Here is a 72089-nt window from a genome sequence, read left to right as displayed (position 1 = left end):
TCCACACACTGAAGGATTAGATACGTGCGTCTGCACACGGTTCCACATGCCGAAGGATTAGATACACGTGTCTGCACACAGTACCACACGCCAGGGATTGGATACACGCAACTGCACACAGTTTCACACACCAGAGCATAAGATATGCACGTCTGCACACAGTACTACATGCCGTAGGATTAGATACGTGTGTCTACACACAGTTCCACACTCCATAGGATTAGATATGCGCGTCTGCACACAGTTGTACATGCCATAGGATTAGATACACGCGTCTACACACAGTACCACATGCCGTAGGATTAGATACGTACCTCTTCACACAATACCACACAGGGGAGGATTAGATACCTGCCTCTACACACAGTACCACAAGCCAGAGAATTAGATACGCGTCTTAGCACACAGTACCACACGGGAGGATTAGATACGCGCGTCTGCACACAGTTCCACATGCCAGAGTATTAGATACGTGCCTCTTCACACAATACCACACAGGGGAGGATTAGATACGTGCGTCTGCACACAGTACCACACGACCGAGAGTTAGATATGCACGTCTGCACACAGTTTCACACGCTGAAGGATTAGATACGTGCGTCTGCACAAAGTACCACACAGAGGAGGATTAGATACGCACCTCTTCACACAATACCACACAGGGCCGGATTAGATATGCACATCTGCACACAGTTTAACACGCCGTAGGATTAGATACGCATGTCTTCACATACTACCACTGCCAGAGGATTAGATACACGCATCTACACACAGTACCACACGGGGGAGGATTAGATATGCGCATCTGCACACAGTTCCATACACCAGAGGATTAGAAACGCACGTCTGCACACAGTACCACATGCCGTAGAATTAGATCCACGCATCTTCACACAGTTGTACATGCCATAGGATTAGATACACGTGTCTGCACACAGTACCACATGCTGTAGGATTAGATACACGCGTGTACAGTTTCACACACCGTAGGATTAGATACGTCCCTCTTCACACAGTACCACATGCCAGAGAATTAGATATGCGCCTCAGCACACAGTTCTACACGCCAGAGGATTAGATACATGCATCTTCACACAATACCACACACCAGAGGATTAGATACACGCCACTGCACACAATACCACATGGAGGATTAGATATGTGCCTCTGCACACAGTACTAGATATGCGCTTCTCCACACAATACCACATGCTGGAGGATTAGATACACGCCACTGCAATACCACATAGGTGAGGATTAGATACCTGCGTCTGTACACACTACCACATGGGGCAGGATTAGATACATGCCTCTGCACACAATACCACATGCCAGAGAATTACATACGCATCTCAGCACACAGTACCACACGGGGAGGATTAGATACGCATGTCTGCATACAGTACCACACACCAGAGGATTAGATACGTGCGTCTGCACACAGTACCACATGCCAGAGGATTAGATACGCGCATCTGCACACAGTACCACATGCCGTAAGATTAGATATGCACGTCTGCACACAGTTTCACTTGCCGGAGGATTAGATACACGCATCTGCACACAGTACCACACACCGGAGGATTAGATATGTGCATCTGCACACAGTACCACACCAACAAGGATTAGATACTTGCGTCTAAACACAGTACTACACGGGGAAGGATACAGATTTGATCCAGGTATCCATAACAACTGATCACAGGTTTTTCACTGATATCCAAAATGAGATACACATAATCACATGACGCTTATGGACATACACACAAACCACATACAAAATACATCAGTGCAAAATTGGACAATTCTTATGGGGCCACTAAACATAAATGCGAAACCGGGTCCTCCTGCTAGGTGCTTATATATGCTGGAGAGCCTCGAATTTACCTGTTTAGAGGGCAGCTTGGGAGGCAATAAGTCGAATTCCTATGCCTTCTCTGCTGACACTCTGCCTCTTGGTCACATGAATATACACCAATTAGGTCTTACCTGGAATTTTGCTTTCGAGTTCAAGACAGCACAGATGGGTAAGTATCCCCAACTTCTTTTTCCTCCTGGTAGCAATGAAGCAGTTAATTGGCATAAGAACCCCCTTCTCTCACTAGTCCCTTGTGTTTTAATTGGACAAATTTTTCTTTTAGTTAAAGGGGTTGTCCAGCGTACAATTTTATGTAAGCCGGGAGAGGTGAAAAAAAAAAAAAGAGAAAACCATACTCGCCTTCCCATGTGGTCTGGTCCTGCAGTTCCATTTTCTGGTGGAAGTACCTGTCCCACGTGACAATTGAGGCCAATCAGCAGCCTCAAGAAGGGAACTGGAGATGACACTACCTGTGACGTCCCCAGTTCCTTTCCTGAGGCCATTGATTGGCCTCACCAGTCATGTGATTGCTAAGGCCAATCACCAGCCTTCATGAGCAAGAAGGCAGTTGACTGGACCGACCTGGGAGGACACCAGAGCATCGGGGACAGGGGAGTATGTTTTTGGTTTTTTCCACCTTCCCTGGCCTAATTTAGAAGATATTATTTAGCCCAGATATCCTCTTTAAATTGGAAGGGTATGCTGTGCTTCCTTGAAATCAAGGAAGGCAAAATTACAGGTAATTTCCAATTTTGTATTTTTCATTCTGCAGCAAAGACTTTTGTACTGTTTTGCCAAAGGCTGGACTCTGAGTGGGCGTCCAGACAATAATATTTGATGAAGGTAGAGGAAGTGCTCCAGTAAGCAGCATTTTCAGCCCAAGAGGTTTCTGTGGAGTGTGTAGAATGCCTTTGGTGTAGATGACATATCTGCTAATCTGTAGGCTTCAAAAATGGTGGACTTGATCCATCTGGCCAATGTATATTCAGAAGATTTCATCCCTTTTCTAGTGCCTGAAAAAAAAAGTACTATTACATTTTCTTCTTTCCTGAAATCCTTGTTTTTTTCCAGGTAGGCTAGAATAGCTCTCTTAACATCTAGAATGTGAAAACGTATTTGTTCTTCCTTCTCAGGACAAGGGTAGAAGACTGGTAGAAAGTATTCTTAATTTATATTCTGAAAAGTAGGAACTTTAGGTATAAAATTTGGCAAAGTTCTCAATAGAACTCCACTGGGTAGAATTCTTTGATACAGACTTTTTGAAGCTAAGGCTTAGAATTCTCCCAGCCTCTTAGCAAATGTAATTGCTCTTAAAGAGGACCTTTCACCATTTTGCCCATAGGCAGTTCTATATACTGCCGGAAAGCTGACAGTGTGCTGAATTCAGCGCACTGTCGGCTTTCCCGATCTGGGCCCAGTGTGAAGAGCTTACGGTCCCGGTACCGTAGCTCTTCTATGGTCAGAAGGACGTTTCTGACAGTTAGCCAGAGACGTCCTTCTTCACAGCACAGCCAATCGTGCTGTGCTGTGAGAGCCGGGAGGAACGCCCCCTCCATCTACTCACAGTACTCGTCCATAGACGAGCATTATCAGGGAGGGAGGGGGCTGCTGCTCGAGAACATGATACCCTGCTGCTCGAGAACATGATCCTGCGACGCCTCTATCTTCGGCTCGATCCTCCCCTTCTCTATTGTCTTCCTCCTGCATCACCCCCGACGCCTGCGCAGTTAGCTCTGCCAGTGAGACACTAGAAGAGCCGACTGCGCATGCCGGCCGGCAGCCATTTTTGGGAGATCGCTCTTGTTCTTGTAGTTCAATGCAGGAGCGGCCTCCCAAAAATGGCCGCCAGCCGGCATTCGCACTCTGCTCTGCTGGCATCGGAGGTGACGCAGGAGGAAGACGACATAGAAGGGGAGGATCCAGCCGAAGATAGAGGCATCGCAGGATCGTGTTCTTGAGCTACAGTGGGGACGCCCCCATCGCATTTTCAGCGCTGGGGCCCGCCCCCATCGCTGTGAGAGAACTAATTTGCATACTGGTAAAAAACAGTATTTCTAAGGAACGGCGCGGCAGAGATCACATCTTAAAGGTAAGAGACGAATAGCCTTTCTAAAGGCTATTCCGATTTCTTATCCGCAAAAAAAACAGACCTTAAAGGGATTCTACCATTAAAGGGGCTCTATCACTAGGAAAAGTCATTTTTAACTAATCACACCTTTGCATAGCCCTTAGAAAGTCTATTTCACACCTACCTTTTGTATGTAGATTGCCTCACTGGTTTCTGAATAAGTCCGTTTATATTCATATGCTAATTAGACTAGTGCACGATAGAAGGTGCACACCTCTCCTATTGTCTTCTATGGGAGACGGCTCCTGCTGCTGCTGATGACTCGCTTCCTGTTTGTTCACACACATAGAAGATAATGGGAGAGAGGAGGCTGCTGGGAACTTCCTGTACTGGCTGGAGGCTCATTAGCATATGAATAAAAACGGACTTATTCAGAGACCACTGACGCTGGGTTCACACCTGCGTTTGGGGTCTCCGTTCTATGGTTCTATGGAAACCATAGACCGGGTCCGGCCGTGCGCGGCGGTGAGCGTTTTAGGCTCTCTGCCGCAAAACCGGATTTTTTTTATCCGGACACAGAGTACTGCATGTCCGACTCTGTGTCCGGATTATAAAACCCGGTTTCGCGGCGGAGAGCCTAAAACGCTCACCGCCGCGCACGGCCGGACATCTCTCTCACCCATTCAAATGAATGGGTGAGAGAGACTCCTGCAGGTTTCCGTATCCTGCCTGTGTTTTAGGCAGGAAACGGAAACCTAAGTACGGAGTGCCGGGCCGCAGATGTGAACGAGCCCTGAAGCAATCTACATACAAAAGGTAAGTGTGGAATAGCCTTTCTAAAGCCTATGCAAGCATGTGTTTAGATAAAAATGACTTTTCCCAGTGATAGAGCCCCTTTAAAACCTAAGTCTTGAATAGAGTCAAATGGATGAGATGTCAAGGCATTGAGAACAATAGATAAATCCCAGACAGGTACAGGAGGTTTGATCTCTGGCCTCAAGTTCTTGATAGCTTTGAAGAATCTCACTACCAGGCGATGACCAGAAAATTTTCCTTCTGTCATGCTATTAATTGCTGTCATATGCACTTTAAGCATGTTAAACTTGAAGCCTTTTTGAAAACCATCTTGTAGGAATTGCAGAATGCTTAGTATTTCTACTGAATTGAATTATGGAATAGAATTCACACCATATTTTATGGTGCGTCTTATTTGTAGAGTCATTATGGGCTGCCAATAACGTATTAATTACTAATTTAGACAATCGTGTATCTTTCAATCTTGACCCTTCACAAGCCAAGCCAAGAGATGAAGTTTGGTCAGTTCTGGGTGGAACAAACCTCTCTGAATTAAGAGAACCAGGTACTGGGGAAGAGACCAATGCTAGTTGAAATTTGCAGTAACAGAGGAAACCAAGCCCTTTGGGGCCAAAACTGAGCTATCATTATTACTGATGGTTTATCTAATAATAATTTCTGCAGAAGCTTTTGTATGTTCTGGACTGGAGTAAAGACGTAAATAAATTTTTGTTTCTGACTCATGAAGAATACGTCCACTGCATATGGGTGATCTTGAGGATTTAGAGAATCAAATAATGGAAATTTTGTGATGTTTCTGGCTGCCATCAAATCAAGAGGTGTTTCCCACTTGTCTGTATAAAAGATGAAAATATTTGGGGTTTAGTTCCTACTCTGAAGGTCTGAGAAAGATTCACTCTGGTATTCAGAGATTCTTTAATATACATTGCTCTTAACCACTTCTGGACCGCCCATAGACTATAAACGTCCGGATAGTGGTTGCCTAGTTCTGACAGGACGTACCGGTACATCCAATCAGAACACAGCAGCTGGACAAGATCGTGCAGCTGCTTTCACTGGGAGCCGGCTGTAACTTCAGCCGGAGCTCCCAGAGACAAGACAGGGAAGATTTATTCCCATCCCTGCCTTCTCAATCACTGTGTATACAATGCTCAATGAGCGCTGTATACATGGCTATGGATGCCGCCATGATGTGGCCGCCCTCTGACCCGGCGGTCACGCGATCCGCCGGTAGCAGCGTCTTGCAAAAGCTGCTGGGTCCTACAAGACCCAAATCAGCTCTATATACCGTGTATAGCAGCGTGCAGGAGGCTGTATTCCTACTGCAAAAAAAAAAAAGTGATCAGAAGTCCCCAAAAGTCTCTTATGACCTTATGGGGACACAATCTGAAAATAAAATATAATTAAAAAAAAGTTAAATAAATGTAAATAAAATAATTTAAAAAAATTAAATACGCTAATAAAACGCTGTTATTAAAGGTTATAGCCCCACCCCCGACAACACCATACAAAATAGTAATTAGCATAACGGAGAGGAAAAACTATTTTATAAAGTTTTTCAGTAGCATGTTGTGTTATTAATAGAGATGAGCGAGTACTGTTTGGATCAGCCGATCCAAACAGCACGCTCCATAGAAATGAATGGATGCACCTGGCACTTCCGCTTTGACGGCGGCCGGCCGCTTAACCCCCCGCCTGCCGGCTACGTCCATTCATTTCTATGCGAGCGTGCTGTTCGGATCGGCTGATCCGAACAGTACTCACTCATCTCTAGTTATTAAATTTAAAAAAAAAAAAAAGTGAAAACCAGACACAATTTCCCTCGTATTATGTTTATATTTTCCCAGACATAATAAAAAAGATTAAAACACATTCGAAAGTAAAAACAACATAAAAATAAAGCCCTATGTGTCCCCGAAAAAAAGACGCAAAAATTAGTTGAATGAGACATACGAGAAAAAAGTTACAGCCCTCAAAACCGCACATACAAAAAACCCCCCGAAAATGTGTCTGATCGTGGACCACAAATTGGCCCGGTACTGAAGTAGTTAAAATATGTGGAAATTTGGAGAGAACCTGTGCTTGGTGCAACACATTGTGTCATGAAATAGATCTCTGTGCTTTTTTTTTTCATGGCAAAAATGTAGACAAAGCCATTTTTATCCTCTCCCTTATTTTGTCATCAAAGATCCCAAACTTTGTCAAGTCTTTCAGCTTTGAATCTCTTTGTTAGAAGACTCGATAACCGCACACCCTCTTTTTCTTTACAAAATCCGACAGCATATTCACTCTGGGAAAATCAAGCAATGTTTGCCCAATACTTTCTTGGACTGACATTTCTGCCCTTCTCCATTCATTGCACCCAAGGATGAGCTGTGTGTTGTGTTTGTCTTTATTGGACAACAGATACACTGCAAAAATTCAGAAGGATGAAAACCATTCAGAAACAGGAGTCGCTGCAAAGAGGAGTTTGGTAATGTAGCAAAGAAACCAGTAAGCCATAACACTATTTACGCCTTCAAGTGAGATACTATATCCGCACCACACAGGCGTTCTCAAAATAAATCAGATACACTGCAAAGTGTCAATGGTACAGTGCAGAGCTGGTTACGACACTGGATATGGGGGGGGGGGGACTGTGATTTTCTTATCCTCAATATCATCCTAAGAAGGATGAGATGGTCCGTGAGATACTTAGGAACCAGGGGCTCCATTGCATAGTAGAGGAAGAAAAAGCTGGAATAAATATGTGAATAAAGATGGTGTGCAGACTGGAGGGGAATGTTGCAGTGAAGCTTGGAATATATAGGTTTTTTTGTTGTTGTTGTTTAAAGAGGACCTTTCATAATCTCCAACCAGTCCAGCTCTTTCTATCATGTAATAGTTACTGCCCCACTGATTCTGACACAGTTGGAATTTTTTCTTTAGTCCCCACCATTTCCAAGCAATCCATTGGTGTTAATTTAGATGCTTCATATGCTATTTAGGCTCTGTACTGTCAGGAGGTCAGTGTCAGGCAAGGGATGGGATTCTCTACTCTAAGGGCGGTTTCACACCTGCACCCGTGCCAGCTTTAGGCAATCCCGCCGGTTACTGTCTTCTGTCCAGAGAAACAGGACAGGGGACGGAAACCCAGCAGTCAGTTTTCAAACCCATTCACTGGAAAGTTTTTTCTTTCGGCAGGACACAAAGTCAGACATGCAGGACTTTGACTCCGTACTGAAAAGGATTCCAGACGGCCAGCCATCAAGCTGTTTTTTTTCTTTTCTTTTAACTTTGATATCTATGGAAAACGGATTACAAACAGATAGTGATTAGACATGAGCAAGTACTGTTCGGATCAGTCGATCTGAACAGCACGCTCCACAGAAATGAATGGATGCATCTGGTACTTCCGCTTTGACGCCGGCCGGCCACTTAACCCCCCTCATGCCGGCTACGTCCATTCATTTCTATGCGAGCGTGAGGTTCAGATTGGCTGATCCGAACAGTACCCGCTCATCTCTAATAGCGATCAGTCTGTGTCCATTTTGCAATCAGTTTTCCCCCTGCGCATGCTCAGAATGAAGGAGGGGGGGGGGGGGGGGAGAGAAAAACCTGAACTGGTCAAAAATGGACACAAACGGTCATTTTTTATTATTTTTTTAATGGACACCTATTTACTAAGGGCGGGTTCATACCTGCGCCCACTTTAGGTAATCCTGTTGGTTTCCATCTTCTGCCTGAGAAACTGGATAGAGGACGGAAACCCAGAAGTCAGTTTTCAAACCCATTCATTTGCAAAGTGACCGCCCATGAGCGTCTTCTGGTCTCCACAGCGAAACAGGTTTTTTTTTTTTTAACTGGACACAATGTCGGACATGCAGGACTTTGTGTCCGGTTAAAAAAAAAACAAAAAACTTACCTTGTAGACCAAAAGACGGGCGGTGAAACTGACTGCTGGTTTTCCATCCCCTGTCCTTTCTCTGGGCAGAAGACAGAAACTGGCAGGATTGCCTAAAGCGGGCACGGGCGCAGGTGTGAACCCTGCCCTAACACTGCCCACCTCTAATTGGAGCTCTAAATCAATAATTTCAGTTAAGGTTGTTACAAAAAAAAGTCTTAACGTGTGGCAGTTCAAAGATGTGTACACAAGTCAGAGACTTCCATATGTACCTCTCCATTTTCATTAAGACACAGGGTTTTCTTTCAAAGTTTTTTTTTTTTCTTTACATGTTTATTTATATTTGGCAAAATTTGTACCTTTCTGCTCAGCTTGGAGAATAAAACGTGATGAATTGAACAATGAGAAAGCAGCACAGTTGAGGTTAAAGGTCACAAAACCAGGCATTTATCAATACAAAACATTAGCAGGAAACATATTGACCTTGAAATACATTTCACTTGTTATGTTTCAGGTTGTTGCCAGCGTCTTATTTCAGCAAGTGCTTACCAGATACACACTTCACATAATGGATCATTGTAATTACACGGTAATTGTAATGGATGTAGTAGAGGACTGAGTTCATTGAAAAACTACTTGTACTGTTACATGTGGACAGTGGAAGGAAAAGTCTCTTTGTAAAATCTTGTCAATTTTTTTTCTCTAAAATGAAAAAAATCTAAAGGTATTTTTTTTAGTTTATCTTGTGTTAGAAATTTTTAGATGTAATTATGGATAGTAATTTATGTAGGTGTGAACAGAGCCTTGCGGTTTCTAATATAAGTAGAAACAAGGACGCAGTGCATGTCGGTGTCAAGGCTTACAAGGATTTAGATCCAAGTCTAAGGTCCATGATTTAGGGTTTAACCAAAAAACAAACAAACCCATAAGCACTTATTCTTTTGTGCTCCATTGTTCAGCCCTGGAAGTAGAGAGGCTCATATGATTGCTGAGACCAATCAGTGGCCTCCATAGTCACAGGTAGGGAGCTGGTGATGTTCCTTCACCAGAGGGAAAGGGGATAGGCGTGTATGTTTTATTTTTACAATCACCCTGGTCATCGCAGTGTTTAACCTATATTCTGGACAACTCCTTTAATGTGCAGTCGCTTCAGGATCCAATACTGTCTGTCATTTTGGGAATATTGTAATGTTGGTTGCACTAGTTTTGTTATCAACTTCTACCCCAGATGTTTCCAAGTCATGACAGATAACATTGCTTTTGGGAAAATACATTGGGAATTACATGTTACTTGTGATAAGCTGCTATAAAGCCACATGTAGTAAAAATGGTAACCAGGAGGGAATGAAAGTATCCTCATAACTGTAGCCTAATGGATAAAAATGACAAGAAGGAAAGACTGAACCTGGTATAATGGAAAAGTGGACTTGTTTCCCCAGACATCCAATGTAGTGCTGCTTATGGTTCAGAATGATAAATTCATTAGGAACAATTTATGCTACATCGCACTTCAAGTACCTTGAATAAGCTGATGCTTACATTGTTCTCTCAGATCTCTTCTATTGCCATCTATAGAATCTCTAACACATACCTGCAGTATTGTTCTTTTACAAGTCTACCTTGTTATGGTGACTTCACATATGGTAGATTTATCAGGGGGGGGGGGGGGATTCTGCAACTCATCTTGATAGAGAAGGTAAGAGTCCATGTGCTTCCCATCAAAATAACCCCAGTTAGATCAATGGAACTTATTTTCAGTCACAGAAATTCATGCATGTATATGTACCTTTACTATTAGCAGGAGAGAACCTGTAACATCCTCCACTGGGCTGGATATTACAGCTGCTCCATCGTACACCTATAGGCGACGGCTGAAAATTACTGTCTTTAGCAAGTAGGGGAAATGTTTTATAGCCTGCTGAAGCAGTACTTAATATTTTAAACTACATTCACCCTTCTTTCAGAAATTACATTAAAAAATGCTAGACAAAACATTTTCTTTTCAATTGAGTTCATTAGACTGTCAGTGTTTTTTTTTTTTCCCCCATTCAATGTAACAGAACAGTATACAATTTTATTTATTTTTTTGTTTTGTAGGGCCAGTTTAACATATATGCTGATGTCCCAAGAGACATGCAAGCTTTGCGTATCTCGGCTATGTACCATTATTCAGTGGGGGAGTGGGAGATTCAGAGTCTGGCAGCAGCTTATTTCCCTGCCAGACAGAGCATTGAATAGATTTCCTTTAGGCCAGTTTCAATTTTCATTATTTAATTTGTGAAATACAGACTGCATCCTGGTTGGCTTACTATCCCGTTTTGTAATTATTCTTTCAGCATAGGTCTGTCATAGCTAACTAAACCACCACAAGACCATGTACAGTGTTCATATAGTGCCAACATACAGATCCATATTTCACAGGTTAAATACACCAGTCTGAATCTAGCCCTAGGGAAAAGTCCATGGTAGAGTGTTTTTTTTTTTTTTAACATATGGAGGCTTTGCATGCAGATACATTTAACCATATGCATTACAAAAAAATTAATCTGTATGCAAAATAAATAATGAGTGGCACATGAGGTTAGCTGCCCCAGGCTCACACTTTTGCTTTTAAATACCACACATATTGTAAATTCCACATCAACAGCAACTCATCTGGACAGGGCCTAAGACTCTGCTCACATTAGCATAATAATTTTAGTTTTTACAGAAGATTAGTTTGATTCATTCTAAGTTAATGGAGAAGGGGGGGGGGAATCAGGATTTAGGCAGGTGTACGTTTTATACTGCAGCATGCAACAGTAGTGATAGAGAGAGCTAGGGCAAGTGTCCAAAGTCTGAGATGTGTAAGTAAGAAGTGTCCCAGTCTACGACTTAGTACATATGAAGACCAGGGTTTGTACGTCTTCATATGTACTATGTGAAAATATATCAATGTAGGACCCTTTAAAGCATCATTTTCTAACAACTTAATTTTATAGCAGAATTACGGTCATTAATAAATTGTCTCTTTTTTTTTGTGAAGTCCTGCGCTTCTTAATTCTTTCCCCAGTTTGCCAGGGGTTGTCCAGGCAAAAAAAAAAAAATTATTAAGTCATCTGGGGGCTGTGGAAAAAAAAAAAAATATATTTGCCTTTCACCTCCCAGTCCATTGTTGTCTTCTAGCAGAAGTCCCCGCTGCATGTGACTACTAAGGACAATCAGCAGCCTAAGCAAAGGACACGTGACCTCACTACCTGTGACATCCCAGGAACTCTGATTGAGGCTGCTGATTGACCTCAGTGGTCACGTGACTGTAGAGACCAATCAGTGGCTTCAGCAGAAGAGCCCAGCCACCTGTACTGCAAGAGAAGAGCCCCCCCCACCCACCCCCCCCAAAAAAAAACAAAAAAAAAAAAAAAACACATTTCTGCTCCCAATAGAGGAGAGGGGGAGTGGTGGGGGAGAAAAGCAAACCGAGCAGGATTTCACAGAAAGGAGCCAATATTTGTTAAATTATATTACAAAATTTATTAATGATACAGATACTGTCAAAAAAAATAAAAAAAATTTCAAAGTTTCATTGAGCTTTAACCTTTTACTTCACTTCCAATCCTGCTTTCTTGATCCATCGTACTCTTAGGCATACTTATGTCAATTCATCTTTAAACTGGTTACATAGAAATCCCTCAAATCAGTTGAAAATGACTGAGGTGAAACAGCTGTCATATCCAAGAGTCTCATAGTTCTACTGCTCTGATCTTGGAGGACCATAGGAGTCTTAGGTTATCTTATTTTCAGATCCACAAGGAAGGAAGATGATAAGAGTTACATATACTGCTCATCTCTCTTACATACACTTCCATAATTGGCACAAAAACCGTCACAGAATGTATTTATCCATCATTAATCCCAATCTCATTTTAGCAACAGTTTATGGATGTGACCGACCACAAATACACTCTTATATATGAGACCTAGAAGACAGCTCACAGCTTCAAAATTAACAAGATGATTGACGGTAAAGTGAGGATTAACCCAAGTCATTTTACTCATTTTCCTCCAACACCATGAATAATGGCTCCATTCAGGTCTGGTGTTTAGCAGATCCATTGAATGGATGCAAAAAAAATAAAGACACAAACAGATGGCCAATTGCTAACAGACATCAATATAAAAATAAATAAAAAGAATAGATTTGTTTCTGTCCATTGTCAAGATGGACACAAATGTACGGTATACTATGTGTTAGTGTCCTAACATTTTTTTTTTTTTTAATATTGATGTTTGTGTAAAGAGATGTAAAAAAAAAAAAAAAACCAAAAAAACCAAAAAAAAACAAAAAAAAAACACATGATCTGAATGGAGCACAAGCTTTTCTTTTTTTATTGAATTAATTTAATTATTGGGGCATACTTTTGCAAATATGTCATGAATATTGAGGATTCTTATACTCGCTGTAAAAAAAAAGAAAAAAAAGAAACAGGTTTCTCCATTACTGAAAACAGTCAGCTTAGCTGTAAAACATACGCCGTGTCTGAGAAGATGCAAATGTTCTTCACATTAAACATTTCAAGATTTTCCTCTTTTAGATTTCACACAGGTTTTTTTTTCGGAATAAAAGAAATTGCTGTGGAAAAAAAAATAAATCGCAGCGTTTTACATTCAGGCAAAGTGGATGAGATTCTAGAAAATCCCATGCCCACTTTGCAGTAAAAGCGTCGGTGCGGACACACCGCAGTTTTGGAAGTCGCAGAAAGTCAATTATGCCTTAAGACAGGTCATCAATACCAGATGAGTGGGGAGGAGTGTAGTAGACTCCCAGCAACACCACCGATCAGTTGACTGAAGGGAACACTGAGCTCGAGCTGCAGCAGGATCACATAACTGACAGACGTGACATCAGTCACTAAGAAGAAGCTGCAGCATTTGCTTGAGGACCATGGGCCCTTTCATCAGCTGATCTGACACTTGAGACCCATCCTAAGGATAAGCCATCATTACAAAAGTCCCAGAACACCCCTCTAAAGATAAAGAAACTGAACAGACCAACAATAATCTGGTACATTAGCTGGAAGTTAAGAATGGAAAAAACAAAGGGCTGAGCTAAGGGTTAATAAAAGTGACACCAAGAACACATTAGTTAAATATTTTATAGATACCTCCAGGTTTTAAAAGTAAAGAAAACAAACTGAGCTTGGCATTTTGGAGCAAGGTCGCCTCATTTCATAAAATAATTCATTCCAAATCCATTGGTACAGAGAAAGTGACCCCAACTTAACTGGTTTGTGTTATTATTGGAACGGTCCACCTCTCCTGTAGATATGTATTGTATGTGTTAATGAGATACTGAGTATACGCGTTCACCTTCTTCTGTAAAAATCCAATGCAGGCATACTGACAGATGTACAAAGAAGTGTCTGATGAGACAAAAGACAGACCGAAATAGATCCATCCTCAAAAGAAAATGGAATAACGTTCATCTCCTTAAATACCAACATCGTAGACGTGTACTGACACCAACCACTACTACAGACTACAAACCTTGACTTCCTCTTTACCTAGAATAAGAAATAAGTGCAGTTTCCTTTCTTAAAAATGATCCAATATTGGACATGATGTTAATTTAACATGTATGGATGAAGGGCAAAACTGTCGTATGATCGTTGATTTCACAGTTCTCTCCACTTCCACCAAACACTTTGGTATTTACAAGCAGGAATTTACCTTTCCATTGCCAAGATCCAAAGCAGACGACGGACAGCACTTTTCTATGTCCCTTTATAGAACAGCACTTGATTTGATGAGGTGCTACCTGCATAGGCTCTGAAACTAGCAAACAAAAGTTGCACCAAGGCCATGATGAAGTTAGCAGATGAAGGCGCCATTGTGCTTTATGTGAATGTGAAAGCCACAGAATTCATCTAAAATTGTATGAGTTAGCAAACTAGGATATTCAACAGATATGTGATGAAATCCACAATATGAAAACATGAAGTGGAAACTGCGCTCCAGGTCTAGCAGAGAGGCCCAAACCACCAAAAAAAAAAAAAAAAATTAAAAAAAAAAAAAATAATGAATAGGATATGGTCTTAAGATGTCTCCAAATGTCTGTTTCAACCCTTAAACTGCTGAAAGGGATGATCTTCACTTTAGTCCAGCCAGAAGAAATTTGACTGTGCAATTTACTGTTGTGTTACTTTGTACAGACTATGTACATTCTACAAGGTTCCTTAGTGCTACACTGCTGTACTTTTTGTCCCTGCGATTTGAGGACGTGCAAACTCCACAAAGTCATCGATGAGAACTGGCCATGCTCCTGTAAGAGTAATAGAATGCAATTAGGCAATTCTAATATAGGAGAAAACCCAATTCTGTTTACAAGCATGAAAAAGGCATACGCAATAGAAAACAAAAGTGATTTTCTTGGAGTTAAACAACGATGAGGTATCCTTAATATAGCAAATAAAACAAATGGACAAGAGTGCTTTTTTCAAGCTGTGCATTTATAGATTAGGTTATACCCAAACTGCAGCAGAAGGGCCCTGTATATTTAAGGCTGAAGCCACATGTTGCAGAAACAGAAGGAAGAAGTGTAAGAACTTCCTTAGAAAGCCAAACAACTCAAAAAATATGGCAACACTGGGTAGATCAATATCCCCAGACAAACCACAAGCCAGCATTTTAGATTGTCTTTCTATCGCTAGGTTCACACCTGCGTTCTGGTCTCCGTTCTATGGTTTCCGTCTTCTGCATGCCAGAAGACGGAAACCATAGACCGGGTCCGGCCGTGCGCGGCGGTGAGCGTTTTCGGCTCTCCGCCGCAAAACCGGATTTTTTTTATCTGGACACAGAGTGCTGCATGTCCGACTCTGTGTCCGGATTATAAAACCCGGTTTCGCGGCGGAGAGCGCAAAACGTTCACTGCTGCGCACGGCCGGACAGCTTTCTCACCCATTCAAATGAATGGGTGAGAGAGTCTCCTGCAGGTTTCCGTCTCCTGCCTCTGTTTTAGGCAGGAAACGGAAACCTAAAGTACGGAGACCGGGCGCAGATGTGAACGAGCCCTATACCTTATTTTCACACTGGATGTAAAGTATACAATCCTCTTCAAGATGCAGAAAAGCTGTAAGCAAACTCATTTTGCTTCCAGCAGTCCAACAGCATGCACTTCATATCCACATAGTGAAGCACGGTCAAAAATGTTGCTAAATGCAAAGAGGAGAGTTCTGCTTTGACAACGTTACTCAGTAACTTACAATGTTTGTTTCTTAGTCACCGCCCTCCAAAGAGTTTCAGTAATAAAAGTCTTACTTTCTTTAGCGCTCTTAAATAGATCCTTCTGTTCTTAGTGAACAAGGATTTTTTTATTGCCAGTGGGGGGGGGAACCACTTTGGTTTAGGATCAATATAGTCAATACTCACACTAGAGTTCAAGGTTTCATCTTCCATACCACCACATGAACTTCACCATTTTGGAAATACATCTGTTTGCAGGTCGTGCTATAACGCTGTATCATTCTATACTTAACCCACCCAATGTACTAAAGTGATAGACTGATGGGTACATTTTGCCTATATTGGAGCGTATTTCGGCAGTAATTTATAGCCCGCTTCATGGTACTTAGCCATATTACAAACTAGCTTCAGGTCTGTGTGTCTTTATAAATGGCAGTCTAAAGTTGTGTTCCCGCTTCAATAGTGATAAACAGAGCATAAAATTCCAAAAAGGAATAGCTAATGGGGCCCAAATCTGGTCAAGCCGATTCTAAAGGGCTAGGGTGTTTCTCAAAGTCTGTTGGCCCCTGGGGAGCTATGTAACAATTTCACTCTGATGCCAAGTGAGACTGGTTCAATACAATTGAGGATTTTAGCACATGGGCTCCATCTTATTGGAGACCTAAAATGAGTGGCTCTATGCCATAACCTAAATGGACCTGGGAACGTGCCTGCTGGGAAGGCAGGTTTTCCCAATATTGGGCATTTAGAGAGGAAGTGTAAGAGTGCGTAAGCCAAGGGGGCTTTGGTGAATGCCTCCTCGATAGATACCCTCTAGTTCCTATATTTTATTTATTAAAAAAAAGGTTCCCCAGTTTCACCTCCAACTATTGTAGGACCTATGTAAAGTTTGTTACAACCACATTACATAATTTACACCTCAACTTAAACCGATCATCTGCCCTATAATATTAAAAAGGTTGTATTTTCATGTATCCGAAACCAATAACCAACAGTCTACATGACGACTTAACAGAACACAAACTATAAATGAAGATAGTCAAACTACAAAGTGATTTCTACACTTACCTTCCTCATCATAGTTAGACATATCATCTGCTATCATTGTGCTGAAATCTAGTAAAAGGTTCCACGTGTCCTTAGGTATTGATCGTTTATGGTGTTCCTTGGTACAAGAGGAAAAGATTTTGAAGTTTCACAGTAAAATATATATGGAGAAACAGTGAACACAAGGAACGAAGAAATCAAATGGCACCCAAGTCAATGACAACACAGATATGTGATAATGACAGCTAACAAAATATTTAAATGCAATAAATCCAGTCAACACCAACCACAGGCTCTATCTAAATCCTCAGACAATTGCAAGGATATTGCTCATGGTGTGCTGCCTCCATTCAGCTGTCATTATTTTAAAGAGAGTGAAGAGAATGCCGCATTTTTTCCTTTGAAATTCTATATGATGTATAATATGGCACCATATAATTCTATGGGAGCAACATTGTATCTTTGAGAAGATACTAATAAAGCATGTGTCTGCACAAAAATGACTAGACCAGGGGTCGGCAACCCCTGGCACGCGTGGCATATCTCCCTGGCACGGCAAGACCTGCAGGAGTTGTGAGGCAGCGTCCCTTCACTGCTCTCAGGACGCTTCCCCTTCTCTGGCTGCCCTGTGTCCACCAATGAGAGGAGAGGAGAGCCCAGGAGGCGGAGCCAACATTACACAGCACAAAAACCCTGCCAGCAAAAGGGAAAGTAAAAAACAGACAATAAAAGGTGGATGCTGCGTTACTATGCCTATTAATTTCAGGCATTTGGGGTTATTAATTTAGTATTAGTAACTCCATGTGCCTCATATCAATAGCAGTTAACCCCATCATGTCCTTCACATTAACCCTTGTGTGCTTCACATAAGGGTTACTGATGTGGGAGACATATCGGGGTACTAATAATGAAGTTACTTCATTATTACCTCCATGTCTTTCACATATCAGTAACTCTTATGTGAGGCACACAAGGGTTAATGTGAGAGACATGATGGGGTTAACTGCTATTAATATGAGGCACATGGAATTACTAACTTGTAATGCACATGACCATATCTTTTATCCACAATTGAGATGAATATTGTGGACTATTATATTTTAATGGTCCCGTACACATGGCCATTGTTTTTACGTCTGTGTGTCTGGGCCAAAACTGAAGAGCTGCAAATTATGGAGCAGGTCCTATATGCGTTTCCATTTGCAGCCCTGTCAATTCATTTTTAATGTATAGGTCAGTAAAAACCACATCCGTGCCGTTTTTGTGCGCGAGGCCTAAGGGGAGCAGCACATGACTGTTTCACATGTGAAATCCAGTCAGTATGTCAGCCTGATTTACTGGCTTGAATGTGCCTGACTCCTAGTCATATAGTCATCTATGATACTAGGTGTCCCTGCCTTCCAGTGATGTTCTACCCAGTATCAATTACAGTATGGGACAGTAAGTCACTGGTTGTGTGCTGATCCCCTCAGGGGAGTGTTTTCTTGCAGATTTTGCTACAATTTTTTGAGCCAAAGCCAAGAATGGCTACAAAAGAAATGGGAAATATTTAAGATCACCTTTGGCTCCAAAAAAAAAAAAAAAAAAACGCAGCAAAATCTGCTACAAAAAAAGCTCTGCAATGTGGGGCCTCAGCCTTAGGCCCCACGTTGTGGAAATGCAGCTTCTTTTGTTGAAGGTTTTGCTGTAGTTTTTTGAGCCAAAGCCAAGAATGGCTACATAGAGAATGGGAAATATACAATAAGTTCTTATACTTCTCCCTTCTGCTGAGCCCACTCCTGGTTTTGGCTCAAAAAACCGCAGCAAAATCTGCAGCAAAAGAAGCTGCGTTTCCGAAACGTGGTGCCTCAACCTTAGGGTGTTTCTTTTCAGGTGGTGATATACTGTGTACCCAGATGCAACTATAGCCAAATCTAGTCCCTAGGCAACAGTGCTGACACTTTGGTGTAAAAGTAACCCCCATTAATTTCTGTTACCGTACTGCATGGAATTAAACCTGGCTGAAATTAATTTGTGTTTCACTTACAGAAAGGTGAAGGTACTGGCGTCCAGGGACAAGATGCAGCATACAGGTACATAGTGTTACCTGGTGTTACATCTACTGGTGTTACCTCATTCTGCTACCAGTCACATACATTATCATTAATTGTGAATTACATATGTACTTACATTGCTTCTAATGGAAAAGTACAGGTGGATCCAGGCAAATAGTGGTATATACATGTGGCTGGGAGCTCAGTATGACAGCGCCCAGGGTCGGACTGACCCGCCGGGGAATCCCCCGGTGGGCCCCGAGCCTTTACTATTAGTGCTCATTTCCCCAATGCAGAAGCATTGGTCAGGGGCCCGATCGGGATTTTCAGTGGCCGGGTCGGGCCCCTGAACCAATGCATTTGCACTGGCAAACTGAGCACTTGATAGTGGCAGGGGCCGGATCTGTAAGCTCGGGGCCCCGGCTGCTGGCAGCACTGTAATGGTTAAAGATGGCCGGCTGCCGGCAGTTTCACAGGGCCCAACACTTACACCGAGCAGCCTCCTGCCAGGGATCACTGAAGACACCGGGACAGCAGCTGCAGTAGCTATTGCTACCATCCTATGTAGAACTCTCTGCCCGGACTTTCCCCTCCCCCTCCCAGCAGTGAGTCATCGCTCACATCGTACTGTGAGGGGACAGAGAGAAGTCTGCTGCTACTGCTGCTGCGACCAGATCATCACCTTTCTACTTCACAAATGTGAGTATATTTTTTTTTCATTTTTTGGTAAAATGTAATATTTAATATGTATATGTGTACATTTTTTTAACCCTTAAGTCCTATCATGGTGTCTATCATACACCACTACCATACACATATCATTATGACAGACACCATGATAGGACTTAAGGGTTGAAGTATGTGTCTTGTATACTGTGTGAGGACTGTAAGTTTGTATACAGGTATGTGTGTGTATACACAGTATGCTATAATAATGTGTGAGTATGTATATAGGGGAGTATATATAGTATTCATATATGTATATATATGGCTTATATATGAATGTATATAAATGTATATGTGCTATAATAATGTATATGAGTGAGTGTATGGCTATATACAGTATTCATATAAGTATATATTTGACTTATATATGGTATACTAGCATGTGCCCGCGACTTAGTCTGCGGGTTGGTTGCGGCGCTGAGCCGCTTATATGTAGCGAACTTATGGTGGCTATGATCCGCCGCACGCCTTACGCCATCAGGCCCCCTCCCTACTTGCGGCTTGCCCCCCGCCCACCCATACCAGGGTTCTTCCCCCATACATGCGCTACCGCGCCCATGTGTCTTTCCCCCCCGTACGTCTGCCTGCGCCCATGCCCCGCTTTCCCTTGCGGTGCGACCACAGCCGCCCCTCCCGCTCACAGGTCCCCCCCCGTGCTCCGGTTCCTCCCCCCCAAACATCCAAACCCACAAACTTATGTATGGGTGCATTCACACGATGTAAAATGGAGAATGATCTGGCACGTATACGGCGTGTCAGATTTTGCGCGCTCAAAAAGATCCCATTGATTTCAGTGGGAGTTATGAGCGTGTACACCACGTTATTTTACGGGCGCAAAATAACGCGGCGTATAAGCTCGTAACTCCCATTGAAATCAATGGGATCTTTTTGAGCGCGCAAACTGCTGACACGCGTAGATGTGCCAGATCACACTCCACTTTACATCGTGTGAACGCACCATATGAGTGTCTAAGTAACTGTTTTTGGAAATCGCAGCATGTCACTTATACCTACAGAAACACTGGCGGTGTCCCTTAGGTATAATGGAAGCAGAAAGTCCTCAGAGGAAACCTCTGTGGAGTTTCTGTAAAAAGTGCTGCAAGAAGACTGATGTGTTGCCGCCGGGGTTTTTTTCCCACAGTGCTTTTTGGCTGCAGGACGCTGTGCTAGGCCTTGTCCTTATAGTGTGGTGTACAGTATTTTGAGATGTTAAAGAAGAGCTCTCACCACCTGGGGCACATGCAGTTTTATATACTACTAGAAAGTCAACAGTGCACTGAATTCAGCACACTGTCGGCCTCCCCGTTCTGTGCCCCCATTGAAGAGCTATCGGTGTCAGTACTGTAGCTCTTCACTGTCAGAAGGGCGTTCCTGACAGTCTGTCAGGAATGCCCCTCCTCACAGTAGCGTCTATTGCGCTGTACTGTGAGCGGTGAGGAACGCCCCCTCCCCTACTGATAATGCTCGCCCTTAGACAAGTACTGGGGGGGGGGAGCATTCCTCACTGCTCAGCTTCATGGCTGAGCGGTAAGGAACGCCCCCTCTTAGAGTACAGCGTAATAGACGCTACAGTGAGGAAGGGGCGTTCCTGACTGTCAGAAACGCCCTTCTGACACTGAATAGCTACGGTAATGGCAACGATAGCTCTTCACCGGTGGCACAGAATGGGAAAGCTGAATTCAGCGCTCTGTCAGCTTTCAAGCAGTGTATTAATCCGCATGTGCCCCAAATGGTGAAAGGTCCTCTTTAAGGATTAGGCACAACAGCGAGACGCAGTGTTTTTGAGTTTTTGTCCCCGTTGTCTCCTGCCTGTGTCTGTTCAGTCTCATGGCCTTATTTCTGGAAATCCTGCACCTAATTAGTCTTAGTGATCACATGAGGTGCAGGACTCCCGGCAAGGAGGCGCCGGCACGAGACTAAATGGACGCTGACAGCGGACAACAGAGTAACGGGGACAGGTGAAGGTGCTTTCTATTGATTTATTTTTTATTTTACACCTCTCTCCCAGCACATGGGTTGCTCCAATTCCTGGACAAATCTTTAAAGGATTTAGCCATCTTTGTAATATTGATGGTCTGTCCTTAGGATAGGCCATCAATATTACATCTGTGATGATACAACAGCCAGGACCTCTGCAGATCAGTTCTTCCAGGACATCGTACCTACAGGTAATGGTAACATTTCTAGGAGCCATGCTGATCACTTTCCATACAGTGAGTATTAGTGGGTTTAGGTAGTGCGTTGTTGTACATCAGGGGTCCTCAAACTGCGGCCCGCGGGCCACATGCGGCCCGCCAAGCACTTCTGTCTGGCCCCGCCGACAACACCGGCAGGCGTGCATTTATAATGAAGCTCCTGGGGAGCTTGGGCCAGGCCATGGAGCGCACTTCACTTTACCTATTGGAGGGCACCGCTCCCGATGTCTGTGCGACCTGCTCTGCCTCCGGCCCACTTTTTAAAAAGTTTGAGGACCCCTGTTGTACATCGTATGGTGAGCTGCATGGCTCTCGACATGTTATTACCTTTAGCTGCCCTGTCTCGGTATCGCTGGTCTGCAGGGGTCCTGATGGTGGGCCCCTAGAAACAATTCCACTAGTGGGCCCTAGACACCCCAGTCCGACCCTGACAGCACCTCTATGTTACAGTTTGTGCTATATGACTTTATTATAGGGGTCATCAGCCTTACAATTATTGTGCGGCACTCAGAGGACCTCATCTTTGATTTTTTAATTTAAAATCAGCACACCGAACAAAAAAGGTTGCCTACCCCTGGACTAGACTGTGACAGCACAGTTTTAAGCAACAATACTGAAAAGATTAGTCATAATCACCCAGCTATACTCCATACATTTTTATGCATTAGGATGTAAAGAGGGATTGTCGAAACCCCCTGGGACTTACTCTCTCCCGTACTCACTATCCCCCTCTTAATAATTCCTTGGATGCCATGGGCAATCACAATCATCATGGCTTCTAAATGTATGTATAATACCCCCCATCGAGTGCTAGTATCCATTAACCGCAGCCGAAGGCTGATCAGTGACCCTAGGTATGACCGCTTCCAGATATCTGGCTGATCCTGCCCATAAAAGAGGTTGTCACCATATGCATCGCAGTGTATACTACTGAACCAGCACCAAGTCCCCTACTGGGACAACAAAAAAGTTGAAGTGTAGATTTAAAAGATAATGTTTTTGCCATGTCATTTCTACAGAGCCCTGTAGCGGTCAGTAAAGTGGAATTCCCCAATAAATGACCCCATAGCATAACAAGCATTTTTAATCCTGGACTGAAAAGTTAAAATTGCAATTCCAGAGACACAACATTTCAGTGCACAATATATTGCGTGCCGCTTGTCAGTAAAGAGATGCTCCAAAATCTTGAAAGTGGGTTATCCTGGGAAAAACCATAAGTTTGGAATAACATATTGCACACTGGAATGACGTAATGTGCAAAGGAAAAATTGCTATTTTCCTTATCACATTTTTTTTGAAGCACTCGGGCTTAAAAGGTTTACTATACCACCTTAATACACTATGGTGGGGTTGTACAGTTTGAAGAGGTATGCGATTTTTTTGAGGTGTGCAGTTTGAAAAAGGAGATACTTCTTGGTACTTTCCACTGCACTGGCACCTTAGGGAATTTGCAAATGCGTCATGGTGCTCCAAGCAGTCTGTATCCTGCCACGTATCTAAACAAAAGTTTTCAGTCACACTTTAGGTACTTCTACACTCAGGAGAAATGGAGTATGCTTTATCTTCTTAACCTCTTGTGAAAATGAATAGTTTGGGATTAAAGAAACTTTTTAATCAGAAAAAAACCAAAATTTTTGTTTTTTTTCCCTTCATGTCCCAACGTTAATAAAATATGTGAAACAGATCAATATGGAGAGTAGGGTGGCACTACTAGATGCATGCGAGAAATATAAAAGGATGATAGGACAAGCTTCATACAACTTACTGGTGGTTCTCACAGTATATAAAGATCCAAACATAGTCCATTGAGAAAAAAGTAGAAGAACTGGGCACTCACCACATGAAGCACATGATAAAAATCCAGTCTAAAATCCATATAAAAACGTACACGCCTGCTTGTTCCCAGCGCATGCGCGATACACTCCTGTAGTTCTATGGAGAACAGGAGCGTACTGCGCATGCGCGCGTAAGTAGCCTTCAAAAAATGGACGCCGGCCGGCCTGTGCACTTGGCTCTTGCCTGCGTCCCGATGGCAGAGCAGACTGCGCAGGTGCGAGAGTGTGACCCCCAGCCGGAAGAAGACGGCAGAAGAGGCGATTGCAGAAGAAGATGGAGGCGTCGCTAGAGAGTTCTCTGGCAGCATTGGTGACGCCCCCAGTGCTGTTTGAGTGCTGGGGCCCGCCCCCAGTGCTGCGAGAGAACTCATTTGCATACCGGTGAAAAACAGTATTTCTACCGAACGGTGGGCCGAAGGCGACTGATAAAGGTAGGGGAAGACTAGCCTTTCTTAAGGCTATTCCGACGTGTTAACTAGAAAAAAAAAACACCTTATTTTAATGGTAGAATCCCTTTAAATAGTCGTAACCCTTCAATTCCATTAATCTAAAAAGAACAATTACACCAAAAATAAACTTACCAATAAAAACTTGTTCCATAAGTCTAGGAATTTAAATCTTCCATTTAGTACTAACTTCCAATAAGCAATGGCCATTTCTAAGTCTGAAAAGTGATAATATTACGTTGAGTGCCTGATACAGAGTTTAACAGATAGAGGTTATTTCAGATCTGCACAATCTAGACGTACCTAGACCTTTTTGCCCTGGATTTTTTGCAAAGTTGAATGTAAACTGATAAAAGTCCTTAAATCGCCCAGGCTCTTTTAATTCTTGTTCCATTTTCGGTAGTTGTGCTTTTAACTTTTCTATGCTGTCACACCTGCATTTATAAAGAAAATATATATGTATATATTAATTATCTGATCTTACCAAAAGAATAAACTATTAGTATAGTGAAAAAAAAAATACACACACACACAGACACCTGGGAAGGGAGTAAAAGGACAGAAGACCTTGCCTGTAAAAGCGTGAATGAAGTCTATAGTTTGCACCAATGAATGGTAAATAATTTAAACAGGACCCGTCACCAGGTCTGAAAAGCCCAAGGATATAAATCATCTCATGGGTGCTGTTACCCCGAGCAATTTGGGATTTTGTTTATCCAAATCTGTTAACCATTTCAAAGATGTAAGCCTTTTTATTGTTGATGTCACTTAACATACAGAACACAGAGACCCAGGCCCCAGAGAAACCAGTGTTACTATCCACTTGGCTAGTATACTTTAAATTTGCTTACATCTGTGGAATGGATGAATGGAATTGGATAAACAGAACATCAAAATGCTCATGGTGACAGCACCTATCAGATAAGGTGCTCCATTGGGCTTTTCAGACCTTCTGACAGGTCCTCCCTAAAGTTACCACCCATCATATCAGAATATTTGAAAACTATATACCCCATTCACAACTCTAGAATTTCATTGCCAGATGTTTGTATGTAGGTCTATGGAATGTGCTGTGTCTGATAAAGAAAAGGCCTGTACTTGATCGAGCGTCACAGCGCCCTCAATCAGCTGGTGGATGGGATGACAGTCAGCCCCCACCAATCCAATATTGATTGTCAGCTCCAACAATAGGCCATCAACTGAAAGATATTAGAAAACCCCCTATAATGGTTAAGAGTAAAGGGTTTTGTTATTTCCCTGGTATTACAGTGCAAGCAAGGTGCTAGAGCAACTAAGTAACTAGAACAGCTTTCATGAAGGATTAATAGCACATCCACCACTTACCCTAATTCGATCATCCCATCCATGAATTCCTGCTTTGAAAACTCACATTGTGTGGCTGCTCTAAATTTCCATGCAATAATTAATACACTGACGCTGGCAGGATCAAGTGCCAAATCATCACAGAACTGCTGGATACCATCTATTCCAATTTTATTTTCATCCTGAGGGTCTGCACAGCAAAAGGAAAGCATGTCTAATGGTAATGTGTTCAATTCCATAGCCAGTGAGCAAACAGGTGCATTTAAATCACATTTCTATCAGCTAGCATTGCCAAAGGGTTAATGAAGTGTATTACAGCAAAGAATGCAAATAAAGTGATGCAACGGAGACAGTACTTACCATAAACCATTACTCAAATGTTCTTTCACAGCCTAGCAAAATGATAGGCGCACACAGTATTTTAAGTAACGTTCTACGTCACTTTTCAGGTGCAAAAAAGTTGCAGGCCTCACTTTGACAAAAATTGTTGAAAGTGGCATTTTATGCCACCCACGCCACTTTCCCAAAAGGGAACATGGTGAGGCCATGCTGTTTTCTGGTATATATGACACCTAAAATTTACAGGCTGGCCTATACTTCGGTGTAGGTACACAACCCACTGGAGGATGGCCCTGCTTTATGACCACGTTCATGCCCCAGCATCATAGACCAGACAAATCTTCTGCCAGTGCAGGGATGATCAAGACTGGAGCACAAAACACTGGATTCAGTAATGTCCATCTTAAGTACAAAACATCCAAGACTGAGTACATTGCAGGATGTATATGCTTACAGTGCGTATGTATACAGCCTTGTACTATGATGTATCCATGAAAACATAGCACATGCCTCTAATGACTATACCTAGAAAAACATATACTGTCAGAGGAAGTTTCACTACAGTTCTTCTATCACCTTTCACATAATGGTAGGAGGTTTAGCAGCTAGTTTGCTCTGAGGTGTAAGGGGGCATTAACACCTCCGCTGCTTTAAACTACCTTTCCCTAGAATACAGCACATTTGTAAAAGCCTATAGATTTTTTTTTAATTTTTTTTTTATACCACACATTTTGATAGGTTGAGGGCTTGTGCTAACACAAAAAAAAAAGTTTCCCCCGTCAATTTGCACTCTGCGCCTCATAATGAGAATTTTGCATGGACAAGTATTCAGACCCTTTTCTATGAAACCTGCAAGTTATCTCTGAGGGCCTCTAGTTACTCTTGATCATCTTTGAGATGTTTCTAAACCAGGCCTGGTGTCCAGGTGAGGATTTGGAAATGGGCCACCCAGTCTAAGGCCGGGTTCACACGGGGTATTTTGGACCGAAATTTGACACGGAGGCAGCCTCAGATTCCGGCCCACAATACGGGTAGCTGTGACTGGATGCCGATGCACTGCACTGGCATCCAGTCACAACACTCTGCTCCAGATTAGGCCCAAATGAATGGGCCTAGTCGGGAGGGAGTGTCTTCAGGCGGATGTCACGAGGTGAATCCATCTGAAAGATTGAGCATGTCGCTTTTTTTTTTTCCAGGAGCCGTTGAAATAAATGAGAGCCGTTTTTTTTTGTCAGGATTTTGAGGCTGATTCCACCTCAAAATCCTGACCAAAATACCCCGTGTGAACTCAGCTTAAGGTCTCAGAGCTAAAAATGCACAGATGATAACTACATGGAGGCACAAATCTGGAGGGGAAAAAAAAAAATCCAGTCTGACAGAGCTTAACTGTATCTGTAGAGAAGAATAGAAACTAATCTCTTCCAAAGGTTCTTCAACCAAGTACTGTAAGGAGCTGTTCACACAGAAGAATTCGGATTTTGCCCCTGAATCTGGAGCAGATTCATCCCAGAATCCCATCGTGGCTAGACCGCAGTGAAAATGCCGGCGGCGGAAAATGATGAAAAATTCCTCTTTTTCCTCCATGTGAAGACACCCTAAAGGGTCTGTTTATATATCTCAGAGCAGTATTTTAGTTTTACCTTTTCAAATTTTCAAAGATTTCAAACATTGGAGCAGATTTACTAATATGGGTAGTAAGTGTTAGACACTATATTATTCTAGACCGTCCTAAACTGCACCAGATTTATCAAAGTGTCTGATGCCGTGTTATAAATTTAACAGACTGTATATTCTAAATACACCACTTATTAGTTGGCTTACATGGGTGGGGATAGAACCTGTAATAAGGGCGTTTTATTGGCATGTTGTTTTACATGTTTTTTTAATTATTGCTTTTTTTTGGGGGGGGGGGGGGGCGATTTTCCCTGTAACTGGGGCTGGTACATTTAGCCCTAGTTACAGGGGGAATGTAACCTCCTTCACGTTACTATAGAGCTGATGTGGGTCCTGTTCATGATTGTTTACTCTTGTAATGGAAGATAAAGTTCTAGATGCACTTCTCTGTGACAGCTAGTGTCCATTGCTGTCATCCTATGACACAAGGCAGCAACTGGTTTTTAAGGGGGAGTCGACACTACTGTTACTAACACACTGAGGTACAAAGAGCAGTGATACAAACCCCCCCCCCCCAAAAAAAAAAAAAAAAAAAGAAAAAAGAAAAAAAAAGAAAAAAAAAAGCCAAACATTTTATTATGTATACAAATTTAAAACCCATACATAATTGGTATTGCCACTACTGGAACAACCAATATTAAGAGTAACAACATTTATCCTTCATTGTAGAACTTTTATTTGTTGGGAAGGGATGAATGGGGAAAGAAAAAAGAAAAGGGATTAAAACTTTAGTCAATACATCCTATGTACCAATAAAATCTACTACTCTAATCACAAAAAGCAACTTATCATATAGAAGTGATGGAGGGGGAAAAAACAAACAAACAAAAAACATTATGCTTTCAGAGTATAGACACAAAACAATTTTTTTAAAGGATTTTTAATGTGCAAAATAGATAAACATTTAATTTTTTTTTTTATATATATATATATATATATATACATATATATATATATATATATATATATATATACACACACATATATATATATATATATATATGTGTGTGTAAAATAAACATAACATAACTTATGATATAGGGAAAAACATAAAAAAAAACTATGGTGGAACTGCAGATTACCGTACTTTTAAATACATTGAGGGGAAATTATTAATGCTGGTATTTCTTATCGCAGTCTCAATTCAGACTCTTGAGTGCAAAATATGCCTGAATTATTAAAAGACCCAGACTTCTTAATCATTTTACTGCATCTTGGGAGGTACCCTGTGGCAAAACTACAAGCTACGCCAGGTCCAATATACATAATTTTTCTGCCGTAAGTTAATAAATCTATTGAGCCGAAGCCTGGGTGGATCTCTGCCCAGTTTTCTTAAATGTGGTGAGCAGGTCAGAAAATGGAGAAAGTGACACACTACTGAGCCATATATGTACTCCTCCCTTGCTCAGTCAGTTTCTATTATGTTCATATTGAAAACATTGTCTTAATAAATGTTGATTGAACATTTTTCATTTTTACCAGACTAGCACACTTACTTTAGTAAACTCTCCCCATTAGCTATACGTCCAAATGATACAATTGTACAACACATCCTGCAAAAAAAGTCCTGATATGGCTGTATTCATAGAGAATATAAAAATAAATAAGTCATACCTTTAAAGAAATCAGTGAAAAAAACGTGAAAAATCAATCATTTCTGCGCCCACTATTCAGCACTCGCCATGTACTTACCCTTGTATCTATTATAAAGCTGCTCTAATTTTTTCCTGTCCAATGCTCCTTTTACACTCTCTCGGATATAGAGTTCTGGGTTCTGAAAAAAGTTGTCTGTGGCCACATCTAGCTTCCAGTCATTCTGTGACAGGCAACTTACTGCAGTCTTTTCACTAGATTGTGTGAAGATCATAAACTGACGAACCTTATCTTTCTGCGAGGATTTCAACTTGTTCTGTGGAGGACAAGACAAATGGGAAATAAATAACCAACTTGGACCATAGAAGGAAGAGTATGTACTCACTCAGGACAAGACAGGAGTGTCTATTAGGCCGTGTTCAGATGCAAATTCTGCACCACAAATTACACTGGAATAGACATGAAAAGGATTAAAGGGATTGGCCACTTTCAAACAAATATTGAGAGATCATATGTTATTGTTTGTATAATAAAAACTTACAGTTTTCCAACACACTTTCTGAATCAATTCCTCTCGGTTTTCTAGGTCTCTACTTGCGGTCATTCATTCTGCTACTTCCAATGGATAAGAACCAGTGCAGGGTCATGTGACGTACACACAGCTCATCATCAGGCAGATGTAACCAGCTGTGCACCTGCGTGTACATCACATGACCATGGACTATACATCACATGACCATGGACTGGTTCTTATCCTTTGGAAGTAGCAGAATGAATGACAGCAATCAGAGATCTGGAAAACTATGAAGTATATTAGAAAATGGTACACATTTTATTATACAAACAATAACTCTGATCTCTAAATATTAGTCTGAAAGTGGCCAACCCCTTTAAGATTCACAAATAGAGGTAAAAGTCTATTGGATTTCTCAACGCTGATTTGCAAGCAGAATTGCAACAGGTTTATTCCACACATTCTAACCTGTTGCATGTGAACACAGCTTTATACCAGACATAACCATCTCCCATGTATCTGCTGCCATCTAGAAAAAAAACCAAAATAATAGCCATCAGTTACTGTCCATATGTGTCTGTTATGATAGGTGTCTGTTTTTTTTGTGGTTTTTTTTTTTTTTTTTTTGGGGGGGGGGGGGGGTGGTTTTTAAACGGACACATTCTGAGCAGACATCAATGGTAGTATGAACCCTACCTTATTTTGGATGACAAACCTGTATTTTTACTGCCCAGTCTATGTTTTCTCTTAGGCAGAAGACTGAAAATTGTCAGAATGCATGTCCGACTTTGTGTCCGGTTAAAACAAACAAACAAACAAACAAACAAAAAAAAAACGTTTTCAAAGCAGAGAGCACAAAACGCTCACCGGCGTTCATAGCCGGACACTTTTCAAACCCATTCATTTGAATGGGTTTGAAAAATGCCTGCAGGTTTCCGTCTCCTGCCCTGTTTCTGGAAATGGAAACCTGAAAGCGGAGACCCGGGTGCAGATGTGAACAAGCCCTTAGTGTACACCTGCTGTGAAATACTGATATTAGGAAAATCTATTAGGAATATTCATACTAGAGCCTTTCACCAACTCAAAAAACATCATTCCAGGTTACCCTCTTACCACAGCTGTGGTTGCACATACAGAAGTGTGAAGACCACCAAAGTTTGACCCTACAAGAGGCCTTTCCACAAGCTGCACCACACACTGGCACAAATCATTCAGGCGCACTTCATAGTATTGATCACAAATAAGCATCCTGATGCCATGCATCACAGTTTATCCAGAGTAGTTCACTTGATACCTACAGAATCCAAACCTGTCGGACAGGTCTTCTTGACGTATTATTAAACTAGGACAGGAAACTGTTCAAGAGCTGTACATTTCTAGCATGCCTGAAAACAACTGCTCATGAATGATGTGGAGCAACAAAGAATATCTCATTTTAATTCACTGTAAGGCGATAATGCTGCATTTTACGGTACCTACAAAGTGGATGGGATTCAGGCTTCCATCCACACATTGCAGAAAATCTGCAGTGGAAATGTTGTGTAAATCGCAGCATGTCAATTATATTGGTATTTTTCAAATGGGTATAACAGAGGCAGAAAGTCCACAGAGGAAAACTCTACAGACTTTGTGAAAAACGCCCCGGTCTTTTCCGCAGTGTTAATTGATGACCTATCCTTAGGACAGGTTATCGAACAAAGATCAACAGAGTTTTAACAACCGAACCCCCAGATGATCAGTTGTTTGAAGAGGCTGCACAGCAGCAGTGCTTGGGATCGCAGCTCAGCCCATTCACTTGAATGGGACTAAGCTGCAAACAGTTCATGTGACCAATGCATGTGGAATCACATGACCTGTGAAGCAGCGTTCAGGGAGTGGCACTGCTACTTTGAATAGCTGATTCACATTAATTAAAAACTCCAAGACAAGGCATTTAACTGGTCCCCAGCTCCAATAGTACTGCGAAAGAATAGAAATGGTCTGCTGTCATACAAGATTAAACGTCCCTGCATTTTAGTATTTATTGGTAGGACATTCAACAGACAACACAAAGGGTTGTGTAACACTAAAACTGGCCAATACAAAATGTGTGTAATGTGTATGGGGGTGTCCTGACTCTTCCCAAAAGCAGAGGTCAGAAGGAAGAAGGTTAGGCATGTTGGATTTCATGCCTAACCCTAATGCCCTTTCCATTGTTCACATCTGGTTTCAGCACAAAAACAGGGAGACACCAAACTGGGATCTGCGGGTAACTGCTTTTTAAGTGGAGAGGCTCTCCATCTTTTGAGTTCCCATGTGGACCCAAATGATGGAGAGCCAAACGCTGTGTATGCCAAAACACTGTACTGGGTAAACAATAAAACATTACAGGGGAAATGAATGATCATTTGTACAATTGTGCCTTCCCACATAGTTTGCATCAGCCTACCTAAAAGCGTGAGCCCATAGAGCAGGGCTCAGAAACCTTCGGCACTCCAGCTGTTGTGAAACTACAACTCCCAACATGCTCCATTCACTTCTATGGGAGTTCCAAGAACAGTGTAGAGCAAGTATGCATGCTGGGAGTTGTAGTTTTACAACAGCTGGAGTGCCGAAGGTTGCCTACCCCTGCCACCGAATTTGCTTATTCACCCTCCCCCCCAGTATTATTCTATGTAATAGGGCCTCAAAGGGTTTGTCCTATCAAAATCAAATTCCTTATCTGCAAGATAGTAAATAAGTGTCACATTGTTAGAGGCCTGACTGCAGAGGAGATCTGAAAGTCCCCCATACCTCCACCATGCAAATATAGTGCCAATCTACTTGCGTGACTGACACTGCATTCACTGCTATGGGGCTGCCAGAGACTGAAGTCCCCCCCCCCCCCCTCGTTCTCCTGATTGCTGGGGGAACCAGCGGTCAGACCTCCAGTGACGTGATATCTAGAGTGGAAATGTATGTCTTTAATATGAAATTCCCTTAAATGTTTTTGTGTCGCTGCACTAAGGCTGGGTTCAGACGGAGTTTTCTGGATCGGATTTTGACGTGTAATCCGCGTCAAACTCCGGCTCAAGAAAAACACCTCCCGTTCACTTCAATGGGGGCTGGTAATTTCCTTTTTCCGCGAGCGGAAAAAAGAAGCTACATGCACTTTCTTCAGGCGGTTTCAGCCGCGGACACTACCTCCCAACGGGGCTTATTCATTTGGGCCTAATCTGGAGCAGAATGCTGCAACTGGATGCCAGTGTACTATATGCACTGCAGCAGCATCCAGTCGTGGCTAGCCATTTTATGGACTGGATTCTGAAGCGGCCTCCGCCTCAAAATCCGGTCCAAAAAACGCCATCTGACCCCAGCCTAAGACCTTTGCATTCACACTACGGATACGGTGACTGATTCTGAACGTGAAAACACGTTCAGAATCAGCGCGTATAAAGCAGATCCCATTCATTTCAATGGGAGCCGGCATACGAGCGCTCCCCATTGAAATGAATGGGCTGCTTTTTTCTCTATGAGCGCTCCCATTGATGTGAATGGGAAGCGCTCACGTGTACGGCTCGCCGTGTGAAGGGACCTGGCGCTCGGCTCATTCCGAGCTGTACACATGAGCGCTTCCCATTCACTTCAATGGGAGTGCTCATAGAGAAAAAAGCAGCCCATTCATTTCAATGGGGAGCGCTCGTATGCCGGCTCCCATTGAAATGAATGGGATCTGCTTTATACGCGCTGATTCTGAACGTGTTTTCACATTCAGAATCAGTCACCGTATCCGTAGTGTGAATGCACCCTTATAATGGTTTGTGCTGCACATGCTAAATAGTGACATTCCTCCACTGAAGCAGAGGTATGGAGGTAGAGTTTCACCCAGTTTTGGGTGGAGACAGAAAAAAAAAAAAAAATGATACCAACTCTGGCTTCAAAATAAAATGAGCAATTACATTAAACAAATACTGATGATGTATAATGAATTAGATGCATCAGAGGAACGTCGCTGTTCATAACAGATAGAATAGTCAGTGGTTTGGCCTACCACTCCATAGCACTGCTTTGAAGGCCAGAATGCTTAAATGATGGCACTGAAAGGACTGATGTATAATAAATTTACTATAGTAAAATGGTAACAAGTTATAAATGAAGGAGTCAGAATGTGGCTATATGGAAGGGTCAGAAGTTTGGCTTACAACTCTACATGCATTGAAGTAATGTTAATGGATTCTATAAGAGCCATGGCATCCAGGCCAAAATAAAGACAGAATTCCAAATGTCTTAATGTGATACAGAGAGGTTACCCCACAATCACATTTTACAGTATATCATCACCAGGACAGGTTGTGGCATTGATAGTTAGAGGTTCCAGCACTGAAACAAACACTGAACCCCAATTTAAACAGAATGCTGGCTGCACAAGTGATTCTCCATTAAATCCTTATGGGACTAATGGAGGCAGCCCGCAGTTATCATCATCCTTACCAAAGACTGAGTGGAGTGGAAGCATACATGCATGACCATTCTCATAGTCTATGCTATATACTTAACGCCTATCCTGTGCATAGGTGTGCAGTTTACATTGTTGGATCCCACTTTAAGGAGAAGCTAATTTCTGTGAGCACACTAATAAACGTATGACAATTTCTGTTTCAGTATGAAGTTTAAACCTAAAAGACCAGGATGTGAGCTGTTTACATGTAGAGAGATATAGGTGCATCACCCTGCTCACAGTACTAATCCATGCACAGAGATATACGTGTATCTTCCAGGTCACAGCAAAAGAACATATCTATTACAGTATGATGTTCAAGCCCAAAAGGCCAGGGCGTGAGCTGACTGAATGCACAGAGATATACATGTATCTCCCTGGTCAAAGCACTAGTCCATGCACAGAGATGTACATCTATCTCCCTGGTCAAGGCACTAGTCCATGCACAGAGATGTACATGTATCTTCCTGGTCAAGGCACTAGTCCACGCAGAGATGTACACCTATCCCCCTGGTCAAGGCACTAGTCCACGCACAGAGATGTACACCTATCCCCCTGGGTCAAGGCACTAGTCCATGCACAGAGATGTACACCTATCCCCCTGGTGAAGGCACTAGTCCATGTACAGAGATGTACATGCATCTCCCTGGTCAAGGCACTGGTCCATGCACAGAGATGTACATGTATCTCCCTGGTCAAGGCACTGGTCCATGCACAGAGATGTACATGTATCTCCCTGGTCAAGGCACTGGTCCATGCACAGAGATGTACATGTATCTCCCTGGTCAAGGCACTGGTCCATGCACAGAGATGTACATGTATCTCCCTGGTCAAGGCACTGGTCCATGCACAGAGATGTACATGTATCTCCCTGGTCAAGGCACTGGTCCATGCACAGAGATGTACATGTATCTCCCTGGTCAAGGCACTGGTCCATGCACAGAGATGTACATGTATCTCCCTGGTCAAGGCACTGGTCCATGCACAGAGATGTACATGTATCTCCCTGGTCAAGGCACTGGTCCATGCACAGAGATGTACATGTATCTCCCTGGTCAAGGCACTGGTCCATGTACAGAGATGTACATGCATCTCCCTGGTCATGGCACTGGTCCATGCACAGAGATGTACATGTATCTCCCTGGTCAAGGCACTGGTCCATGTACAGAGATGTACATGCATCTCCCTGGTCATGGCACTGGTCCATGCACAGAGATGTACATGCATCTCCCTGGTCATGGCACTAGTCCACGCACAGAGATGTACATCTATCTCCCTGGTCATGGCACTGGTCCATGTACAGAGATGTACATGTATCTCCCTGGTCAAGGCACTGGTCCATGTACAGAGATGTACATGCATCTCCCTGGTCATGGCACTGGTCCATGCACAGAGATGTACATGCATCTCCCTGGTCATGGCACTAGTCCACGCACAGAGATGTACATCTATCTCCCTGGTCATGGCACTAGTCCACGCACAGAGATGTACATCTATCTCCCTGGTCAAGGCACTGGTCCATGTACAGAGATGTACATGCATCTCCCTGGTCAAGGCACTGGTCCATGTACAGAGATGTATATGTAGCTCCCTGGTCATGGCACTGGTCCATGTACAGCTATCTCCATGGTCATGACTGTTACATATGTCATAAACATCTGCATAGTGATAAATAGCAAGGAAGACAGCAAACACTAAACTAAGGAAGGCTGGTGACCGCCAATACAGCCCAGACATGACAACTGTGCTGTGGCCCACCTGCCTGCTACACAACTAGGTACATTTGATGTTCAGCATTGTAGGAAAGCTGGGTGACCTAATGGCAGCTGTACTTGTCATCCAGCAACAGATACCATTAGGAAACAAGTAGAATGAATGTGTGAACATGGCAGGTTCAGAGGAGTCTCATGTGAGCAGCTCATGGACACATAGGATATACATTACACAGGGCAGTGTGAGGCCTGGATATGACGGACAGGGCACACAGGACAATACGCAGGTTCGCAGCCCTTTCCTTGCTCCAGGTCAGAATATTACATGGACTAGGCCCTGCCACCCCGCACTCAAGTATCACTAGTGCCCAGCTAGGAGTCATTCCCCACGGCCAGTGGCTGTGTAACGCCGCGGTACACTGGAGGCCTTCCCAGCTGCAGGCCCTGTGCACTGTACCGGCATAAGGAAGGCCACAGAGGCAGCAGCAGGCCCGGTGCTCTCACTCACCATGTTGGTGCTCGGCCTCCCGGTGAGTGTGAGTGGTGCTCTCCGCTCTCACGGGCTCTCTGCGATCTCGCTCATGCGCAATGATGCTGCGGCCTGCGGCACGTATGGAGAGATGAGGCCGGCACAGGCAGGCACTCTGCGCCGGGGACACACAGTCTGGGAGGCCGCTGAGAGACAGCTGCGACACAGGGGGCGGAGAGAGAGAGGTTGCGGGGGGAAGAGAGTGCAAGGCTGCTAGGTAGGAGGACAGGGCAGTGTCCGCATTATTATAGGTTAGCCTCCATAACGTCTGACCGTAACTGGGAGCCAAAGCCTTGTAGTACGCCTTGCCGCAGGAAGGATACTTACCTCATAGGAATGGGGCAGAACTATGGGGAAGACATTTACCACAGTAACAAGTATTCTTCCTATGGGAGATATCCAGAAACTGGACGAATAAGAATTCTTATGGCATTGGAAAGCTACGTGAAAACATACAAAACTGGCACACAAATGGTTAAATGAGCTGGAGTCACTAAGCAGGGGGCACTCCGCAGCCGACACCAGGCAGCCCCCAAACTGATAGTGGGAATGAGAAGTGGCATCAAACTTTATGTAACTGATCACACCATGAAAGATGCCCCGCATTACTATCAGCCACATTTTACTGATCTGAATAAGTACAGTGACTTGCAAAAGTATTCACACCCCTTGAACTTTTTCACATTTTGTCACCTTACAACCACAAACTTACACTAGGTTCACACCTGCATTCGGGCTTCCATTCAGAAGATCCGCTTAGGAAAAAAAAAGTGGTGACCTACGGACCCCTTGGACTATAATGGAGTACGTCGAGTTTCCGCCCGGTTTAGAACCGAAAAGGGCGAAAAATGCAGAGAGAAAAGCGCTGCTTGGAAAAGGGAACAGAATCCCCGAATAGCGGTTCCAGCGCTATTGTGAACCCAGCCTTAAATGCATTGTATTGAGAGTTTAAGTGATAGACCAACACAAAGTAGCAGATAATTGTGAAGTGGCACAAAAATGATACATGGTTTCTAAAATTTTAATCAAATAAAAATCTGAAAAGTGTGATGTGCAAAAGTGTTCATCCCCCTGTGCACTGATACCCCTATATAAAATCCAGTGCAATCAATTGTCTTCAGAATTCGCTGTGTAATTTAGTCTTAGTGTAAATACACCTGTTCTGTGAAGGCCACAGTGGTGTGTTAGAGAATACTAGTGAAGAAACAGCATCATGAAGACCAAGGAACTCACCAGACAGGTTAGAGATAAAATTGTGGAGAAGTTTAAAACAGGGTTAGGTTATAAAAACATATCCCAAGCTTTGAGCATCAACAAGGAGCACTGTTCAATCCATAATCCAAAAATTAAAAAAGTATTCTACAACTGAAAACCTACCAAGACATGGCTGTCCACCTAAACTAACAGCTTGAGCAAGGAGATCACTAGTCAGTGGAGCAGCTAAGAGACCCATGATCACTCTGAAGTAGCTGCAGAAATCCACAGTTCAGGTGGGAGAATCTGTCCACAGGACAACTATATTGTGTTCTCTACAAATCTGGTCTTTATGGAAGAGTATAAAGAAGAAAACCATTTTTAACATAAAGAGTGCCATTTGCAGTTTGAAACATGTCATGTGGTGGACACAGCAAACCTGAAAGAAGGTGCTCTGGTCAGATGAGACCAGATGAGTTGAATTTTTTTGGCCTAAATGCAAATCGCTGTGTGTGCCGGAAAAGTAACACTGCTCATCACCCTGAACACATCATCCCCACTCTGAAACAAGGCAGGGGCAGCATCATGCTGTGGGGAGGCTTTTCTTCAGCAGGGACAGAGAAGCTGGTCAGAGTTGATGGGAAGATGGATGGAGCTACATACAGGGAAGAAAACCTGTTGGAGGCTGCAAAAGATTTGAGACTGGGAAGGAGATTCACCTTCCAACAAGACAATGACCCTAAACATACAGCCAGAGCTGCAGTGTAGTGGTTTAGATCAAAGAATACTCATGTGTTAGAAAGGCCAGACCTAAATCCCATTGAGCGTCTGCGGCAAGACTTGAAAATTTTCATAGACGCTTTCCATCCAATCTGGCTGAGTTTGAGCTATTTTACAAAGAAGAATGGGCAAAAATCTCAGTCTCTAGATGTGCAAAGCTGGTGGAAACAGAACCTAAAAGACTTGCAGATGTAATTGCAGTGAAAGATGGCTCTACAAAGTATATATAGTATGATATAGGTGGCTGAGTACTTTTGCACGTCATACTTTTTTAGATTTTTATTTGATTACACTTGACAATTACCTGCTACTTTGTGTTGGTCTATCATTTAAACTCAATAAAATACATTCAAAGGGGTTTTCCCATCTCCGTTTCAGCAGTTTTGCCTGCTGTCTCCTCGTCTCACTTCCTGTATTCACCCACCCTCCCCTCCCAGCTTGCTAAACAGGACACTATGAAGTATCACAATATTTATTATGATTATTAGAAATCTAATATTAATGCAGATCACATAATCTGCACATGTTTGTAAAGAACGGACTCAGGCTGGGTTCACATCTGCGTCTGGTATCTGTTGGCTTGCAAACCGTTTTAAGAGAAAATGGTTTGGTACAAAAAGGTTTCCAAACAGATATACTGGGGATACCTGATTCAGTTTTTTTCAATGGATTAGTAAATAGGTGTCCATTCAAAGAAAAACCTGACCATTTGTGTTAGTTTATAATTCCTTTGTGTCCGTTTTTGACCAATCCGTCTTTTTTTTTTCTGCCCCATTCTTCATTCTGAGCATGCACAGATGAAACTCATTGCTATTCATTTGTAATCCGTTTTCCATAGATCTCAATGTGAAAAAAAAATGGATTGGTTGCTGTTCTTCTGGAATCCTTTTCAGTATGGAGACAAAGTCCAGCATGTCTGACTTTGTGTCCTGCTGAAAAAAAACAGTTCCCCCACAGAGAGGCCACAGGTGGACACTGACGGTCACCTTTAAAAACCCATTGAAATGAATGGGTTTTAAAGCTAACCACCAGGAAGCCGTCCCCTATGCAGTTTCTCAGGGCTGAAGACAGAAAGTTGATGGAATGGCACAGGGTGGACACCAGGCACAAGTGTGAACGCCCCCTTACTTTTAAAACACATTGAAATTAATGGGTTTTAATCTGGACAGTTTGAAATCAGTATTGGAAGATTTTAAATACTGATTTAGGGTGAGTTCACACTACGTAAACGGCAGCTTATTCTGAACGTAAAACACGTTCAGAATAAGCGGCATATAAAGCAGTTCCATTCATTTCTATGGGAGCCGGCATACGAGCGCTCCCCATAGAAATGAATGGTCCGCTTTTTTCACTACGAGCAGTCCCATTGAAGTGAATGGGAAGTGCCCGTGTGTACGGCTAGCTCTGCTCATTCCAAGCCGTACACGCCAGCACATCCAATTCACTTCAATGGGACTTCTCGTAGTGAAAAAAGCAGCCCATTCATTTCTTTGGGGAACGCTCGTATGCCGGCTCCCATAGAAATGAATGGAGCTGCTTTATACGCCGCTTATTCTGAATGTGTTTTATGTTCAGAATAAGCTGCCGTTTACGTAGTGTGAACTCACCCTTAGAATGGATTTGCCAAATGCAGATGTGAAGTGTTATCTGTGTGTTTACATAGAGAGATAACAGATCAGGCTTTATCAACAAACTGCAATTAGCTGAACTGATTGTCCTGCTGACAGAGCTGTTGATAACAGTGAGAGCAGTGAGTGACTTGGTCCTGCTTATCACGCAGGTCAGGCACTATGGAAACCAGATGTAAACAATGGGAGGAATAATTTCACATAGTAGGAAAACAAAACAACATTTCTAAAGCAATATATTTAAGAAGAGTCTTCAATTTACATAAGCTACCAGTATAGATAGGATCCTTGAGATGGGAATACCCCTTTAAGTTTGTGGTGACAAAATGTGAAAAAGTTCAAGGGATATGAATAAGCAAGGCGCTGTAAATGATATTCTCAATTAAATGACATTGGGCCACTGATCTCATAATGTTCACACAAGGACATTAGGCATCATATGAAAACTGAGTCCAGGCTGGCCCAAGATAGTTCTGTACATAAAAACTGGCATCACAGTGGGCAGAATTTATCGACCTGAATAAGTAACTGATGTATTCAAATGGTTAAATGATTTTGGCCCACTAATCCCACAATGGAGCTTTGGAATTATAAAACAAAAAATACTTGCAGGTACTGGGAGATATAGAAAATAAAAAAGAATATTTACTGCATTCTCTCTCCATTCCTTCATTGGGCCAGTTACCACCTCTGCAACTCTGCTTCTATATAGCGCTGTTGCAGTGATGTCATGTTGATGGGACTGCGGCAGCCAATCACAGATGGCAGCAGTATATAGCTGTAGCCATGTTGCACAATGATAGGACTGCTACAGCCAACCACTACTCACAGGAGTATAGCGCTGAGGGTGGTGTTTGGGTGCAGCAAGTCCCATTGATGTGATGTCATTACTGTAACAGCTCTGTATATAGTGTGTCCCTGCACAGCAGAGGCAGTATTGAAGCACTAACTACGAGGCCTCTATACTGGAATCCAACTGTTGTCAGATCCCAAACAAAATCTGCATTTGTTACTAAAGATGATATGGTCTGCAGCAGTCTTGGTTTCTTCTGCACAAAACCACTGTAAACGAAGGCGACAATGTCTGACTGTCAATGGCAGAACATGTAATGGGCACTGGAATACCAAGCCTCTTTCTGCTAAGCACCTGGAAATGGTTCCAGGCAAAGACGGGTGTGTAATAAAGGTGCCAGCTATGAACTGGGCAAAATTACTTTAAAAACATCATGTTTTACAGTCACTGCAAAGTGGATGGGATACTAGCGAATCCCATCATAACATTGCAGAAAAACACGCACAGCAGAAGTGCTTTGCGCATGTCAATTATATTGGCGTTTTCCCTATAAGTGTAATGGAAGCAGAAAGTCGGTAGAGGAAACCTCTGCCGACTTTCTGTGAAGAGCACTGCGGGGAAAAAAACCACGATGCGTTGCTTTTTCCTACAGCCTGCTATGTGGGGCCTTCGCCTCAGGCCTATTGAACGGCACAGCCGGCACATTCGTTCAATAAATAGGAGCTGCGGAAGCACGGACGCAAAATCGTACAGGAATAGGACTGGTCCTGATTTTTGCAGCTCAAAGTTTCAGCTGTAATTCACAATCGTGTGCATATGCCAACAAAAATGAACCCAGATATTGAACTATGCCACGGTCATCTGCAAGAAGCTTAAATGTGTCTTGAAGGCTTGTCTAGCAGACCCACTAAGAGCTACACTAGTAGCTTCTGAAGCCTTTATACAGGACAGCAAGGGAAGAACTTTTATGCCCTCTTGTGGCCAGTGTTTAGTTAGATCACACCTGTAATTATTTACCTATCCGTATGCTGAGTTTTGTAGTAATCTGACATACACACGTGAACAAAATTGTTGGTACCCCTCATTTAATGAAAGAAAAACCCACAATGGTCACAGAAATAACTTGGATCTGACAAAAGTAATAATAAAAATTGTTGACAAGCCACAAAGCTTCTGGGAGAATGTCCTATGGACAGATGAGACAAAAATCAGACTTTTTGGCAAGGCACATCAGCTCTATGTCCACAAATAGAAAAATGAAGCATATCCTGAAAAGAACACTGTCCCTACTGTGAAACATGGAGGAGGCTCTGTTATGTTCTGAGGCCACTTTGCTGCATCTGGCACAGGATGTCTTGAATCTGTGCAGGGTACAATGAAATCTCAAGACTATCAAGGGATTCTAGCAAGAAATGTGCTGCCCAGTGTCAGAAAGCTTGATCTCAGTCACAGGTTATGGGTCTTGCAATAGGATAATGACCCAAAAAACACACAGCTAAAAACACCCAAGAATAACACCCAAGAATGGCTAGGAGGAAAACATTGGACTATTCTGAAGTGGCCTTCTATGAGCCCTGACCTCAATCCTATTGAGCATCTTTGGAAGGAGCTGAAACATGCCGTCTGGAAAACGCCCCCTCCAAACCTGAGACAACTGGAGCAGTTTACTCATGAGGAGTGGGCTAAAATACCTGCTGAGAGGTGCAGAAGTCTCATTGACAGTTACAGGAATCATGTGATTGTAGTGATTGCCTCAAAAGGTTGTGCAACAAAAAATTTTAAGTGAAGGGAGCCATCATTTCTGTCCAGGCCTGTTTCATGAGTTTAATTTAAAAAAAAAAAAAAATTCTGTTGAAGCGAAAAGCAATGTCTGACTTTCATATATTCATTTGCATAGAATTTTTTTTTTATTCACTATTACTTTTGTCAGATTCAAGTTATTTCTGTGACCATTGTGGGTTTTTCTTTCATTAAACGAGGGGGACCAACAATTTTTTCCACGTGTATATTATATATATATATATATATATATATATATATATATATATATATATATATATATCCCAGTCCATGGTCATGTGATGTACACACAGGTGCACGGCTCATTACCAGGTAGATGTCTGATTACTGTGCTGTGACCATAACGATGTGCACCTGTGTGTACATCACATGACCATGGTCAGAGTTTTATCCGCTAGAAATTACAGAATGAATGGCAGCAAGCAGAGATCTAGACAACTGTGAGGAATTGATACAGAAAGTATTTTGGAAAATTTTACAAGTTTTTATTATACAAACCATAACATTTGTTTCTCCATACTAGTCTGAGAGTGGACTCATCTCTTTAACCTATTGCAATAGTTCAGGTTCACTACATCTGTATGATAGCTACCTCTATATGTCCCCCCATGTCTCATTGTGTGTATCTGTGTACTTCCCTCCATGTATACAGTGAAGGAAATAAGTATTTGATCCCTCGCTGATTTTGTAAGTTCTCCCACTGACAAAGACATGAACAGTCTATAATTTTAAGGATATGCTAATTTTAACAGTGAGAGATAGAATATCAAAAATAATATCTGTACAATGTGATTTTCTGGATTTTATTTATTTGCATTTTGCATAGAGAAATAAGTATTTGATCCCTCTTGCAAACAAGACTTAATACTTGGCGGTAAACCCTTGTTGGCGTGCACAGCAGTCAGATTTTTTTTGTAGTTGATTATGAGGTTTGCGCACATGTCAGGAGGAATTCGGGTCCACTCCTCTTTGCAGATCATTTCCAAATCATTAAGATTTTGAGGCTGTAGCTTGGCAACTCACTTCAACTCTCTCCATAAGTCTTCTATGGGATTAAGGTCTGGAGACTGGTTAGGCCACTCCATGACCTTAATGTGCTTCTTTTTGAGTCACTCCTTTGTTGCCTTGGCTGTATGTTTTGGGTCACTGTCCTGCTGGAAGACCCAGCCTTGACCCATTTTTAATGTCCTGGCAGAAGGAAGGAGGTTGTCATTCAGGACTTTATGGTACATGGCTCCATCCATTCTCCCACTGATGCGGTGAAGTAGTCCTGTGCCCTTAGCAGAGAAACACTCCCAAAACACAATGTTTCCACCTCCATGCTTGACAGTGGGGAAGGTGTTGTTTTGTTCTTTGGGTCATAGGCAGCATTTCTCTTCCTCCAAACACAGCGAGTTGAGTTAATGCCAAAGAGCTCAATTCTTGTCTTATCTGGCCAAAGCACATTCTCCCAATCACGGTCAGAATCATCCAGATTCTTATAAAATCATTCCAGAATTATAAAATATATATACTTTTTCTAGGATTAACATGGAATTTGGCCAACTGGCCAAACCACAGGAATAACTAGAAAAGGCAAAGCAAATTTGTAAGTAGGCTCTTCCTTAACCGCTTGAGGACCGCCGGCCGTAAAATTACGGCCAGTGGTCGTGGTCTCTGAAGATCGGCTGATAGTAAAAATACGGCCGGCCTTCAGAGACCCCCTTGGGGGGAGCGGGTCTTATCTGTTGCTAACACCCTGCTCCTTAACCCCCCCATCGTAAGGAGCATGTCGCTTCTTTTTCAGCTCCCGTAAAAAAAGAACTGACTCCATGGGAGCTGTCTTTTTGGTCAGTATTTTGAGGCAGATATGGCCTCAAAATCCGGACCAAAAACTCCAATGTGAACTTACCCTTAAAGTCTCACTAATGGACTTTACGCCTGCATCTTCTATGTCAGTTGCTGTGGAATAGTGTAGGGTCTCTGGCACTCTCAGAAGCAGGTGTTGTCCGTGTACAATGCAATAACAACATGTTGTTGTTGACCCAAGATGTCTAATGAATTATTAAAAATTAATGGAAAAAGAAAAAAAAACAAAACAAAAGGCAGTATTTTTTTGTGCAAATTATAGCTTATCCCACGAAAAAAGCCGGCACACAGTACTGTTCGTGAAAAAAAAAAAGTTTTGGCACACAAAGAAATTGATCGAAAAAGAAGAAAAATGAAAAACTTCTCCTCCCTTCCTATCCACTCATCTGATTTATTACAAAGAACTATACCTACACTGCATGTCTGAATCTAACCTTAGAGTTACTGAAAGAGGTGGTACAATTAGGGATTCTCTTCATGCCATGTTCTCCTAGGTCCAACACCGTGTATCAGGGTTATTCCTGCAGTGCTTCATGTTGAAATAAGAAAATCAGGTTGTGTTACAAATCAAAGCATTTTTATTCTTGGTATTCGTTTTGTAAAATAGTATATAACATACATAAAGTAACGGCCATATAGAACAAACATTGTAATAAATCTTGTAATAACACAAGAGAAACATATTTCATAGAAATTAGTCAGAATCTGCTTCCTCTTCATACTCAACAAGTGGAGCATGTCTGCTGGCTTGGACGCCTTCTTTAAAATAAACCTTTTTAATGGTGCCAGCTTTGGGAGCCCGAATCGTATGCTGTGAGAAAGATAATTTTAGGTTAAAATGTGTATTTTAGCGAGACAAAAATTCAACTTTATTTTCCTGTGGACAGATTTAAACCTTGGATTCTAATGGTACATAGAAATTAAATACACGTGGACAGGGTGGATTTTAATCCCCCTCTTCACAGTTTTGGAGGAACGCTGCTCGGGGGTTTGAACAAAGTGCATTACAGTTTATCCTGAGAAGGATACTGCCAGGCCCCCCCCCCCCCCCCCCCCCGTGCTTTCTGAGAACAATTACAGTAAAGAAGAAAACTTTAAAAACAGCAGCGTGGACCTTCAAGATAAAGGTAAGAGATGAATAGCCTTTATAAAGGCTATTCCTATGTGCTATTAGTTTAAAACAGGTTTTTTAATGATAGAATCCCTTTAATGTTTCCTATAATCGCCTGTACTGTTCATTTATGCAAGTTTTTATGAAACAACAGTGCCTATATATGTACCTGCATGGGGAACTATAGCACCAACCCACTATAGCAGGTCTGGAGCCTTTAGGCATTAGTGCACTCATATGGAATAAACTGTTGCAGCTCTCACCTTCTGTTAATTACATTAATACAATGTGGCTATTTTAGAAAGACTTAAAAACTAAACACCATTTATAAATTATTGAAACTTTCATTCTATAAACTGTTGACAATACAATCATTTAAAGGCGTTGTTCTGCAATAGGACAAATTGTGGAGGGGTTGGGGGGCTGAGGCCTAATGTGTGATTGAACTGACTGCAGTGGTGGACAACAGAGCTTTGGGGATGGGCAAGTAAGTTTCTTTTCTGTTACACCTTGCTCAGGCCCCTCTAGTAACCAATGAATTCAGCACTCTAAAGAAGGTCATGCAGAGTATCTTAAACACATTGGTGTGGAATCCTACTCTTGCACCGCCTTGTACTGCAATACCCAAAGATCACGGAACCTTATCTAAAAACCTGTTGCCTCCAGTGCTTAAGAATACAGATGTGTAGACAAAAAGACATATCAATTTAAATAACGTACACCTATGGTGATTTACAAAGAAAGGCCAATCAGGTAAAGCTCTATTCAGATCATGTTTTTCACATCCGTTTAATGGATGCCAAAAACGGCTGCAAATAGATGGCCATTTAATGACAATAAATGGTTCACTTTATGTTTTGTTTTTTTTCTTAAGAACACAAAATTGTACGATACCATAATTATGTGCCTATCCAAAACATGGACAGAAAATGATCTATTTTGGCCATCTATTTCCATCCGTTTTTTTTTTCAGCTGCTAAACAGATTTAAAAATCGTGATCTGAATAGAGCCTAAGACTCTACATTGATACAGGCTACTTTTATGACTGTAAAGTCAATGACTGATTTTATATTTACCTCCATTTTCATTGCAATCATGACCATCAGAGGATCTCCAGCTTCTACTTTATCACCAGCTTTTACAAATACCTGCAAACAAATATTATTTACTAAGGGCATAAGATGGAGATGCACATGCAATGCAGTTTTTCTGTCAATACTGTGCAGACTGCAGTATTCTTGCTGTTAAAAATAAAGCAAAGTGGGGGGAACCCTAATGAAGCAGGAATACAATGTAGACAGAGCCCATATATTTTCTACACGATAAAGGGAAGCTTAAATATAATGCTATACATTCTATTGAAGGAAATTTACCTTTTCTATTGTTCCAGTCATTGGAGCTACAGCCCCTCCTTGGCTCCCTGATGTGCTCACTTCTGACAGAAATTTTGGAACAGGTATGCCCAGCTGTATACTACCATCCTGCAGGAGACAAAAAAAAGTGAGAGTTTGGAATAAAAAACACATATTCAGAGAAATCTAGGCATCTCTTTAATGTTCTTATCAGTGTAGATACAGAATCTATAGATTTCTTATAGTGTAATGAGACTATCAAACAATTTTTGATTTTCTGGCAGTATTTGTGTCATTAATAAAGTTTATGATGTGCTTTATTAAGAAATGTGTCTCCTTTCTGTGAAACCCTGCATTTCTTTACTGTTTCCCTTGCTTCTCTATTAGTGAGTGTCAGGGACAGTTCCTGTGTAGTGTTTGTGTGTAATGCAGGGAAAGGAGGGGTCACTGCAAACAGGAATATCTCAGGTATTATAAAACGTACAAATGGGTTTCTGGTGTTTTATGAATGAGGAGATTCTCAATTCTACTTTTTCTAAAACACACTGTCTGGACTGGGAGCAGCTGCATATACACACACACGTACGTACGTGCCAATCCCACCCGTGTTTTCAACTGATGAGATTTTTGAAAATAATACAAGTAGAACTGAGAATTTCCTCTGTCATATGACACCACATTTCTACATTTTATCATGCCTGAGATATAACTGTTTGACTTGATCCTCCCCCTTATTTTCCCTGCATCATACAAGTCCATATACCTTACACAGCTCTCAATGGAGAAACAAGGGAAAGAATAAAGAAATTCAGGATTTCACAGAAAGGAGATAAAACCTGTTACTAAAATATATTACAAAATGTATTAATGACACTGAAAAACAATGGTCATCCATTTAATAAAACTGTTAAATATTGTGACAAACTACTGTATAACTGTTACCATTGAGAAAAGATGTATATTGTGATCAATGATGATAAGCTTGGATTTAGAAAATGTTCCGTCAACTGAGCATTTCAGATAAGTCACATCACCCTCATTGACAAGTTCTCCAGATACTCTTAAGACTCTGTCATGAATCTGCAAAACAAACACAATAAATTGAATGCCTGTCTGAAGGATATATCAAGAGATAGGTAACTACATTTACTTATAGCTCCCACAGCATAGCAATTGTGTTCTGTAGTTACCTGTATATCATATGATCCATCATGATTATACGTGATTTTCATGTCCACCTCTGTAAAAGACAACATGTAATAACTAAACGGTTCACAAACTGATGACCGCAGAGGTAACACAGCTTTGTTGTTTTAGTCCAGTGCTCCACCAAAGGGTATTGTGAATGTCCAGAATATGGTGAAACACTAGAGTAGACAATACACAAAAAAACCCAAAAAAAAACAACCCCCTTAACTGTAATGGTTCCCTTAACTTAAAGGGATCCTATCAGTCAGACAATTTTTTGTAGGTACCACGTCGGAATAGCCTTAAGAAAGGCTATTCGTCTCCTACCTTTCATAGTCTTCTCCGCGCCGCTGTTCGCCTACTATCCAGTTTTCTCTCAGTATGTAAATTAGCTCTCTCAGCACTGGGGGGCATCCCCAGTGCTGCGAGAGAACTCTCTCCAGCAGTGTCATCTTCAGCCTCTTCTTCTGGCCGTGGCTCTTAACTTCTAAGGCCTCAGGCAGAGCAGACTGCGCATGCCCAAAGGCCACGAGAAAATGTTCGCTTACAATACTGTGCAAGCGGCCATTTTCTCATGGCCTGTGGGCATGCGCAGTCTGCTCTGCCTGAGGCCTTCGAAGTTACAAGCCACGGCCAGAAGAAGAGGCTGAAGATGACGCTGCTGAAGAAGAGGAGGCGGCGCTGGAGAGAGTTCTCTTGCAGCACTAGGGAAGCCACCAGTGCTGTCTGAGCGCTGGGGCCCACCCCAGTGCTGCGAGAGAGCTAATTTGCTTACAGAGAAAAAAACGGGATAGTAGGAGAACAGCGGCGTGGAGAAGACGAGGAAAGGTAGGAGACGAATAGCCTTTAAAGCTATTCCGATGTGGTACCTACAAAAGAAAAAAAAAAAAAAAAAATTGTGTCTGACTGATAGGATCCTTTTAAATCTCATACTGAAGTCAAAACTTTTATAAAGAGTTGTTCACAGTGATTCTCGAGAGATCAGCCATTTTCATCTCTTGCTCAAAAGTCCTGCATGTGGTTGTAGGGCAACTGGCTGCACGGGAAGCCTAACCCCAATGATCTGACTGTCGCAAGAAACAAGCATTGTCAAAGTGAGCCTCTCAACGAGTAGTCCAAGCTGCAGAGAGCATATTATAGAGCAGGAGGAGCTGAGCAGATGGTTATACAGTCTTCTCATCTCCTCCTGCTCTATAATATGCTGACTGCATTTTCATGGTCACAGGTTCGCTTTAACATCCACCTTCTGGCTAACCTCTTTTCTGTCTGTCCAAAACTATGTGTTCACTGAAAGATTTCTAACAGACTGCTTGTCTTAGCGACATGAAGAAATACTGTAGACAGGGCAAGTATACATTAAGCATTCTAGTGTTCCTCCTTGGGTGAAGGAGAAATATTACACCCTTTGATATGTGAAATGAATACAAATTCGGGCCTGCCCCGTAGCCTTTAACACAGTACAGTTTTAAATGTTGTACCTGTACATGAAAGAAGGTTTTCACTAGATAAAGAAGATGTCTGGTATTTTTTTTTTTTTAAATAAAATTCAGCAAGGTATAACAAAAAAAAAAAAAAAGTGATAAACTCCCAATCAGATTCTACTTCCTGGCTACCTTCTTCACCATTTTGATGTCATGCCGACCCTTTTTTAAAAAGGACCTTTACCACCCCCACTGATATAGAACAAACATTTTTTTTTCCCAAAAAATTTGAACTTATGGCTAACAATATAAGTGCCTGGCAGACATTTGCATTCTTTGGAGATTTACTTTTGGCTCATATATTAGGAAATTTCCCTGGCGCATGCCCTGAATATGAAGAAATAATGAGGTTTGAACAAAGCCTGTGCATTTATCAGACCACCATCTCTGGTTAAGCCTTTTGGTTTGGTAAATTCCACATTTTACTGGATTTCTGTGGTGGAAAAGTGCTGGATTACCAGACTTTTCAGATGATTTCATGCTGTATTAGAAGAATTTCATCATACATATACACTCACCGGCCACTTTATTAGGTACACCTGTACAACTGCTCGTTAACACTTAATTTCTAATCAGCCAATCACATGGCGGCAACTCAGTGCATTTAGGCATGTAGACATGGTCAAGACAATCTCCTGCAGTTCAAACCGAGCATCAGTATGGGGAAGAAAGGTGATTTGAGTGCCTTTGAACGTGGCATGGTTGTTGGTGCCAGAAGGGCTGGTCTGAGTATTTCAGAAACTGCTGATCTACTGGGATTTTCACGCACAACTATCTCTAGGGTTTACAGAGAATGGTCCGAAAAAGAAAAAAAACATCCAGTGAGCGGCAGTTCTGTGGGCGGAAATGCGTTGTTGATGCCAGAGGTCAGAGGAGAATGGCCAGACTGGTTCGAGCTGATAGAAAGGCAACAGTGACTCAAATAGCCACCCGTTACAACCAAGGTAGCCAGAAGAGCATCTCTGAACGCACAGTACGTCGAACTTTGAGGCAGATGGGCTACAGCAGCAGAAGACCACACCGGGTGCCACTCCTTTCAGCTAAGAACAGGAAACTGAGGCTACAATTTGCACAAGCGCATCGAAATTGGACAATTGAAGATTGGAAAAACGTTGCCTGGTCTGATGAGTCTCGATTTCTGCTGCGACATTCGGATGGTAGGGTCAGAATTTGGCGTCAACAACATGAAAGCATGGATCCATCCTGCCTTGTATCAACGGTTCAGGCTGGTGGTGGTGGTGTCATGGTGTGGGGAATATTTTCTTGGCACTCTTTGGGCCCCTTGGTACCAATTGAGCATCGTTGCAACGCCAAAGCCTACCTGAGTATTGTTGCTGACCATGTCCATCCCTTTATGACCACAATGTACCCAACATCTGATGGCTACTTTCAGCAGGATAATGCGCCATGTCATAAAGCTGGAATCATCTCAGACTGGTTTCTTGAACATGACAATGAGTTCACTGTACTCCAATGGCCTCCACAGTCACCAGATCTCAATCCAATAGAGCATCTTTGGGATGTGGTGGAACAGGAGATTCGCATCATGGATGTGCAGCCGACAAATCTGCGGCAACTGTGTGATGCCATCATGTCAATATGGACCAAAATCTCTGAGGAATGCTTCCGGCACCTTGTTGAATCTATGCCACGAAGAATTGAGGCAGTTCTGAAGGCAAAAGGAGGTCCAACCCGTTACTAGCATGGTGTACCTAATAAAGTGGCCAGTGAGTGTATAAACATGAACAAACTTTCAAACCCGCATACAAGTCACTTACTATTTTCTCCATCCATTAAGGAAAGGTGCCTAACATACAGAATATTTAGGCGTCTACCACTGCTGGATGCAAAAGGAGAAAATCTATCTGCAAAAGAAAATGGAAAAATGTCAGTCATCAAATAATGCATGATATAGACCAGTGATGGCGAACCTATGGCACGCGAGCCAGAGAGGGCACGCAGAGCCCCCTCTGCTGGCACGCGTGCTGTCGCCCTGATCGCTCACTAACGGCGAATCCGATGCAGGATTCCCCGTTAGTGAGCGATCGCTGCCTTCAGCTGGTTGTGCAAATGCGCATCCAGCTGAAAGCTGTCAGTGTAGCTCAGTGTAGGCCACGCGTACTACGCGGCCTACACTGACTACATAGTGTGACCTCTGAACAAGCGCGGGCGTGATGACGTAAGTCATCAGCGCGCGCAGTGAACAGAAGAGAGAACACCCGGCAGCTCTTCAGGTAACTATATTGTGTTTGTTTGCACTGTCAGGGGAGGGGGGCAACGGTGGACATTTCATGTTGTGTAGGAGGGGGCTACTGTAGACTTTCATGCTGTGTGGGTAGGGGGCTACTGTGGACCATTTTATGCTGTATGGGAGGGGGCTACTGTGGACCTTTCATGTTGTGTGGGAGGGGGCTACTGTAGACTTTCATGCTGTGCGGGTAGGGGGCTACTGTGGACCATTTTATGCTGCTACTGTGGATCTTTCATGCTCTGTGGGAGGGGGCTACTGTGGACCAGTTCATGTTGTGTGGGAGGGGGCTACTCTGTACCATTTCATGCTGTGTGGGAGGGGGCTACTGTGGACCATTTCATGTTGTGTAGGAGGGGGCTACTGTGGATCTTTAATGCTCTGTGGGAGGGGGCTACTGTGGACCATTTCATGTTGTGTGGGAGGGGGCTACTGTGGACCATTTCATGTTGTGTGGGAGGGGGCTACTGTGGACCAGTTCATGTTGTGTGGGAGGGGGCTACTGTGGACCAGTTCATGTTGTGTGGGAGGGGGCTACTGTGGACCAGTTCATGCTGTGTGGGAGGGGGCTACTGTGGACCAGTTCATGCTGTGTGGGAGGGGGCTACTGTGGACCAGTTCATGCTGTGTGGGAGGGGGCTACTGTGGAGTATACAGGTATAATCCTGTGTGGGGGCCACTGTGGGCCAGATTGTACTGTGTGGGGGGCCACTAAGGGGCAGATTGTACTGTGTGGGGGGGCCACTGAGGGGCAGATTGTACTGTGTGGGGTCCCTTCAATATGTATATCACACAGTATTTGTTTTATAGCAGACGTGAAATTAGTACAGGATGTAATAACATTGCACGGTAACTATAAAACAGATCCTGTGCGATGTAAATAGTGAAAATTAATTGTTTAAAAGTACAGAATGCAGAGACCTTTACCTTTCAGTACAAGATCTGTAAAGCCCCAGTCACATGACTGTAATTTGTGGGTCCGCAATTGTGGACCCACAGAGTTTTAAGGTTAAATTGCCGTGTTGGCACTCCGTGATAATTTATTTGGTTTTGGGTTGCAGTTTAGGCACTCGGTCTCAAAAAGGTTCGCCATCACTGATATAGACTAATTGGATATTTATAAACCATCAGAATTTTAGCTGGTAACCAGCTATAAGAATATTGTGATGATCTATATTGAAAATCAGAATACTACTCAAAAATGTAACATCCAGTTGTCAGATTGCAGTGGTAGCCACCCATTTAAGAGAACTATGTAATACACCTTTGTGCTGTAAAGGATTTCAATGAATACCATGTTGGTTGAAAAATATTAAGTAATTCCATAGCAATTTTCTGTAAACCCAGAATAAAGTTGGAAGTAGCAAACCATGACAAACCTTCCCACTGCAGATTAAACTCATTGGTTAGGAGTTGCTCCTTTAGAATAAGGCCTAGTGCAGCCTGGCACAGCATCTCATAGGAGGTTTCTTTCTTAGGAGGAAACAGTTCATTATAATGCTGGGGGATAAAATTGGTATGTACATCCCCTGTTTCAAAAGCCGGATGTCCAGACAGACTGAGAAGGAAATCAATATTGGTGCTCAGGCCCACAATCTGACAAGAAAAAAACAGAACAAAAACAATTACTGATAAAGAAAGCAAATCAGGAAAGTAACCAGAGTCAAGAACAAATGGATAATGGACAAGGATCTCCATTACTGAATGCTAATAAATAAATATAGTATTTAAATACATCAAAACCATAACTATAAATCACTTCTATTTCAGATGTACAGTATCCAGGGATAGCCAAAAATGCATCTACTTCATTTTTGGCAGCCAAACTGGCCACACCTGGGAGAAAAAAAAAAAAAAACACAACCCTTTTTGGAATCATAAGTCAAAGTTAAAGAGGACCTTTCACCACCTGGGGCAGATGCGGTCTTATATACCACTAGAAAGGAACGTCCCCCCCAGTACTCGTCTATGGACGAGTACTATCAGGAGGGGAGGGGGCGTTCCTCACCGCTCTCACAGTACAGCACTATAGGCGCTGCTGTGAAGAAGGGTGTTCCTGACTGACTGTCAGAAACGCCCTTCTGACAATGAAGAGCTATGATACCGGCACTGATAGCTCTTCACCTGGGGCACAGATCGTGAAAGCAGACAGTGCACTGAACTCAGCGCGCTGTAGGTTTTCTAGTGGTATATAAAACCGCATGTGCCCCAGGTGGTGAAAGATACTCTTTAAATTGGAAGGATAGTTGTGAGTGACAGATGAAGTAGTATCCTGAATGACTCTACATGGAAAATACAGATGTCTTATTTAGGAGATCCATCTTGATCAATTGTCTTCCCAACTGTTTTCAACTATATTCCCCCATTTGTTATTCCTTGTCTGTCATTTCTTCCTCACTATCACGTGCCTAAATGTTTATACCCGATTACAGAAGACCGCTTCGAGATTATTGTAATAATTCAATATTTTGTTCTCTTTTTGGTTGTATTCTCTTTATATAAATATTAGTAACAGAACATGTTGTGATCTGTAATACTTCAGTATTGAATGTTTCATTGATATTATATTGTGACTATACGTGAATACATAATACTGAAACACATTTATACACTTTCTTATCTCTGCTCTATGTTGGTCACGGCAAAAAATACCTACTACATACCTCTTACATTCCCTGCAGATCCCCCAACAATCCTAGACACTAGTGGGGTTTTCAGCCACACAGTCTCATTGTCTTGGCCACCTGGAAGAAGCTGTGTGTGACCTTTACTCACAAAGGTCACCTTTTCTCCACCATTAGTAACACTTAGTAACTATAGCCGTGTACAAGACAAAGCTACATAAAAAGAACAAGTATATGGATATCCTTTGGATCTACTGTAAAAAATAGTGGAAGCATAGGACCACCCAGACAATACCTAGACAAGGCTGCCCCTCAAATCTCAGCACTAAGCAAAGCAGATGACTTGTGTGTTAAGCCGTAGAAAGGCGAATAATCTATCTGAAGGAGCTACAAATTGTGACTGGAGTGAAGGTGTAAAAGCTCCACATACAAACGACCAGTTCCAGAAATTGTCTCAAGGAACTGACCATGTGGATAGTGACATGATTCTGTGTTTAATAAAAATAATATTCCAAGGTGACACTGACATCATGGACAAAAGCGTAGAGTGGTTCTTTAGGACATAAACAATGTTCTATCCCTGGAGTAGGCCATTAATGTATGATTGCTGGGTACTCCACTCTCAGGACACCCAATGATCATCACAATGAACGTGCTGGTCCTTGCTGCATCCTATTTATATAGGCCCGTCATATGGGTGGCTGTGTCCAGCACTGTAGCTAGTCTTATTCACTGACCAAACACTGATCTCCTACATTGATTTTATTTTTTATTATATTACAGTAAGTTCCCATGATTGAGAATTATTTACTTACATTGTACTGCTGCAAGCAATACTTTAACTTTGTCAATGCTGCTTGCCGATCTTTTGCCCACACCACTAATTTGGCAATCATTGGATCATAGTGTACAGAGACTTCATCACCTTTCATTTATGAAGACAGAAATAGCAAAGAATATGGATGAAGGCTTATCAGCATAAACTGTGCAATATGAAGAGTTTTTACTACTGATTGCTTTACATAGTGTTTCACATTTAACATGCAATACAGTGAACTCATTGCATTAGTCATACCATGTAATAATTTCCAGCATGTGGTAATGATAAGTCATCAATGTGTTATCTGTGGAGTCCCGAACCCCATCAATCAGTAGAAAGAAGAGACAACACCACTGTAATACTTAACACAGCCCTGCCCTTGTAAATATGGCTGTGTCTGATGCTGCAGCTCAGACCCATTCACTTTACCAGAACAGGGCTGCAGTCCTAAACAGACACAAATGGTGCCATGTTGGTTACTACAGTTCTGTTGATCAGAGGAGTTGCACCCGATGGGGGTGTTCACACAGCCGAATTTGGAGCTGAATTTGAGGCAGATTCTGCCTCCAATTTAGCTCCAAGTTCATATGAAACCTGCCTCCCAATCATTTCAATGGGTGGCAGACAATGATTTTTCCTCTAGTTGTTATTTTCCAGCTAACAGAAAAAAATAAGCATCATGCTGTCGGCTTTCCCGATCTGTGCCCGGTGTGAAGAGCTTACGGCCCGGTACCATAGCTCTTCTATGGTCAGAAGGGCGTTTCTGACCATTAGCCAGGAACGTCCTTCTGCCTCGCGGCGCCTATCGCGCTGTGCTGTGGAGCGGGGAGGAACGCCCCCTCCCTCTGCTCACACAGCTCGTCCATAGACAAGCATTATCAGGAGCGGGAGGGGGCGTTCCTCCCCGCTCCACAGCACAGCGCGATAGGCGCCGCGAGGCAGAAGGACGTTCCTGGCTAATAGTCAGAAACGCCCTTCTGACTGTAAAGCGCTACGGTACTGGGACCGATAGCGCTTTACATCGGGCACAGATCGGGAAAGCCGACAGTGCGCTGAATTCAGCGCACTGTCAGCTTTCTGGCAATATGGTGAAAGGTCCTCTTTAAGCAGAAAAATTCAGCTTCAAATTCCGGAATCTGAATTTTTCAGCTTGTACAAATTCCCCCATGTGAACATAACCTAACTGATACGGATTTGAACAATGGATACTAATGATATACAGTCCTATGAAAAAGTTTGGGCACCCCTATTAATCTTAATCATTTTTAGTTCTAAATATTTTGGTGTTTGCAGCAGCCATTTCAGTTTGATATATCTAATAACTGATGGACACAGTAATATTTCAGGATTGAAATGAGGTTTATTGTACTAACAGAAAATGCGCAATATGCATTAAACCAAAATTTGACCGGTGCAAAAATATGGGCACCTCAACAGAAAAGTGACATTAATATTTAGTAGATCCTCCTTTTGCAAAGATAACAGCCTCTAGTCGCTTCCTGTAGCTTTTAATCAGTTCCTGGATCCTGGATGAAGGTATTTTGAACCATTTCTTTCTACAAAACAATTCAAGTTCAGTTAAGTTTGATGGTCGCCGAACATGGACAGCCCGCTCTCAAATGATCTGAAAACAAAGATTGTTCAACATAGTTGTTCAGGGGAAGGATACAAAATGTTGTCTCAGAGATTTAACCTGTCAGTTTCCTTGAGGAACATAGTAAGGAAATGGAAGACCACAGGGACAGTTCTTGTTAAGCCCAGAAGTGGCAGGCCAAGAAAAATATCAGAAAGGCAGAGAAGAAGAATGGTGAGAACAGTCAAGGACAATCCACAGACCACCTCCAAAGAGCTGCAGCATCATCTTGCTGCAGATGGTGTCACTGTGCATCGGTCAACTATACAGCGCACTTTGCACAAATAGAAGCTGTATGGGAGAGTGATGAGAAAGAAGCCGTTTCTGCACGTACGCCACAAATAGAGTTGCCTGAGGTATGAAAAAGCACATTTGGACAAGGCAGCTTCATTTTGGAAACAAAAATTGAGTTGTTTGGTTATAAAAAAAGGCGTTATGCATGGCGTCCAAAAAGAAACAGCATTCCAAGAAAAACACTTGCTACCCACTGTAAAATTTGGTGGAGGTTCCATGATGCTTTGGGGCTGTGTGGCCAATGCCGGCATCGGGAATCTTGTTAAAGTTGAGAGTCGCATGGATTCCACTCAGTATCAGCAGATTCTTGAGAATAATGTTCAAGAATCAGTGACGAAGTTGAAGTTACGCCGGGGATGGATATTTCAGCAAGACAATGATCCAAAACACCGCTCCAAATCCTCAGGCATTCATGCAGAGGAACAATTACAATGTTCTGGAATGGCCATCCCAGTCCCCAGACCTGAATATCATTGAACATCTGTGGGATGATTTGAAGCGGGCTGTCCATGCTCGGCGACCATCTAACTTAACTGAACTTGAATTGTTTGTCCAAAATACCCTTATCCAGGATCCAGGAACTGATTAAAAGCTACAGGAAGCGACTAGAGGCTGTTATCTTTGCAAAAGGAGGATCTACTAAATATTAATGTCACTTTTCTGTTGAGGTGCCCATACTTTTGCACCGGTCAAATTTTGGTTTAATGCATATTGCACATTTTCTGTTAGTACAATAAACCTCATTTCAATCCTGAAATATTACTGTGTCCATCAGTTATTAGATATATCAAACTGAAATGGCTGTTGCAAATACCAAAATATTTAGAACTAAAAATGATTAAGATTAATAGGGGTGCCCAAACTTTTTCATAGGACTGTACAATCTTGTGCGAATATTTTTTTATACATATTTTCTAAATTCACGTAAGCTATTGAAGAAAAGTATCACCTTGTCTTACACCAGTCTCAATACGTGTAGAAATGTCCGCTGGTGGAGTAGAGAGATGGAGGAGTGGGCCAGCCCCTGGCATGAAGTTATTATTAGGATCTTCAGCATATATTCTAGCTTCAAATGCATGACCATTCAGACTGATCTCACTCTGAGTCAAAGGGATCCTCTCCCCAGCAGCCACCTACAAAAGCAGAATAACAAATGTGTGTAGAAAAAGGTCAGAGGTGTAACTGTAATATATTTAATGTATGTGATACAACATAATGCGATACTATGCGACTTTCAATAATGTGTAGATTCTGGTAAATTAAAAAAAAAAACTCAAATACTAATTAAAAACCGTGGCATTTGGAACATTATTCCAAACCAACCTACAAGTCTAAACCTTACCCTAACTGAATAAAATAACCAATACATTGGGGAAGATAAACTAATACTATCTACATTTTAGACAGTGCAAAGTTGGATGAGGCACAGAAACTGCTGACAAGTATAAAACAAAGAAAATGAAGTATAATGTGTGTACTCCAGTTCTTTGGAGCAAATTACACCAGAATTGCGGTGTATTATTCTTAGTTTATCTTCCACTTTGTCAGCTATATATAACAGGAATTACTATTTGCTACAGAGCAAGAAGATCATATGTAGAAATAAGAACATGGAGATGGGCAGAATTAGCAAACACTGGGCCACGCAGTAGAATGTGCCATAGTGACCACCCCCTCACACAGTATAATGTGCCATAGCAGCCCCTTCACAGAGTATAATGTGCCATAGTGGCCCCTCCACACAGTATAAGGTACCATAGCGACCCCTCCACACAGTATAATAATAAATAAATTTTACTTATATAGTGCCAACATATTCCGCAGCGCAGTACAATTTGTAGGGTTCAAATACAGACAGAAAGATACATTACAAAGAAAGTCATTTCACACAATGGGACTGAGGGCCCTGCTCGCAAGAGCTTACAATCTATGAGGTAGAGGAGGTGACACAAGAGGTAGCAGTGGCGGCATTGCTTATACAGAGGTCAGACACTTTTGTAATAGAGGTGACTGTCATTGCATAAACATAAGACTTTATGAGCTGTCGACAGTCGTGTCCTTTAACATGTGGATGGAGCTTGGACCTATAAAGTTAGCATGAGATGACATGATATCATGTGGGGAAATGTGGGAGCGGGGACAGAGGAGGGTTAAGGACCTTATGGTGTTCGTTAGAGATATTGCAAATATTTAGTCAAAACCAATAATTTTTAGGGTACATTACCGATGTTCCATCATTATACTCTGGGGTCTCTTTAGAGGTTCTGGGAAGTTGACAAACATAAAAAAAACAAAAAAAAAACACCTCTCCTGGGCTCTGGTGTGACTCCTCTTCAATGATGTCACAAATCTGGGTAACGCCTGCATCATGGTCCTTCTCCTAGGCCGCTTGTCGCATGTGGTAAGTACTTTCAGTGGTTCAAGCCACAGGGTGCCACTGGACTGAACCACAGTGGGGCTCCACCGCCCAGAGCACCAGCAACAGATGAGCATTTTTATTTTTTTACCTTCCCCTGCCAAAACCTTTAATTCCTGGATAATCCCTTTAAAGATATCACCTTGTAAGCGTCTTTTGATAGGACAAGTATGGGGAGGGTGTATACTCTCCATACATAATAAAGTAGTCAAGGTAGCATTACCATCTTAATTGTGTTAATTCTCCCCATCAATGTAGAGGTAAATAGAGGTATATAAGGAGGAGAGGATAGCTGTGAGATGAATTCCAAAATATGGGACAAAAGTAGGTTATCTATGAAACACAAAGTTTAAGTCAAACAGTTTTTGTGTCAAAGTAAGGACATTAATCCCACTAAATCGGAGATTATGTGTCTTAGTTTTAAATCCAGAGAATAGTGAGATTCTATCCAGAATGTGGAGAAGGTTAGGGATTTACGCAATGTCAACAAGAGGTCATCAGCGAATAAATTAATCTTATAGTGTCTGAAAGCTATCCTTATTCCTTTTACATCTGGGGAGCGTCAGAGGAGTTATGTTTAATAGTTGCACTGCCTGCATGAACAGTGTCGGCGACATGGGGGAGTCCGGTCAGGTACCTCTGCGAAGTAAGGGTGGGGAGTGGTAGTGCGAAGCTTGAGGTATGCCTTAGGGGAAGAGTACAAGGTTTGATTCCAGTTGACAAAGGGTTTAACAAAGGGCTGCATACAGGTATTGTCATGAGACACTATCGAAAGATTTTTCAATATACAAAGCCAGTAGTTTCATGGACTTTGAACATTAGCATGATGGATAACATTTTGGACCTTCCTAATGCCCTGGATAAAACCCACCTAATCCTGGTGGATCAGACTTGGAAGAACATCATACAAGCAGGCAGCTAATAAATTTGTCATATGTGGAGTCAGCGATGGGGCAGATTTCTTATACTACATGGCCATCAAGCCATCTGGAGCTGGTACCTTAAGGCCGGGTTCACACAGGGTTTTTTGGTCTGGAAACTCAGGCGGAGGCCACCTCAGTTTCTGGACCAAAAAACGGGTAGCTGCGACTCCGCTCCAGATTAGGCCCAATGAATGGGCCTAGTTGGGAGAAGGGAGGGTCTTCAGGAAGACTCTCAAGGCGAATCTGCCTGAAGAATGACTGACCGGCTCCCATTGATTTCAATGGGAGCCATCTTTTTGGTCAGGGTTTTGAGTCAAACTCGGCCTCAAAACCCTGACCAAAAAACTACATGTGAACACAGTCTAACTTTAGACACTGGATAGAGGTAGCTACCTCTTTGTTGGTAATTGGATTATTCAGGGTTCTATAGTGGCCAAAGTTAGTGTTGGTATTGGGATAGAGACCAAGTAGTTGGGTAAGTATTAGGGAAGTATCTGGGGAAACTATATACAGTTTGGTGTAGAACTGATGACATGTACTATAATTCAGAAGGGATGAAAGTCAGGTGGCCAGGTCAGAGCTGAATTTTCTGCACTTTGTTAATTCTTTGATGTTGTGGCACCATTCTAGCTAGGAGCTTATCAGAGCTTTTTCGCCCATTCATAAGTAGATTTCATCCATTGTTAGATCTTCTCTGTCATATTAGTAAGTATAGTGTGAAGTTGGAAGTTTGTATCCAACTTCATAAAGATAGAAAGTAGGCTGACGCTGGTGTGCTCTAAAGAGCCTGGTTAACTTGGACTCAAAAGCATAAAGCTTGGCACACTGCTCTTCCCTCTTAACTGGAGATGCTAGGAAATAAGTTTGCCTCTAATCACTGCCTTATGTGCCAACCAAACCCAGCTACAATCTGCTACAGCTTATGAATTTTCAGTGAAATAAGTCTGTAAGGCATCCGCTATCTCGTTTTATTACAGGGCATGCCAGAAGGGACTCACTTATGTGTCATCTAAGGGGGACTGATTGACACTCCATCATGGTTCCCAATTTCCTTAGCATAATTTTTTTTCATCAGTAGTTTATGGCCTTGCCCTTTCCTCTGATTGTTTCAATCTTGGGGTCCTGTTAGAATATTAAACAGACACATCTGGTTAAGATGCTATAAAATGAGTGTATGAAGTACAATGAATGTACTGTGCCATGTCAGGGTAAGCTGGGGGTCTACTAATGGATTCAACTAATGGAGGAATAGAAAGTAGCTGAAGCAAAAAAAAAAAAAAAGTCATTCTAAGGACAACGTAAGACTGGGCTCACAACTATGCTCACAACTTTAGCCCATTGGCAGACCCTAATCTTGCTCACAACCTCCTTATCTTTGTCCTTCCCTTTAATCTGTAAACAGATAAGGCAATTCATGAAGTCTACACAGAAACACTACTGTACTTTCTCTAAAAAAAAAAAAAAAAAAAAAAAAATTCCAAAAACCTCATGAGCCTCACCCGCAGTTGCCACTCTACCAGGTCAGTACCAGTGATCATCTCTGTGACTGGGTGCTCCACTTGAAGACGTGTGTTCATCTCCATGAAGTAAAAATTGTGCTCTGAATCCATAATAAATTCCACAGTTCCTAAAAACAAGAAAAGACTCATCACCGGTCTTTGCCTAGTACTGCAGCTTCGCCAATCCACTAAGAGTGGCACTGTATTTATTAAAACTACATATGGACCTAAGCAATCCACCAAAGACAGCAACATATTGTGCCCTAGCCTATGGATATACCATATACATCCATCTGCGGGCAGCATGACACAATAACACATACCTGCACCCACATAGTTAACTGCTTTTGCAGCTCTCACAGCGGCTTCTCCAAGTTTTCTTCTCACCTCAGGACTAATTCCAGGCTAGAGAGAGTTACATAGAGACACATTATTTTTGGTCTATGGTAATGATTATGCAGCCTCTATGTGCACAGATTTTTTTTTATTTTAAGTTTTTAAATATAGGAACTTCCAATGTTTGGGCATGCTCAAAGCAGGGAACTATTTTAAGTGTTGTCTTCTTCACATTGCTTTTAGGTTTCTGTTATGACAAGTAGCTATCTCTTATGATGGGAAGAATAAAGTCTTACTATTCTGACCGATCCATCTTAACACAAACTAACTTTGGACTGAAATTTTTTGTAGTTCTTAAAAATCTATTTACTCAAATAGTTTTCAACATGGAATAATGCCTACGTACTTTATACAAATATGTATTCCATTATAACAAAATTACGGTATGTTTATACACATATGGAATTTCCATTTATTTCCAAATTATAGCAGGCTTACCCCAGGTGCCTCCTCAATGATTTTTTGGTGTCTTCTTTGTACACTGCAGTCCCGCTCAAACAAGTAAACTGCATTTCCATGTTGGTCACCAAACACTTGGACTTCCACATGTCTGGCACAAATATATATTAATATCTGTATTATTTTATATGTCAAGCATATGATGTCTACACTAATAAAATGTATTCACGACTGACGAGACATTTCACAGTCTTTGTGCTGTTTCTTGGTACACCAAAGCAGCACTCAACTTCTTTAAAAATATCAGGGGAAACAAAAAAAAAATAAAAAAAAAATCAAAGGAACAAATTTTAACTTGTCCTTAAAAGGGTTGTCTGGGATAAAACAATAGTTTTACCCCAAGCTAAACACCCTGTGAATGAGGCTCAATAGGTCAGCGCAAAAACTTCCACCACTGACCAAACATTTCACTCCTTCCAAAGGATGTTAGGGACACTGTTCACATCCCAAGCATCTTTTGCAAGACAGAGATACTTTGGTCTATTTTTAAAGTGTCAATCAATTTCCCAGTGAGCACTCATGGCTTCAGTAGTAATAAGTATGTAGATTTATGGTGGTTGGCTGTAATAACTAATTGGGGAATTATTTTATTTAGGCGATGGATTCACCTTGGATTGTCCACAAATTTTTCAATCAACATGACATCATCATTAAATGATTTTCTTGCTTCTCTTCGTGCTGACTCCAATTGATCCACAAATTCAGCTTCAGATCTTGCGATTCTCATACCCTAGATTTAATAACCCAATAATACTTTAGTCATTAGATTATTTATTAAAGGATTATACAGGTATTCTATTTCGGTATGGCTAAGGGATACACTTGTATAATGATTACATTTATACTTATTTACCCATCAATATGCAGTCACTCATAAGCCTCATCATATAAACTACTGATATGGTACACTAACCTGGCAGGACACGAAGGTGATTTTAAAAACAAAATTTGCAAACTAGCAGAGAAGGCTTGTACAAACAAGTAAATGTCCAGCTGTACTTATCTTTTTACAGCAACTGCTACAGGGCACTACAACTAAGGGGGCCACTTCCACTGAGACTTAGGGTGCAAATTATAACTATGGATGATGGAAGGTGATGTGGAAAACTGAATCTCCATTACTTGACTTGAACATTATAATGCCTCCATGTTACAGCATTCAAATTACTTTATATGTTGTGATGTCACAGTGTACACACTTTTTGTATGTGGACTATCCCTCGGCTATGATGTGATATTGACCATTATCTCTGTACTGTGACATCACTTTTTGCATTACTCCAGTACTGTGACACCACTCTGTGCATTAATCCAGTACTGTGACACCACTCTGTGCATTAATCCAGTACTGTGACACCACTCTGTGCATTAATCCAGTACTGTGACACCACTCTGTGCATTAATCCAGTACTGTGACACCACTATGCGCATTATTCCTGCATGTAAAAATAAAATAAAAATAATTGTAAACTTTTACACACCTGATACTTGGGCAAGAGGACACTGCTGTGATCCTAATTTTTGTAGTAGCTAGGGAGATTTATACACCCTTTGTAAAAAAAGGTGTTAGGATGTGCCTGAGCTTGAGGATCTCTGACCACCATCATCATTGTCATTAGCAGCAAAATAAAAAACAACTTACCTTGCCTCCTCCCCCACGTACAGCTTTAATCATTACAGGATAGCCTATCTTCTTAGCTTGTTCTTTAAGGTGCTGGTCAGACTGATCTTCCCCATGATACCCTTCTATGATGGGGACACCAGCAGCAGACATGATTGACTTTGATGTGCTGGAAATAAATTATTCTATTTCAATTTTCTCTTCTGTCAAAGTATTTGTGGCAAAAGAAACATCATGCTGAATATTACCTCTTAATCCCCATATCTCGAATGGCAGATGATGGTGGACCTATAAATATGATATTCTCTTTCTTGCATATTTCAGCAAATTCTGTATTTTCTGACAGAAAGCCATAACCTGGATGGACAGCCTATAATAAAGCATAAGATAAGAATGTTAGCATGATTTTTGGTAAATTACTGGTGCCTACTAATGCAAGCAAATTCACATTTATAGTATAACATAATGACAAAGTACTCATATACTGCAGGAAAGCAGATACATTACCTGGGCACCAGATGCTTTAGCTACTCGTATTATTTTGTCCATAGCAAGGTAACTTTGTTGAGAAGCAGCTGGTCCAATAAGATATGCTTCATCCGCCTGAAAAAAGGGGTTTGAAGTACTGGAGATCAAAAAAAGACCTCAACTGCTCACATTCTTATATATAGATTTATGTCATTCATTCTAGGACCTGACACCAGACAAATCCATACATTCATGCACACAGCCACAGACATCCAACAGTGAAGATAGACACATATTCATTGCACAGTGGTACAAGGAGTCTATGCAGCCCCAAGGCACATGCTCTGTGCATAAAGCCTGGGAATATATTCATGCACTCATAGAAATTAATACGGCTCCTACAGATTATGATTGCTCCCTGGTCACCCCAGTGACACAGAGCATGCCGGGACATATATAATTTACATAATTATAGAGAAGACAATATGCCCAGACTACTGTATCCTTGGTGGCCAGACAGTGGCTCAGTTCTGTGCGAACAGAGCAGAAGGGCTACATCTTGTAGAATACTATATTTCCGCCAATGTCCCATTATCATACTGTATTCTTTTCAATTTACATTTCGCTATAAAACTCTATACCAAAACATTTTTTCTAAATGTCACAATGACATGCGAGAGGAGGTAATCAATGAGGACCATTGGGTTTGGACCTCTGCGGATTCCATAAATAACGGCGCCACAGCATGCTAGAAAGTGACCAAAACCCTGAGGTACACCCAAGTCAACATTCAAACTCATCGACTCCCATCAATAACATCTGAGATATGTTAGCACATAAATGACAATGATTTCCCCTTTCCAAACTCCAAAGTTGTGTTTTACTAGAATACAGTACCAATGAGACATGCATGGAATTCCTGTCTGCTTCACTATAAACAGCCACAGATTGTACTCCCATCTTCTTAGCTGTCCGCATCACCCTGCAAGCAATCTCTCCTCTATTCGCAATAAGGACCTTCTCAATCTTACTTCGGCCTATGTAACAAAACAGAGATCTGTGGTCAATGAAGAGTGATAATCTGTACAGCCACGTACATGCACCACTAGTTCTACCACAATATGGACATTAGAACAAGTCATGCTGGCAAAAAAAAAAACAAAAAAACCCTTCAAAAAGCATAGCAACGAGGTAAAACAAAGTAAAATAAACTAAAGCCACTGGCCCAAAAGAATAACACTGTTTATCATCACTTTATTATAGTCTAATATATTAGTCAAACTCTGAACCCCCAATTTATAGTATTCATATGTGGCAGCAAGACCTGTGAGCGACCATATAGCTCACACCATTAGCTGTGCCACTCTCTAATACTCAAAGTAGAGTTATACAGAGCATGTACCATTTGATCCAACATAGAAAATCCTGCTCTGTTCAGTATGGAGCAGTAAGTCTATGTCTATGCAGTACACGTACCTAATACTCCTACTCATACATTGGGGAAGGGGGATTTTATCAAGGTAGCCGGGACAGCTTAGGACATGTTCACATAAGCATCGGTCAAGTATCTGTTATTTTCTCACATCATCAAATGAAAAAGTCATGCTTGCAGGATTTTTTCATCTTCGATTTCAAACAGACGCTGAACCCTTATACAAATGTGAACGTAGCCTTAGCTAGCATCGAAAAAAATCATATTTTTGCACAATAATTTAAAGCGTACCTAAACTTTTTAACAATATTTGAGTTTGTGGCATCATTTGTGTACTATAATATTTTAATTGATGAAATCTGTGACTAGGATTTGAGTTTTCAAGGTTTATAATCTTGTGATAATATGACAAGGATTTGTCATATTATCAATCCAACCATCACTTAATGGACTACTACACGTGGGTGCATATTTAGTCTGTGAATTATGGACCATATGTTGGCTGTATTTCTTGGACTAAACACTGTCTGGGAACCAAAGGCCTAACTTGGGCTCTAGTGCAAAATACGTTATGGAGCTTTGACTTACCATGTGCCATCTATGATGCTGGTGTCTTCTTATGTTGTAGAGACCCTTTGGGTCCCCTGAGGCTCCAGGGCTTGATAATGATTGCCATCTATTCACCTATACTGTAACTATGCTCCTGCTATGGACATGGTCTCACCCATGATGCTGTGAGTCAATGGTCCACTGTCAGACTACTGTCCTGTTCTGTAACCACATTTTGAGTACGGGTCAGTAATCTCACATTGAGTTACAACATTAGCATCCCAGACAGTGTTCAGTTCTAATAATAAAGCCAATATACAGTCCATATTTCATTGACTGAATACACCTGTGTCATGCAGACCAATAACACAGTGTCTACATTTAGAATTATTGAGTGTTCTAACATATAAAGCATGAAAAAAAATTATAATCATTTTCTCCAATTTACTGACATAAATGATCCCTGAAGGTTGCAGCTCAGGTGCATAGTCCAGCAGACGATGTGCATGACTTAAGAGGAGGCATGCACCCTCCGTCAACGTAGTAGATATAGAGAGTGATGTTAAAAAGTCAGACTTCACAAATCAGCCCCATTGATCTCACATAACATACCTGCAGATGCATATCTTAGGGAAATAGAGCCACCAGTCCATGACCTACAAAAGGTAAAAACAAGTACAAGTTGAGAATATTAAAAATACTACAGTAAATAAAACCGCATTGTCATAGAAGCGGCTCACTATACTGAGTTGCAGGACTGGCCTAGCTCAAGAAAGCCAGGACCATCTTACCAGAAACTTCACATTTATTAAGTCGGCACAAGGGACTATACCAAATGTGCCACACGAATTCTAAATTCACCATAAGTCTACATGAACACATAAATCTATTTGCTGCAGGTGTATTGCACATGGATTTTACTTCTCTCAATAAAATAAGTGAAAATTGAAGCCGAACAGAGAATTGAGTGTATGTCAGTTTCAGCACAGATTAAAAAAAAAAAAAGTGCATCAGGGAAGAGATTAACAAATTCTTACTGACTAATGCTACTATATTACACTGCAAATTTTTCAAATGAAAAGGTTTACAAGCAGTTTTTTTGTCTTTTTCGCTTTTAGGATTCATTTGGACAGTTAGGTTAGGTGCAATTTTATCTATGTTCACATGTGTGCTGGGTGTCTGTCTGGCTCAGGGCCGTCATAAAACATCCCAAAAATAAGTGCAGCAAGTCTGACTTCTTCGTTTGGCATTTTCAGGTAAACAAAACAGACATCTGACGGACACCTAACATACCCCATTATATCCACTAGGGTCTCTTGAACTCCATTTGTGTCAGCTGTTTTTTCTGATCGACCAGAAAAATGGACTACTTAGCACGGATGTGAAACTAGCCTAAACCGATTCTACAGTTTTTAATAATGCTGATGGCCTGCAATTCCCAGCACTGCAGATTTTATTGCGTTTTTTGAGCCAATGACAAGAGCAGCTACAAAAGGAATGGGAAATATATCGGAAGTTCTTACATTTTTACTTTCCGTTCTGGCTTTTGCTCAACAAAACAAAAAGCAAAATCTGCAACAAAAAAAGCTGTGCTTCTGCAGCGTAGGGCCTAAAGTCAGGGTCCCATAGGCCGGAAACGCAGTGATTTGGCCATGGCAGAAACACTGCGGGAAAAATTGCGGCATTGTACAGTACTTGCAAAGTGGATGGGATTCATGCGAATCCCATGCACACTTTGCGGAGAAAAATAAATAAATAAAAATCGCAGCTCGGACACGCTGTGATTTTCAAAACAGTTGCGGTTTTCAAAATCACAGCATGTCAATTATATCTAGCGAAACACCAGCGGCTTTCCCATAGATATAATTATAACAGAAAGTCTGCAGAGGAAAACTCCGTGAACTTTCTGTTGAAAGTGCAGCAGGAAGAACCGCAATTGGAGCACATTTATCAATGTGCTTGCGCCTGATTTTGACATGAGCTTCGCCTTTCTTGTGCCTTTTTCGTCTTTACACCAGATTTCTGAAGCGTTTGCACCTTTTTTCTACATGAGATTTCCCTATCCACCACTTTGTGATTATGACGAGAAAAGTGTCTGGCTAGGCGAACATGTTTTCCCCGGATTTATTATTTGCACCTTTTTTTAAAAAAGGCACTTAAATAGGCGCAAAATCACTACACTCTGGGAGTCGCATAACAAAAAAAAAAAAAAAAAAAAAAAAAAAAAAAAAACAACTATGTAGACTACCCCTCAGTCTATGTCTATGGACAAGTACTGTCAGGGTGCTCCTCACAGCCCAGCAATGACGCTGAGCTATATATAAGGAACACCCTTCTGACAGTGGGGAAAGATCGATGCCAAAATCAACTGCACATATATTTCCAACACAGGGAAAGCCGACAGTGCGCTGAATTTAGTGCGCTCTTGGCTTTCTAGTCTAGAGATATATAAAACTGAACGTTCTGAGGATATGAAAGGTCTTCTTTTAAATATCATTCTGTTTTGTGTCTGCACCTTACGTATTGTGTAGGCACAAAAAAACAGTGCAAGACACATGGCCAGGATATGTGCATGGAAATGATCATTGGTTTGCGCCCAATTAGTAAATCATGCCAGAAATTGAAAGAGCGCAACTGCGATAATTTCAGCAAAAATACATTTCATAAATAACTCCCATTGTATGCTAAGAACAACACCAAGGAAGGCAAAAAAAATAAAAAATTGGAGAAATACAATCTAACATTTGTAGGTTCTCACTCTTTACAATCCATGGCCTTAAAATTGGTAAAAACAGACGTGTGTCCTTATCACTAAAGCCTGTATTTACAGGGATGGAAAAAATATTATAAATAATAATAAATAATAATAATATGCGCTGCTATGAGCCTAAAGCTAGGGGAAAGTGGGGGCGTTGTCTAACATCCAATCAGATTCCAGCTCTTATTATTCTAATGATATATGGAAATTAGCAGTGATTTGGTTGCTATTGGTAACAGCGCCAGTATTTTCTTGCACAACTAATAAGATAATCTGATAAGTCTAGTGATATATAAGGATTGTGCAGCTGTGAAGGTCTCCCTGGACATAGAGCTATTTCTATACAGGTAAAGGTGAAAGCACCGGTCTGAACAATCCAGCAATGAGTAACCCACCGGGAATGAAGCAGAGCTGAAGGGCCCGGATAGCGTCTTCTGCTAAGAAACACCAAGGTGGCCGCCATATTAGAGTCTCCTTGACACCCGAGAGGGATAGCACGCTGTGTTTGGATTGCACGTAGAAATAAATTTTGCTGCACACACTAGATTTGCATTGGGAAGGTGTAGTGATTTATTTTACAATAGAACAAACACCATTGACACAGTGCAAAGAAAAAAAAAAAATTGAAAAAGGCAAACTAGATCAATGTTTTTGACGTTTCCGTTGTTAGACCTTCATTGGAATAGATCTAGAAATAATGAACAAACATTAATCAGCAATGTGACATGAAAGGTCAAGGCTCAATATCAGAGAAAATAAATAAATGTACTATACACAATATACATGAAAACCGTAATGAAACAATAAAGAGACAGAAGTAGAAAACAAACATAGAGGAAACCAGGAGAACTAGATTATGCCAAAAGTATAAGAAAGGAGTAACAGTGAAACTACAGAACAAAGGTGAAAATCATAATATGTAGTTGGGTAGTATGTAGCTGTATGAGGTGGTGTATAGAGAAAGCAGATAGATACAGTGTATGGGGGTAAGACAAACACAGATGGCCAGAAATATATGACCTAAGAAGACATAATGTAGTACAGATAACTAGAATAAATAGATAAAGCAGAGTGCAAAGATGTGAAAACAATGGTGGAGAATAGAGAATAAGAAATCTGAGTAGCAAGGAGTGAGAGATATAATAAAGACAAAGCTTACCTAGTGCATAGCACGGCAAGGAGAAGTGTCAGGGCATACAAGTGAAAGCCCAATGACGGGTTATGTAAAGGTAGCTTCACAGGAAAGGAAGTGAAGTGCTGACAGCCAAATGGGGAGGAAGTAAGAGAGATATGCGTTCCAAAGGGAGGAAGAGGAAGGATATGTGTTCCAAAGGGAGGAAAAGGAGGGATATGTGTTCCAAAGGGAGGAAGTAGGAGGGATATGCGTTCCAAAGGGAGGAAGTAGGAGGACTATGCGTTCCAAAGGGAGGAAGTAGGAGGGATATGCGTTCCAAAGGGAGGAAGTAGGAGGGCTATGCGTTCCAAAGAGGGGATGAACAATGTAAAGAAGTGTATGGATGTAAATGAATAAAAGTGGAATGTCAGGCCAAATGTGAGTGAATCATATGTGTAGAAATTAAAAAAGAGAACAGGACAAAAAAAGGGGACAAGAAAGTCAACTAAATAAAGCAAATAAGGGGAAAGAAGGAAGAAAAAGAGAAAACATAACATAAATGAGATTACAAGGTGGGATAAACAAGGGAGGAACTGATAATAATGGATCAGGGGGAAAAAAAGGGGGGTCAAAAAAGGGAAAAACTATCTTGTGCTACCATATATCTGTACTATACCCATAGGTGATGAAGAGTTGTCACTTCGTCTGTGAAGGAAAATAAAAAATATATTAAGGCAGTCGTATGGTTAGGGGTACAGAGCACACAAGTATTCAATGTAATGAGCAAGATCCACATCTACCTATGGAAAAAGGAAATTTAAAGAGGACCTTTCATCAGATCGGGCACATGCAGTTTTATATACTGCTGGAAAGCTGACAGTGCGCTGAATTCAGCACACTGTCGGCTTTCCCGATCCGTGCCCGGTGTAAAGTGCTATCGGTCCCGGTACCGTAGCGCTTTAGTGTCAGAAGGGCGTTTCTGACAGTTAGCCAGGGACGCCCTTCTGCCTCGCGGCGCCTATCGCGCTGTACTGTGGAGCGGGGAGGAACGCCCCCTCCCTCTGCTCACACAGCTTGTCCATAGACGAGTATTATCAGGAGAGGGAGGGGGAGTTACTCCTCGCTCCACAGTACAGCGCGATAGGGGCCGCGAGGCAGAAGGGCGTCCCTGGCTAACTGTCAGAAACGCCCTTCTGACACTAAAGCGCTACGGTACCGGGACCGATAGCACTTTACACCGGGCACGGATCGGGAAAGCCGACAGTGTGCTGAATTCAGCGCACTGTCAGCTTTCCAGCAGTATATAAAACTGCATGTGCCCGATTTGATGAAAGGTCCTCTTTAAGTAAGACAAAAGATATAGTGAAATATCACATCAACAAGGTAGCAAAGCA

The 72089-nt window shown here is 41.9% G+C and overlaps 2 protein-coding genes across 2 annotated transcripts; both read right to left on the bottom strand.

Annotated features, from left to right (window-relative positions):
* Positions 1-13634: 13634 nt before the first annotated feature.
* DCUN1D1 (defective in cullin neddylation 1 domain containing 1) lies at positions 13635-36484 on the bottom strand. Its single transcript, XM_075268664.1, has 7 exons — positions 36245-36484; positions 29154-29370; positions 25470-25638; positions 24429-24559; positions 24261-24343; positions 16912-17008; positions 13635-14923 (listed from the first exon to the last, which is right to left on the bottom strand). Exons 1-7 carry the CDS (start codon positions 36245-36247, stop codon positions 14844-14846), a joined length of 780 nt encoding a protein of 259 aa, XP_075124765.1. The 5' UTR covers positions 36248-36484; the 3' UTR covers positions 13635-14843.
* An 8328-nt stretch (positions 36485-44812) lies between these two features.
* On the bottom strand, positions 44813-70817 carry MCCC1 (methylcrotonyl-CoA carboxylase subunit 1). Its single transcript, XM_075268638.1, has 20 exons — positions 70741-70817; positions 69977-70269; positions 67436-67479; positions 65740-65879; positions 64882-64977; positions 64623-64744; positions 64396-64543; positions 63362-63483; positions 62733-62844; positions 62222-62303; positions 61899-62026; positions 58010-58193; positions 55129-55238; positions 53069-53285; positions 51220-51306; positions 47963-48012; positions 47715-47852; positions 46794-46901; positions 46497-46568; positions 44813-45119 (listed from the first exon to the last, which is right to left on the bottom strand). The coding sequence occupies exons 2-20, from the start codon at positions 70042-70044 to the stop codon at positions 45003-45005; spliced, it is 2145 nt and encodes a 714-aa protein (XP_075124739.1). The 5' UTR covers positions 70045-70269; positions 70741-70817; the 3' UTR covers positions 44813-45002.
* Between the last annotated feature and the right edge of the window lie 1272 nt (positions 70818-72089).

The sequence above is a fragment of the Leptodactylus fuscus genome, chromosome 3 (genome assembly GCF_031893055.1).
Source record: "Leptodactylus fuscus isolate aLepFus1 chromosome 3, aLepFus1.hap2, whole genome shotgun sequence".
Classification (NCBI taxonomy): domain Eukaryota; kingdom Metazoa; phylum Chordata; class Amphibia; order Anura; family Leptodactylidae; genus Leptodactylus; species Leptodactylus fuscus.
Note: the sequence above shows the minus strand (reverse complement) of the source record. Positions and strands in the feature narration are given on the sequence as shown.

Coding starts and splice junctions, on each gene's coding strand:
- DCUN1D1 (XM_075268664.1), bottom strand. Junction 24,344..24,428: donor TCCAGGGCAAAAAGGTCTAG/GTACGTCTAGAT, acceptor ATCACTTTTCAG/ACTTAGAAATGGCCATTGCT. Junction 14,924..16,911: donor GTCTAACTATGATGAGGAAG/GTAAGTGTAGAA, acceptor TTACTCTTACAG/GAGCATGGCCAGTTCTCATC.
- MCCC1 (XM_075268638.1), bottom strand. CDS start 70,044: ATGGCGGCCACCTTGGTGTTTCTTAGCAGAAGACGCTATCCGGGCCCT. Junction 62,027..62,221: donor AGTTAACTATGTGGGTGCAG/GTATGTGTTATT, acceptor TCTTGTTTTTAG/GAACTGTGGAATTTATTATG. Junction 55,239..58,009: donor TGAGACTGGTGTAAGACAAG/GTGATACTTTTC, acceptor CATAAATGAAAG/GTGATGAAGTCTCTGTACAC.